Below are 72,089 nucleotides of genomic sequence, written 5' to 3'. Positions count from 1 at the left end.
TAACAAAATGATTTTATTATGTCTAATCACTATAGATATAAAATTATATCCAACAGGGCTCACAACTTATCATAGGATAATTTCTTTTCTTGGAACATTTTGAATTTTGTTCATCATAAAAAAAAATGTTATTGGAAAATCCTCCTCATAGGCTAAAATAGGAGCAACATATTTGCAAATTACAACAAAACCCCTACCACAATCTCTGATTAATACAAAACATTAAAATTCTTTACATATTTACACAATGAATTCAATAAATAAATCAACAAAAAAAAAAAAAAAAAAAATCATTATGAAGCTTCCAAAACTGAATCTTTTTTTCCAAGTTGCATCTTTGTTTCCAATATTTTCTCAACCTGATACATTGTTGGTCTAGCATGTAATTCAGGATGAACACAAATCACACCAACATGAACATATTGTTCCATCAATTCCACCGAATCGCGTCCCGGAATTCTCTCATCAATCACCTCCATCGCTTTCCCTTCCTTCACCAATGACCACGCCCAATCCGTCAAGAGCGAAACTTCCCCTTCATTGTTTTCGTACGCCTTTTTCCCACTCAAAAGCTCGAGAAGTACAACTCCGAAACTATAAACATCGCTCCATTCGGTTAATTTCCCGTATAAAGCATATTCAGGAGCAACATAGCCAAGTGTTCCCGCAGCTCTAGTGCTCAAATGAGATGTTCCAAACAAATTAAACCTCGCCAGCCCGAAATCCGCTACCTTAGCCTCAAACATGTCGTCGAGTAATATATTGCTCGCCTTTATATCTCTATGTATGATTGCAGGCTGCACTCCGTTGTGTAGATATGCTAATCCGCGAGCTGTTCCTAGTGCTATCTTCCTGCGAATCGGCCAGGTTAGCTTCTCGGGTTCTGATCCGAATAGATGATCATATAGGCTCCCGTTATGCATCAAATCGCAGACGATTATTCGTTGGTGACCTTCGAGAGGAAATGTTGCGGTACAATAGCCTCTCAACGCGACTAGATTGACATGTCGAACACTCGCAATCACTTCTACTTCGTGTGCGAAACTCGAGTCGCCTGAAGCAGAACAGTTCTTGAATCGTTTGAACGCGACTTCTGATCCGTCGAGTAATTTTCCTTTGAACACATTTCCATATCCTCCCTTTCCAATGATGTTTTTCCTAGAGAAATTCGTCGTAGCAGTCCTGATTTCGTGGATTCTGAATTTCACTAAATTAGTACTTCGTACTCCGATTTCTAAACTTGCGTCCTCTTTATTATTATCATCATAAAGCTTGTTTTCCTTCTTCTTCCCCTTATCTGATCTCTTATGCAACATCCAGAACACCCATACTGCAATAAACGCCCCCAATGCCCCGACAAGGCAGCCTAAAAACACCCCTGAAATCACAGATTTGTGCTTTCTTTCGGACACGAATTCATCCACCGAAAACTCAAGCTTGAAAAAGCATTTCGCAGTAGCTAAATCTCTTGATCCAACCGAATTGCTGAAAGCAGCAGCATACATGAACATATAATCAGTACCATCCGACGAATCATTAGTATCCCGACGACCCTGAAGATGAATTTCATCGATTTTCGACAACTTACGAATACACGAATCACAAACATTGTCATTGTCCAAAGATTGGTTACAAGTCATTCTCATTTCTTTCAATTCAGACCCTGGAATCAAGCTCTCAAACTCTTCCTGACTTGTAACATTCATGAACATCCCGGATATCCATTCGGGGTGATAACCACAGGTATTCTGCACATCGAAATCCTGCAAGTATGCGCTAACAATTGTCCGGTATGTCTCCCAACACGCGTGTACAGAATGCTCGGGCGGAACAAAATAACCATCCGTTCGGAGATAATCAGACCGAACAAAGAGGATTCCTTTCTGAATGTACTGGCATTGAGTCTGAACATCCATTAGAGCGCGCCTTGGACTCGATTCCTTAGCTAATTCGTATAAGAAACCGAAGCTCAACGGACATGTTGATGGCTCAGCAGGAATTTTCCTGGAATCAACACATAGCTTGGAAAGATTTAGTAGTACTATTAGAAGTAACATTAAGAAAGACATGTCTGTTTCCGAGGAAATTAAGGAATGAGATATGTTTGATGATGAGAAATGAAATGTTAGAAGTGGTAGTTTAAGTTAGGATTGAAGAATCAGAATAATGGCCGGTTTTGGAAGTTAATGAAATGGGCGGCAACTGATTAAGGAATTGGTCTTAAAAGATTAATTTGGAAAGAATAATGATTTGTCTGGATCCACAATACTAATTAATCAAGTCACGAGCAGTTCAATTTGACTCTTATGACTGGATTTATGGATAATTTAAGGGAGTAGGAGAGAATTAATGAAATAGCTTGAAAACAGTGTCCTGTCCGTTTGTGTATTATTAAATTAAAAAGTAAAATATAGGCTGAAAGAAGTTGTTCGTGGAATCTGACAACCTCAAAGCTATCAAAATGATATCAGATGATAATGCTATTTGTTTGAATAGCCAGAATTTGATCAAAGGTATTAGAAGGATTTGTTCTTCCTTCGAGTCCATCAATTTCAGCCATATTTTCAGAGAACAGAACCAGGTGGCGGATCGTTTAGCAGCTGAGCGCCATGAGAAGATGTTGAGAGTCACTACTTTCTCTTCTACTCCTACTTTCCTTTTTTATCTCCTTTTGGAGGATGTGGTGGGGGTTAGCTTTCCTAAGCTAATCCCGGGTTAGGCCTTTTTTTGGTTTTTTTGTTTGTTTTTTCCTTTCATTTTCCTACCAAAAAAAAAAAAATATATATATATATATATATATATATACGCACCTAAACTTGGCAAGTTTTGCCTAATAGCGCCCTCAACTTTTAAAATAACTTATCACATACCTATACTTGGCTTTAAAAACCTATTGCACACGTATAGTTGGCTTTAAAAACATATCACACACATATAGTTGGCTCATTCGGACCTATTGTTGATCTTTTGTCTTTGACAGATGACGTGGCATACCGAACGAATTCACGTGCTTTTCTTTTTTTCTATAACACGCATACCACCTCGTTCGTTAAATACAAAATATCAACGATTTTGTGTGTAGGAGGTCTAAATAAGCCAACTATAGGTGTGTGATAGGTTTTTCAAGCCAACTATAAATGTGCAATAGGTTTTTAAAACCAACTATAGATGTGTGATAGGTTATTTTAAAAGTTCAGAGTGTCATTAGGCAAAACTTGCCAAGTTTAGGTGTGTATATATTTTACAGTATTTCGAGAGTAATACTTGCGATCAATAAAAATAGTTTAGAATATATAGTGTAATTAGTGAAAAGAAAAAATATATATACATGTATCCTGAATTCATTGGCCGGTATATTACTCTAGGAGTGCTTTAGATGTATATTATTCTAGGAGTGCTTTAGATGCTTTAGATGGTCAAGATTAGTAGGAGTTGAAATTTTTGAACCTGTGTTTCAATAAAATCAAAATTAAGTACTATTGACATCCGATGGACTAAAAGTCAATATCGTTTTAAGGATGTTTAAAGTGTCAAAGTAATTAAGGAAGAAAACCTTAACTTTCCGCTTTGGTTCATTGTCACGTAGGAGTGGGTTCTACTATTATTAAGACCTTTGATTCAACATATTCGGTCAAATACATTAATCATCTTCAACTCTTTAAATAGAATTTCAGAATATTTACGATTGATATTTTGAAAATCATTACTCTCTCCGTTTCATATTACATGACTTTTTAGAGAGTTGTATAGAAATTAAGGATATTGTAAAAAAGGACATTGTTGCCCCTTATTTATTGATTCTAATATTTATTTATTCTATAATAAGTCCATTATTCTAATTAATTTTCGTAAAATCATGTTTTATAGCAGAAAAAAAGATGACTTAACGTGTACTGATCATATAAAGTGTCATGTAATATGAAACAAAAAAATATCTCTAGAAAGTCATGTAATATGAAACGGAGGTAGTAGTATTTAGGAAACTTCCAAACCATTTAATTATTAAAATTAATATTATGGCTAAACCAATTAAAACCATCATACAAAAAATTTCTTAATCCGAGTTTATCCAATAATTTAATTTTAATTGGGACATAAACCCCATAGAGGAGCCGTTGTAAGGGGATTGTAATAAAACACAAAAATTTATGTGAAAAATCCTAAATAATTGAGTAAAAAAAAATCAAACTGTTGACTGTTGATGATATGATAATCGAGACATCTACATCCTCTCTATTTCACTTCTAAGATTTATTTTGGAAGATATTTTGAAATTAATAAAAAGTGGGATGTATATTGACTTATAATCTTACATATTGAAGTGCGCATGAATTTTATTTGTTGATCACAAGTCCTTAGTTTCAAATTCCCTAGCCAACTGTGCCTTGAATTTTTTTGATACAATCTTTGTTCGGGTTTGATACCAACATGTCATCAGCATACAATAGTATAATGTTGAAATTATTATCATCAGTCCTTAGAGGTGGCAAAATGACACACGACCCGATTACACAACACGAACACGACACGGATTTTTAGTGTTAGTATTGAGCTTAATAGGTAATGGGTCATTTTTGGGTTGACACGAAACTGACACGCTAATTTTTGGGTTGGGTTAGTGTTGATATGTGAACTCGAAAATGACACGAAATGACACGAATATTGAAAATTATTGTTATATTCTCTCATATTTTTTATGTCACTTTATTAATAAAGATAATAAAATTATAATTATTAATTGCAAATATTAATTTGAATTTCCTAAATTGTTATAAACACATTACATGACCCTCTAATATGATATTATCGAACTTTTCGATAATTATTGTTTACATACTAATCTAAAAATGATATAAACTGTTTAAAAACAGTATCATATCTTCTTATATTTTTAAGAGTTATTATTAATATATATGCATAAAAAAATTACATGTAACCCGAAAACACGACACGAAATCGACACTAACCCGAACAGGTTAACACGACTTTGACACGAAAGTTTTTGGGTTGGGTTTGGGTTTACTCTTTTTGACACGAACCCGAAATGACACGACACGAACACGACTCGAACACGATAATTGCCAGGTCTATCAGTCCTTTTGATTCAGTCATCCGCTCTGCCACTCCATTCTATAGAAGAGTGTATAACATAGTGAATTATTCACTCATATATTCTCCTCCATTATTTGACCTTAAACACATGATCTTCTTTCTAGAGTCAAGTTTTTTCCATGCTTTGAATACTTTGAAGGTTTCTAATACATCAACTTTTCTCGTGATAAGGTACACCCATCATCATCTAAATAATCATGGATGAAGGACGTAAAGTATGTAGCTTCTAAAGATGATACCGGTGCTTATCGCACATCAGAATGAACCAATTCTAAAATATTCTTACTTCTAGAATTAGATGTGTTGAATTTTACACTATGTTGTTTACCTATAACACAATGCTCACAAAAAGGGTAAGCTTACCTTTATGCCTTAGATTATTTGATAATCCTTTTTTTCAATTTCAATCTTGCATCCGAGATCATCTAGTTGAGCCCTCCACATGTCGCATGTTCTAAATAATGTGAATAGTACCATGGTGCATCTTTAACTTCAGCGTGTGGGACTGATTTTTCTATAATCCGAACTTTGAGATAATGTTATCAGTTTTGCTGTTTTTTTTCCGATTTTACTGTTTTTCCACTCATATATTTACTGTCTTGTCATTTAGGGATAATAACCTAAATGCCACGTATCCTTTATTTTCCCTAATTACCCCTATTACTTGTCTTTTGTAGGTTTATGATCAAAGAATAATAGTAGGTTACAAAATAGAAATTTAATTGAATAAAATATAAATCTATAACATTCAAAAGAACTTTATCAAATCAAAAGTACTTAAGTAAACTCAAGTTCAAAGGAATACTCTTATCAATAATAGTATCTATGAAGATAAAGGATGAGTTGTAAGATTTCACATACCAAAAATAAGTGCATTAAATTTTCCAAAGAAAAATTAACTGCATTAAATGTGTCTGAAAATATGTATGTACTTTTATTTCCAGTGAGTTGTATGGGCCTATTCTCATGTCTTTGTGGGCTTCGTTTACTCCTTTATCTGCTAAGGGTTTTCCATTTATTTATGCGAAATTTAGAGGCCCATGGGCTTAAGCTAGTATCCTTGTTAAACGGGAAATTTACACACAAATTTAGATTTGAAAAATTATTTATAACTATGTCAGTAATGATTTTGAATTATATCAAATTAGTAAAATTAGCATTTTCAATATATTTTAAGGATTAGAATTTATAAATTAGGTATTTAGGATATATTTTCAAGGGTTTAGAATTTATGAATTGGGTCCAGAATTTTTAAATTAGGATGTAAAATCATACTTTATTTGTAATATATAGAAAATAATGACATATTAAGAATTAAGTTTGATAATATCATTTAGTTATAATTTTGTAGTTAATTATGATATTTATGTAATTGACCCTTGTTAAACAGTATTTGAGAAAGAAAAAAAAAACTTTCTACGCAATATTTTTTTTTTTTGGTAAGATTCTACGCAATATTTCTAACAAATAAAATATATTTTTATTATAATTTTGAAAATTTTAGACTTCAATTCATAAATTTTAAACCCTAAAAAATATATTTGAAACTCTTAATCTATAACCCCAATTTTTAAAATATGTTAAACCTAATAATTTTATTAGTTTTACATAATTAAAATTAACACTTGACATGATTATGGATAAGTTTTTAAAAGTGAATTTCCATGTAAATTTTTCCAAAAAAAAAAATAGAAATTCAGTTTCATATTTGATGTAGTTAACGGGGTGTTTGGTTTGAAAGAAATTATAAGGGAATAAGATACTAAAAGGGTCTCGGGATTTTGAGAAAGTGTCAATTTAACCACAATATGTAAAATAACATTATTTTAATCTTTACGTTTATTAAATGGTGTCAATTTAGTTATTGATAAAGGAACTTGATACCTCAACATTTGTGAAATGGTATCAATTTAGCCTAAATTCTATTACTCAATGCTATATTGGTAAGTACTACTATTTTACAAACGTTAAGGAAATAAAGAAACAACTAATCAATTTAGTGATTTTCTTACCCTATTTTCTTTTTGTCTAAACTCCAAACCCTTTTAAATTGATTACCCAATCTCGGAAAACCCCAAACTCATCTCATCCCAATGTGATTCAAACACATACATCTAGAGTAATAGATAAGCTCTCAACCGACGGGCTAAAAACTTCACTACATCTTTTTCATTCTCCTAAAATTTACTTTAACTCTTAAATTTTTTATTTTGATTTTTGTACTTATTTAATTTTACTTTTCTAGATTTACACTAATTTCACTTCCGATCTCTATAATCTATATATAATATAAAACAGTAACGATGGAGCTGAGGTGTCACTTCCTCCTTTTTTACTGATAAAAAACATAATATAATATATAATATTTTAATTTTAATTATATTATTATATTTATCTATAAAAAGATTATTTTATCCGTACTATATCTAAGAGTTCTACAGAATTTAAATTAATCCCTAAAATCTCTCTAATTATCTGCATATCTATATCTAAAAGTTCTACGGAATCTAAATTAATCCCTAAAATATCTCTAATTCTCTGCATATCTATATATAATATAAAACAGTAACGATGTAGCTGAGGTGTCACTTCCTCCGTTTTTACTGATAAAATATATAATATAGGTAAAGGCTATGCTTACTTTATTTTTAACAAAGTAAGCCTTACTTTGTGTGTTTTCACCATTGGATTAATTTTCTAATGCATCATCCAATGGTGAAAACACACCAAGTAATGGTACTTTGTCAAAAACAAAGTAACCATAGAAGGCACCTATAATATAATATATAATATCTTAATTTTAATTATATTATTATATTTATCTATAAAAAGATTATTTTATCCGTACTATATCTAAGAGTTCTACAGAATTTAAATTAATCAATAAATCTCTCTAATTCTCTGCATATCTATATCTAAAAGTTCTACAGAATCTAAATTAATCCCTAAAATCTCTCTAATTCTCTGCATATCTATATATAATATAAAACAGCCTCCTTTTCTACTGATAAAAAACATAATATAATATATAATATTTTAATTTTAATTATATTATTATATTTATCTATAAAAAGATTATTTTATCCGTACTATATCTAAGAGTTTTACAGAATTTAAATTAATCCCTAAAATCTCTCTAATTCTCTGCATATCTATATCTAAAAGTTCTACAGAAATCCCTAAAATCTCTCTAATTCTCTGCATATCTATATATATAATATAAAACAGTAACGATTGAGCTGATGTGTCACTTTCTTCTTTTTTACTGATAAAATATATAATATAATATAATACATAATATATTAATTTTAATTATATTATTATATTTATCTATTAAAAGATTATTTTATCCGTACTATATCTAAGAGTTCTACAGAATTTAAATTAATCCATAAAACCTCTCTAATTCTCTGCATATCTATATCTAAAAGTTCTACAGAATCTAAATTAGTCCCTAAAATCTCTCTAATTCTCTGCATATCTATATATAATATAAAACAGTAACGATGGAGCTGAGGTGTCACTTCCTCCTTTTTTACTGATAAAAAACATAATATAATATATAATATTTTAATTTTAATTATATTATTATATTTATCTATAAAAAGATTATTTTATCCGTACCATATCTAAGAGTTCTACAGAATTTAAATTAATCCCTAAAATCTCTCTAATTCTCTGCATATCTATATCTAAAAGTTCTACAGAAATCCCTAAAATCTCTCTAATTCTCTGCATATCTATATATAATATAAAACAGTAACGATGGAGCTGATGTGTCACTTTCTCCTTTTTTACTGATAAAATATATAATATAATATATAATATATAATATATTAATTTTAATTATATTATTATATTTATCTATAAAAAGATTATTTTATCCGTACTATATCTAAGAGTTCTACAGAATTTAAATTAATCTCTAAAATCTCTCTAATCCTCTGCATATCTATATATATAATATAAAACAGTAACAGTGGAGCTGGGGTGTCACTTCCTCATTTTTTACTGATAAAAAATATAATATAATATATAATATATTAATTTTAATTATATTATTATATTTATCTATAAAAAGATTATTTAAATTAAATGTGAAAATAAAATAATAATATTTGATTGATATAGCACCTTTATATCATTAATTGTAATTATTAGATTATATTTTTGTTAATATTTATATATTAAGATGAATCCGTGCATCACACGGGTCAAAAACTAGTTATTTATTTATTTTACTTTGGACCGTTTTGGAATAAAGACCTTTTTTTTTTACTTCCGTTACATGTACTTTATTTTATCTACATTTTTTTCCAAAAAAAAGTTATATCTTAGAATATTAGCTACACTTTGAATAGTTAGCCTAAAGAAAAAATTGCAATTATGCTTGTATAAGATTAAGAGATAAAAAAAAAGGAAAAATTACACAGAAATTCATCTTTTAAAAATTATTTACAACTATGTCAAGTTATAATTTTGGATTATGCAAAACTAGTAAAATCAGTACTTTTAATATATTTTAAGGATTAGAATTTATAAATTAGAAATCTAGAATATATTTTCTAAGGTTTATGATTTATGAATTGGAGTCTAGATTTCTTAAATTAGGGTGTAAAATCATAATATTTAAAAAATAATGATATATTAAGAATTAAGTTTGATGATATGACTTAGTTGTAATTTTGTAATTAATTATGATATTCATGTATTTGACCCATAAAAAAATAAATATCAAAACTCTACTAAAGCGATGAGTTTGAAGTTCGAGTAGAAATCTAATAGAATATATATGTTTTGACAGAAAACCACAAAATATCATTAAATAACATGACCATTTCAAGTAAAAAAAATTAAGAACTTCCAATTTGTATGAATGTCATTGATGCTAAATTGATGGAGTATTTCTTTCGTCTTGTATCTTCATTCATACCTCTTATCACACCCGATGCAAAATAAAATTAGATAGGATAGTTATATCGTCACAAACGACTATAAGCTAAAAACGTTGTCTCATAAGAGAGGAAAAAATTATAAGAATGAAAAATTAATCAAAACCAAGGTTTTCTAAATTTTTTACCTTGACTCAAACTTTTTTAAATTAGATCTCGAAATATATACATTTAAATTAAACGATTCTAAATTCTTTTGAAACATAAAACATAGGTATAATCTTCAAGTAATAACCCCAGCACTGAATCTTAACAAAAAATGGTTGGAAAAATAAGTTTAAACTTGAAAAATATGCAAAGCGATTTATATATATATTGTTTATATCATAATTCTCACATTCGAAGTTAGAATGAGTTGATTCAAAAATCATTGGAAACTTAAGACACAAATCAAAAACTTCTTTTGATATTTCAATACATAATTCTGCTTATAACAGGTCAAAATATGGCTTAGAAATTCAAAGTACAAAATTTGATTTTTCACAAATACGATTTTGAGCTACAACAAAATTATCCAACTTCAAAATTTAAGAGTACACGCCTTAATTCACACCGTAAAGCCACAATTCAATTGCTATTATATACCATGGTAACAATTTTGGTTTGTTATTAAGTTTGGTAACAAACTTTATGAGGCTATCGCATAAACAAATAAATCAAATACAATAGGTATTTGAGGGCCACGCAGACGTTAGATGCGCTACATCTGGCGCATGTAACACACGTGCCAGATGAGGCACGTCTCGCACAATCAAAAGCAGAAGATTCTGCTTTTGATTGTGGCTCGAATCCCTCTTGATTATGTGTTTGCTCCATAATAATGGTAAAATTATTTATTCAATTCAAAGTTTTTAATTCAAAAATATGAAAGTAACAAAGGTTTTTAGTACGGGTTATTTTTGGGAGTTATTTGTACCCATGGGCGGATACCGGTAGGTAGGGGCCCGGACTCCTCCGGACACCGAAACCACCATGAGCAGAGTAGTTTCGACCATCCTTTCTTCACAAAATTTGAGGATGTGGGGTGCGAAATTAGTGATTTGATTAAACTTTGATTGGGTATTTGATAAATTGGACATTTGACCTAGAACTTTGATTGTGTATTTGATAAATCGGGGATATAAATTGGGGGTTTCATAAATTAGAGGTTGTTATATGATTAATACAAAATTAACTCATTAAGGTTATATCTAGTTAAGTTTCGGAGTAGTTAATTAACCATTGAGTCTATATTTAATTACAAAATTCAACTAGCTTAATATAAGATAGGCGATAAATTTGTTAAAATCTATTAAAAACGACTCGATCTTACTTTTGTAGTCCAAATCTAGCTTATGTTGATAAGTTTTGTGGGTTACTAAACCTAGCCACTAATTTATACTTCTAGTCCCGTGAATAGACCGAACTACCCTTTGCACTAAATTTGAAAAAACCCAAAACCTCTCAAGAACTCTATACGATTTTTGCTCAAATCCGGACAAATTAGTGAACCGAATCATGGATGGTGACAGAAACCGTAAAGGAAAAGCTAAAGTGGTAAGATTTACTGCTTTATTTCGTTGATTTTTAGATCGAAATGAATCTGTGGGGGGTTTTTATAAATTCGCCGGAATCGCAGTCGGGCGTATGAGAATCACGCCCGATCTGCGATTCGGGCGTATGAGTATCACGCCCGACCAGTGGTGCGGGCGTGATAGCCACATGCCCGCACCAATGGTAGGGCGTGATACGCATACGCCCGAACCACAGGTCGGGCGTGATGCTCATACGCCTGCACCACTAATAGGGCGTGATGTTCATACGCCCGACCAGTGGTTCAGGCGTGATTCCCTTACGCCCACGTTGTTTTTTTATAAAAATTTATATTATTTAAAATTTTAGTAATTTAGTGTAATTTTATAATTTTAGTTTAATTTTAGTATAAATTTAGTATAGTATTAGCAAGATTTTTACAATTTTATTAATTTAGGGTAATTTTATAAATTTAGTATAAATTTAATATAAATTGAGTATAACTTTAGTATAATTTATTATAATTTTATAATTATAGTATAATTACAATTATTTACAATTGTATTAATTTAGTAGTATTTTAGCATAATTTTATAAATTTAGTATAATTTACATTATTTACAATTTTATTAATTTAGTGTAATTTTTTTTGTAGACGGAGCGGCCTACTAGGGGTGGGAAATCCATCCCGTCATCTGCTCGTCGTCTAGATATGGACGGCGAGGATGATACACCACGGCATACGAGATTGCGTGGTATTGATATTTCCGGTCGTAGGCGGAGAGGGGCTACGACAGACTAGTTGAGGAGGGGATCGATTGTGGAGCAGCCCGATATTAATGGATCGGAGGGGGCGACTGATTTTGATGACAGAGAGCCTGATAGCGATTCTTTTCAGGACTACCTGGATGTGGCAGCCCAGGTAGTGCGACAGTCTGCAGTTGCACATGATCGCGAGGTTGAGGAGAGCGATGAGCAGCCGACCCCGGGGAGACAGCCGACCCAGCGCGTAGGAGGTCGTTTTGCGAGTACAAGTATTTTTTATAATTTTAGTACAATTTTAGTATATTAGTATATTTTAGTATATTTATAATTTTAGTATAACTTTAGTATAATTTAGGTATATTTTAGTATAATTTAGTATAATTTTAGTATATTTTAGTATAATTTAGTATATTTTAGTATATTTTAATATTTTAGTATAATTTTAGTATAATTTAGTATAATTTTAGTATATTTTAGTATAATTTATTATTTTAGTATAATCTTAGTATAATTTAGGTATATTTTAGTATAATTTTAGTATATTTTAGTATTTTAGTATATTTTAGTATAATTTATTATAATTTTATAATTATAGTATAATTTAGTATAATTTAGTATATTTTAGTATTTTAGTATAATTTTAGTATAATTTTAGTATAATTTAGTATAATTTTAGTATATTTTAGTATTTTAGTATAATTTAGTATATTTTAGTATAATTTATTATTTTAGTATAATTTTAGTATATTTTAGTATATTTTAGTATATTTTATTATAATTTTATAATTATAGTATAATTTAGTATAATTTAGTATAATTTTAGTATAATTTTAGTATAATTTAGTATATTTTAGTATAATTTAGTATAATTTAGTATATTTTAGTATTTTAGTATAATTTTAGTATACTTTTAGTATAATTTTAGTATATTTTAGTATTTTAGTATAATTTATTATTTTAGTATAATTTAGGTATATTTTAGTATACTTTTAGTATATTTTAGTATTTTAGTATAATTTAGTATAATTTATTATAATTTTATAATTATAGTATAATTTAGTATAATTTAGTATAATTTTAGTATAATTTAGTATATTTTAGTATAATTTAGTATAATTTTGTATATTTTAGGATATTTTAGTATAATTTTATAATTTTCAGGGACAAGCAAACGTCCCAAAGCTAGTGAGGACGAGAGCTGGCTAGTTACTGCACCGGTTGATGATGGTCCCGTTGATGGTTCCGTGATTCCTAGTTTTCTAGGACATGTTGCCTCACGGATGTTGGGAGGAGAGATTCGGTCGTTTCTGACATGCTACAACAGATCATCAGCATGCCGAGATTTGTGTCAGTGGTTTTCTGGTGCGTCACCCAAGGTAAGAATAATATAGTGTGTCAACATTTATTGTAATTTGTATTTTTAACTATAAACATAAAAAACATTCAGTAATTGTATAAATTGTATATATGTCATTTTACAGTTGAGGGAGATGATCGAGAGGACTGGTTTGTCTCACCTTCCACATGCCATGTTTAAGAACCTCGACACTCCGCTGTTGACTGCGTTCGTGGAGCGGTAGCAGCCCGATACGAAGTCCTTCCACATGCCGTTCGGGGAGATGACTATCCAGCTGCATGATGTGTGGCAGATTCTTCGGATCCCGATCGACGGTCCGATGGTGTCCGAGTCTCCCCCTACTGACGGGCTTCATGCCATGTGTCTATCCCAGCTGAGCGTATTAGACCTGATAAAGCAGTACAACCATGGAGATCTATAGCGTATAAGCTCACGCATTCCTTAGTCACAGTTGATGATACCTGGCGGAGATTTCCATCGGCTCGGGGCATTGATCGGAGGAGATGCCGACCAGTTGGATACGATCTCACTGCCTGTGATCCTGCTTATATGGACTGGTATAGGCGATATTCGCATCCCCATCTCCTTCATGCACCATAGGCTGGACCGGTACAGCATGCTCGCGCCAACAGCGAATTTGTAAGTTTATTATTATTTAATATTATTATTTAGTATTAGTTATATGTGTTTAATTTTTAATATTTATTTATTTTTTTTATTTTTTTTTTGCAGTGGATTAGCTGGTTGTGGCATGTCACCCAACTATCGGCTACCCACCGATCTGACGAGGATGTTCCACGCATTAAGAGGGAGATGGATGAGTTTATGGATGCGTGGCGTCGGGCGAGCTGAATTTTTGTTGTAGAAATTCATACATTTTAACACTTTTTGTTGTAGATATTATATTTACTCTTTTACATTTATAAATGTTTATGTTTATTAATGTTTATTTTAATTTTTATGTTTTTAAATTTTATTTGTTAAGTACAATTTTGTAGTTACGGACTTAACGGCCTATTTACGGGTTTAACGGCCTATTTACGGGTTTAACGAACTATTTACGGGTTTATACGAGTATTTTTTTTGCCAATTCGACACGCGGGCGTGTGGATATCACGCCTCACCGCGTGGTCGAACGTGATAGACACACGCCTCACCGCGTGGTCGGACGTGACAGCCAACTGCCCGACCTTGCGGTGAGGCGTGGGGCTATCACGCCTGACCACGCGGTGAGGCGTGTGTCTATGACGTCCGATGTCACACCCGACCCAAATACGACCTCAATCGGCATCGGGTGCGAAATAGAAATATCACAATCAACACTTACTAGTCTCCAAATTATCCAAATATCATAAATATCACACTCTTCAAAAATTCTTCTTAGATATATTATAAAATAAATCCATATTTCTATTACATTCAAGTCCTAAAATATTACCCAATTCAATCAAATCTCCAAATGAGAGGCAAATGTCCTAACTAATGACAAAGTCAGTGACTTGACACTTCAACCTTGTCTATCAACCAGTAACTTCTCCTATACCATGCTCTTTCTCACCTAAAACAGTAAAACATTTGAAAAGGTGAGACAGAAATCTCAGCAAGTAATTATCAAATACATAAATTAATTATACTCAGAATAAATATATCTATAGTTTAATTTTCAAAGTGCATCATATAAAATTCATATTCTTAAAAATGAACTTTTATGGATTAAACCATAATAAAGTACTCAAAACAGTACCTTTAACCAAATATGCAATTTAAAATATCAAGTTGCTATCATTTCTCAAAATACTATTTACTCAAATCAACCTTAAATCAAGAAATACTTCATAAATCGTATTTCGATGAATACTTCATAAACCGTATTTCGATAAATACCTCATAAACTGTATATCAATAAATAGTTTATAAATCATATCTCGATAAATACTTCATAAATCGTATATCAATAAATACTTTATAAATCATATCTCGATAAATACTTCATAAATCGTATCCCAATAAATATTTCACAAACCGTATCCATCCGAGAGATAATCCACGTATGTATCAATCCCCACAATATAATAGAATCGAGATATCTCATAATTTGCCTAGCCCGCATGGTCTTACTCAACACTTCTTTGCCATACCCGATAGGTCTTTCAACTGTGTACACATGCCGTATTTCTCACTAAATACGGACTTTAATTAATGCCACCTATCCGGATTACTCTTGATGGATACTAAAAACATTATAATTTCATAATATAGCTTAAAATCAGAAATATATCATAAATCAACATCATAAAGTTTCCAAGTACTTTTTTCAATCAATTTCCAAAATATTCAACCATAAACCATAATTGTACTAAGATCACCAATCATTAATTTAAAAATATACTTATCAATAACTTCAATTTCTTAAAAATACACATAAATCATCATATATAAACTTTATTTCAATAAATCACGAGTTCATCAAATCATATACATATAAATATATATTATAGGTTGAAATTAGCATGCAAATACATATATAATTACTTGAACTTAACTTTAAACTAATTAAGTTTGCATGCAAAGACATATAAGTATACATTCTTAAACATAGTTTAAAATCATATTAAACTAAATCATAAAAACCTCATTTAATCAAATGCATGGTAAAAACTCCCCAAAAATATCAATTTATGGAAAACATAGAGTGATATATACATATATATATATACATAAAAACTCAAAAGGGTAATTGATAATTACTTACTTTAGCATTAATTGAGAGAAAAACCACTAAAAACACCAAATCTTCCCTATGATTCTGCCTAGGACGAACCCATTCTTAAGATCTCCAAATCTAAATCACACCGACCACAATGTATATTAGGATGTCTAGAACCTACTGTAAAAAAATCAGTTCGATCCAACGGTTCAATCTCTAGATATCAATGTTTGATCAAAGTTTGATGAGTTTGAGTGTTTGAAGAACAAAGAATGAGAGATGAAGAACAAGTGGGGAAGTTCCCACTCGAAATTTGCAGCTAAAATTCACTAATATAGAGGCCTAGTTTTGTGGGATTTTTATTCCCAATGAAGGAAAATCTCCATTTTGATCCCTCTAAACTTTAACTTTTTTTAAAACTTACCCTAAACTTTTAATTTTACACTTAAAATATGAAATTGGCCTCCAAACTATATCCATAATATCTAATTAACTCTCAAATCAATAAATAACTATAATATAACATTATATTAGGGTATAATAACTAAAATTAGGGACACGAATGTGACATCCGACCACGCGGTGAGGCGTGATATCCACACGCCCGCGTGTCGGATTGGCAAAAAAAATAGAAATTCCCCTCCCCAAAACCCATGAAAGGGCATTTTCGTCCTTTCACAGGGCTAGGGGTGGGAATTTGGGGCTGGGTTTAACAACACCCTAAGTTTTACATTGGTATATAAAAATTGGTTTTGGACCAGTCAAATGATAACACGTATATATTCGGAAAAAAATTGAGTAAGTTCAATTTAACAAAAAAAAAATTACATACGTAAGTGCAAAATCAGGCCCCCAATGGACCAATCTTATATTTGTCATTGTTTATACCTAAGTGGCACCAAAAGTTGTAAACACCACTAAACATGCTCTTATAACATATTAGTAACATATACATATTGCGTTCGGAATTAATAATGCGTTATTAATGAGGCTCGGAATTAATAATGCTCCTAGTGTATTAAGAAAGGGCCAAAATATGAATATTATTATATTTTTTATATATTTTAAATCTCACTATTAATCGAGATAATACAATTATATGTGATGTGTGAATACGATAAGAAAATAATATTAACTTTATTATGACAATTTCATTTGATACTAATTCATACTAATTCAATTTCATTTGATACTAATTCATACTAATTCGATAATTGATAAGACATAAATACAATTCTATTCTACAAATTACCACATGTATATAATATAAAAGAAAAAGTTTTGAAAAACATATCGTATAGGACATCCATTTCAGTTGCATACTTGATTGAAAATTACTAGGCCTTAATTATTAAAACTCAACTTTAGTTTATGTGTTTGCTTTAGCCAAATATCATTTCATACTCCCAAGTAATATTATTACCTTCTATTAGACCCAAATAGATTAAGAATCCATTTGTTTTACCTATTGTTTGTCGTTTCTGTTTATTGTTACAGTTTGTTGTTGGAAAAGACTGCTTTTCCAAAAAACAAGGATTCTCTGTTTTTATAAAATATTACTCCCTTTGTTCTACAATACATGTCTTTCTAGAAAAAAAAAATTTGTTACACAATACACAGGGGCGGAGACAGCCCGGAGCCCAGGGGGGCTCCAGCCCCCCCGGACTTCGACACCACCCTTAAGGAATAGTGGTTTAGTTCCGGGTAGCCCCAAAATAATTTAATTAGTACTTATATTTTAGGCTGTAATCATATTACATAAAATTGGTTTACTTTGTTGGTTTATGTGCTATCTAATAATCCCTTGCTTTCCATGATGGCCTAGGTTCGAGCCCTCTACTTCTCATTTTTTGTTCTATTTGTAATGTGCTTCTCAGTTTTTGTCTAAATATATCCCATATTATTAATTTTTTTTCATCATTGTTTTTCATCTAATTATAATTTTTTCTTAAACTAAAATATCAATATTATTATCTAATTTAATTATTTTTTCATCATTATTATTAATTAATTGTAACTTTTTTCTTTAATCAAAATACCAATGTAAATATTCAAATAAAGAATAATATACTTATTTAGGAGTTTTAATTTAGGAAATTAGCATTAAATTTTAGAAAATTAAATATGTATATACACTAAAACGAAACAATTTATGTTGGAGAGCAAAAAAAAAAATTTGCCCAGCCTTGACGGACTGGACATTAGAAAATGACTCTAAACCGTATGGCTAAAATTAGCCCCCCCAGATACGAACTCTTGGCTCCGCCACTGACAATACATGACATTTTGCTTCAATCTATGCACATTAATTTACTTATACCAAATATACCCCTATTTAAGTTGACTTTTTATCTTGGTAATAGATAAAGTTACCAGTGGATGCAATTAATGCAAGGGTAACAAAATATTTTACTTAAAATTAATTGTATTTCTTAATTAGTGTGCATTAATCTTAAAAGATATGTATTGTGGAACAGATGAAGTACTTCTTAAGGATAAAAGTCAAATGGGAGATCACTAACCAAATACCTAAAACTCTTATTTTTGAAATGAAAAGGCAAACATGAGAATGAGAATGAGTTACCAAACACTCCCTAAATCCAAGACTGGCAAAGCCCTTTAGACCCGTAAACCCATCATTATCCTATATAATCCTATAGAAGGAAGGTATGTAATGACAGACTCTCACGTTTCTCTATTTTATCTCTTTATTCTTATATTCCTACAAACTTTAGTATCAGAGTATATGAATGAACCACCCCAACCCCAAAGCAAATCCAGTGATCAGAATGACAACAACTCCACCTCGAGTATCCAATCAACCCGAAAGATACACTTCCTCATTAGCTTCCGAATTTTTTTATAGAAGCACATAGTGGTATCATCAAAATTCTAATTAGACCAATGAATAATGATCATACAATTAATTAATAAATAATTACTATATAAATTGAGATGCTTATCAATGATAAGTAGGGCTGTAAACGAGCCGAGCCGAGCTTTGACCTGCTCGAGCTCGGCTCGGCATAATTGTATAGAGCTCGAGCCTCGGTTCGAGCTCAGATATCTGTTCGAGCTCGGCTCGTTTAGCAGCTCGTGAGCAAACGAGCTGCTCACGAGCCGAGCTCGTTTAAGGTTCATGAGCAGAGCTCGTTTAAGGCTCATGAACCGAGCTCGTTTAAGGCTCGTGAGTAGAGCTCATTTAAAGCTCAAGAGCAGAAGGCTCACGAGCAGGGCTCGTTTAAGGCTCGCGAACAGCTTATTTTAAAATTCTTTTAGCAGTGTCTATTATCAGTTCCTAATATCAAAATCATGAAAATAGACAAATCGCCGAACAAAATCAGGGAAATGGAAAGAATAAAATGAATTAGAGCTTGAGAATATCCAAATCACTAAACAAAATCATGAAAACATACAAATCACCCATCCTTCAAAGAAAAAAAAACACATGCAGAGGTTGAGGATTCAAATCACTCATAGCAATTGTTGATTGGCGAGTAGATTATCACCGATTAACACTGATTCGTAATATGCAGAGGTTGTGGAAGCTTTGACTGGAGGAACTCAAGCAAACGGATGGTTGTCGTCGATGTTCTTGTGCGGCGGAGAGAAAACTTAAGAGGTTGGGTGGCGGAAGAAGAGAAGTGAGAGCAAAGAAGTCTTTGTTCAAAAGTGAAAAAACCCTAGATAGTTAGTATGGTATATGGGCTTAAGTTGAAATCAAAATAAAAAGGGTCAAATACATAAATATCATAATTAAGTACAAAATTACAACTAAGTCATATCACCAAACTTAATTCTTAATATGTCATTATTCTCTATATATTATGATTTTATACCGTAATTTAAAAATTCTAGACTCCAATTCATAAATCATAAACCCTAGTAAATATATTCTAGACTTCTAATTTATAAATTTTAATTCTTAAAATATATTAAAAGTACTTATTTTACTAGTTTGATATAATCTAAAATTATGACTTGACATAGTTGTAAATAGTTTTTAAAAGATGAATTTCTATGTAATTTTCCCAAATAAAAAGTATTTTTATATGGGCTTTTAAGTTATACGGAAAAAATGGTCTTCAGTTATAATTTCTATGTATTGTATGGATTTTTGGCTATATTTCTACCTTCTCATTTTTAATTTGATATAATATTATTTAAATGAGGTTTTATCGAGTTTGTTCACGAGCTTTTATCGAGCTTGTTCATTAACATTATACCGAGCTTGTTTGCGAGCTTTCGAGCCGAGCTTTGGCCTACTCAAGCTCGGCTCGTTTACAAATCGAGCCTAAAAATCGTGTTCACGAGCGGCTCGTTTAGAAATCGAACCGAGCCGAACCGAGCCGAACTTTTATCGAGCCGAGCGCCGAGCTGCTCATGAGCGGCTCTGCTCGTTTACAGCCCTAATGATAAGGTTTGGCTTTAAAAAAAGGAAAAGCTAATATAAGAAAGACACGTAATATGTATGCCTTGAGAAAGTAGAAATGTACACATCAGATTTTAGTTTTATTTTTATTTTTCTGTTTTTATTATATGCTTTTTGTTTTCTCACAAGTGGAGACAGATCACAGTCTTGTCATTTTAGAGTTCCCCATTTTTCTCAATGTTTATGGCGGACAGATCCCGGTCTCGCTGTAATTGAAATCTTACCGCGCAGTAAAACAAGGATTTAAATTAAATAAATAAGGAGTTAAATTTTAATTTTAATTTGTCGATATTTATAGCTGTATCTCCGCATCTTGTTTTAAGATATTCTCGACCGCCGCTGTCGTAACGTAACGTAACCAATGTCTCCTATTTTCAATCTTTTTATGTCTTACACTTTTGTTTTAATTTCATTTGCCTCCCCATCATTTTTTCATTTCTACCCTTTTCATATTTTTATTTTTATTTTTAGCATAACTTCAAAGGTTTAAAATCAATTAGATCTTAAACTACATGATAAAGTATAAAAATACCTTTAATATTTACGAATAAGAATAATGCTAATCTTAACGTCTAAAATGGTGCAATTTTATCCCAATATTCGTAGACAAAAGCAATTTTATCCTTAATGTTCGCAAATTAACTCAATTTCAGACAGTATTATAAAACACAGATACTTTGTTCCTTATTCTGCACTAATTGCACATAAATTGATTGGAAAAATAATTTTATATTTTTTACGATTTAATAATAGAATTGGAGATTAATATTTTTAAATTCGGTGAAATATTTAAATTTTTTTGTCAAACACATACAAAATACATTATAATTTTTAAATTTTTCTTTTTCAAATTTTCACGTTTAATCATATGTTTATGATCCGTTACTGATGAGTAATAAAATGACGCAATGTGAAGTGTAGATAAAAAGATTCATGATTGATAATACAATTTGATGAATAATTTCTCCAATTAACCCAATTATCAACGTTAGGGGTAAAATTGCTCTTGATTCCCAACGTTAAGGATAAAACTGTACAATTTTAGACGTTAGGGATAAAATTGTTTCTAGCTGTAAACGTTATGAGTATTTTTGTACATTATCCCTTACATTATCATAATAATCAATCCGTCATTTAAATTAATTGAGTCTTTATTCTAAGCAAAAATCATCAATTGAATTCTCATAAAAAATCATTCAATTGAATTCAGATCATCCTCCCCAAATTCATTTTGAGCCCACACAAATCAATACACACAACCTATGTTAAATAATCATAGTTTCAGATTTTAGAATAAGATGGTGACTTCATTATAATTTTTGCTTATTTTAACAATTTAATTGATGATTTTGATAATTAAATTGCTAATTTACTTTGAGGTTTTAGGTCAAATGAGTGTTATGGATAATTGATTTTTTTATTTATTAGTAATTTCAAATGTTTGAGGGGGTAGCAGGCAAATAATATGGATTGACTTATTCCCTATTTATCATATTACCATATAGTATATTATATATGATTGTCTTTGTCTGAGTGCCTAACTAAAAAAAATATTGTGGACAACATGAAAATATTTCCAAAAGAATTAATTCATTTAAATAAAAATATGTAATTAATAATTATTGTACGATAGAATATAAAATTATTATGAATAATGATATAGACAATATTTTAATACGTTATATATAGCTTAGTAGCCTATAATGAAATGAGAGATTAAATGTTAAATGTCTGTTTAATTCTTATTTTTGTAGCTTCTTTCATCACTCCAAAGAATAAATAGAAAAGGTTTGGTTATTATTGAAGTTGAGCTACCACCGGTAGTTATTTTAGAGAGAAAATCCACTAATTTTATTATTCAACACAAAACAGCTAATAAAACTAGAATAGTTGAATTAAACTGTTTCTAAAAATCAGTAATATAACTGGATTATGTGAAAATAAAGAATAAAGAAAATGAACAAAGATTGATATTCTTTATTAAAGTAAACATGTGTTTATAATCTCTATTTATACAATTTACAAAACAAAAAATCTACTTCCATGTCCCTCTCTCATTTGTCTTTGAATTTCGTTCTTAGTTCGTAAAATAATAGTGATTACGGAGCCAAGGTCAATTACTTCCGATGTTATTCAATGGATCTGCGCTACAAGAGATAAGCCTAAATCTATTAATTTACTTATTGATTAGATCCGGATTCATTACTTGTTCCTTAGAGGTTAGAGAAATCCATTAGGCTTCTCCATTGAAGCCTTCAATTATATCAGAGCGAGTTCTGAGGCTTATGTGGGTTCTCATCTTAGTGGAAATGTCCCCAAAACTTAAGGAAAGAAGCGCAAGCGTTTCTATGACAAGGGCAAAGAGCAAATAAAGGAATCCAAAGAAAAATGGAAGATAAAAAAGAACAAGCGCAAAGTTAACATCTCACATGTGAAATGTTACAATTATCAGCAAAGAGGGCACTATGCATCTGAATGCAAAGTCCCTAAGGTACATGTTCCTAAAACGCTTGTTAGTCAAGTTTATGTATCTTCTAATGTTTTTTTTTACTGAATTAGATCCTTTATGGATAATTGATTCAGGTACAATGGACCATGTGACAAAGAATCATGAAGCCCTCGTAGATTTCTGACGCTTGCCATAGGGATCAAAGTGGCTGTATGTAGGAAACAACTCGAAGGTCGAAGTTCGAGGGATTGATACTTCTAGGTTGGTTCTACGAGGAGGTTGGACTCTCTTCCTACATGATGTTCTTTATGCCCCTGAGATTCGTCGAAATCTCATTTTTGTTTCACAATAGATGAATATGGGTTTTAATTTATTTTTTAACGATAATAGCTTGAAGTTGTGTTTGCTAGATACCTATTATGGATCTGGTTATTTTACGAATGGTTTGATTGATATGGATGTTGAGTTAAGTACTTATAATAAATCCATTTCCTTTAATACTGTCTTTTATTCTTCTTTTGATAAAGATGCATTATTATGGCATGCTCGTTTGAATCACATAGGCCAAGATTGTATGAATCAATTAGCTAAAGAATACCTTTTAGGTAGTTTGAACCACATCGAATTACCAGAATGTGAGACTTGCCTAAAAGGAAAAATTTCAAGAAAACCGTTCAGAAAGGCTACTAGAGCCAACTACCCTTTACAATTAGTCCATTCAGATGTTTGTGGTCCAATGAATGTGAGGGCTAGGTACGGGGCCTACTATTTCATCACTTTTATTGATGACTATACTAGATATGTTCACGTCTATCTCATGTTTCACAAATCCGAGGCATTAAGCTGTTTTAAAAAGTTCATGAACTTAGTCGACACTTAGTTAGATAGAAAAGTCAAAGCTTTGAGAACTGACCGAGGTTGGGAATATCTTTCAGATGAATTCAATGTTTTATGTGATGAAAAAGGAATTGAACATCAGTTGACAATTCGATACACTCCGCAACAAAATGGTGTTGCCGAGAGGAGGAATAAAACTCTTCTTGATATGGTTAGGTCGATGATGGATAAGGCCAACTTACGCATTTCATTTTGGGGAGATGCGTTGCTCATGACAGCCTACATCCTAAACCGAGTGTCCTTCAAATCCGTCACTTCCACTCCATATGAACTAGGGACTGATTGCAAGCTCGTTTTAAACTATTTAAAACCTTGGGGTTGCATCGCTTTCGCCCACGACACCTCGAGTAAGTTTGGGAAACTAGGCCCCGGGGGTAAGAAATGTATCTTTATAAGATACCCAGAACTGTCAAAAGGATATGTTCTAGTGGGATAAAACAAAGATGGAAGAGTTACAGAATTTGAATCATGAGATGTCATCTTTCTGGAAAATGATTTTCTGAAATCAGGCGATGTCGACCAAGATAGCACCCTCTATGAGGAATTAGAGCCTAACGGACCTCTCGATTCGAGTGGGAGAATTTCTGAGGAACCTGATAATGTTCAAATTGCTCAAGAATTCGAGGAACAAGATCATGTCAGTGTACCTCAGAACGTTACGAATACTCTAGATCCGGATGAAAGTGGGAATGTTATTCCCCATTATTATGAAAGTATGGAACTTGGTCCCAGTGGGAGCATGCCGAATTATGATGAATATATGAAATTCGTCTACAAGGATTCGGAACCACGTCGCACTAAAAAACAAAATGTTAGTCACCGACGATTTGGTGCCGAAGGCTCAACTCTTTTAGTAACTCCTTGTGATGATGCGGAATCGAAGAATATTCAAAAATCTCTCTCATGTCCCGAAAAGGACAAATGGATTAAAGCAATGAAAGAGGAAATGGCTTCCATATGAGTCAACCATGTTTGGGAATTGGTTGATTTACCCAAGAGTAGAAAGGCAATTAGGAACAAATGGGTTCTCAAGATTAAGCGAAAGGTTGATGGCAGTATCAAAAGATACAAAGCTCGCTTAGTCGCCAAGGGCTACACACAACAAGAAGGAATAGACTTTGAGGAGACATTATCTCCTATTGTAAGATTTACTTCCATAAGGCTCATACTCGCAATAGTGGCAGAGTTGGACCTGGAGCTACATCAAATGGATGTCAAGACAGCATTTCTCAATGGAGAATTCGAAGAAGAAATTTACATGTAACAACCTGTAGGTTTCGGTCGAGAAGGCTGCGAATAAAAGGTTTGCAAATTAATCAAATCGATTTATGGCCTTAAATAGTCTTCAGGACAATGGTACATTCATTTTCATGATAAGATAACATTGAATGGCTTCAATCAAATTGAAGAAGACCATTGTGTCTATACCAAACGCTCTAGAAATAAGTTTATCATTCTATCATTATATGTTGATGATATCCTAATTGCAGGTAATGATATGACTTTTGTAAATCAAGCCAAATCTTGGTTAAGTTCAAGTTTTGAGATGAAAGATATGAGAGAAGATGCATATATCCTTAGGGTCCATATCATAAGGGATCGCTCAAAGAAACTGTTGACCTTATCTCAAGAGACTTACATCAACGAAGTTCTTGAGCGATTCAATATGCAAAATTGTAAACTCATAGATAGCCCAACGAGCAAAGATCATGTTTTGAGCTCAAAGATGTGGCCCCAAAACACAAAAAGAAATCCAGAAAATGGAAAACGTTCCTTACGTGAATGCGGTTGGTAGCCTTATGTATGCAATGTTATGCACTAGGCCTGATATTTTCCATGCTATTGGGATGGTAAGCAGATCAATTCAACCCAGGTCAAGCTCATTGGTCTACTGTAAAGAGAATACTAAGGTATCTCAAAGGAACAACATACTATTCTCTATGTTACCAAGGGAAGAATCTTCTACTCAAAGGATACACAAATACAGACTAGGCAGAAGACTTGGATAAAAGAAAATCCACTTCTGGTTACATCTTTTTACTCAGAAATGGGGGCAATTCCTAGAGTAGCAAGAAATAGATAGGTGTGCATTATCCACCATGGAAGCTGAGTACGTGTCTTACTCATCCACAACCTAAGAGGCCGTTTGGTTGATTAGATTCATGGATCACCTAAACGTTGTTACAACAAGCTCTCTAGTAATAATCAATAGTGATAGTTGTTGGTCCCGTGTAACGTGAAAGTATTAGTTCCAGGGGGGTTAGGAACTATTAAAAAAAATTATATTAAGGCTGACTTATTTTAAGTTTAAGACTTTTACTCAGTCTCTAGGTCAGCACCGCTGAGTAGGGTTTGAGACAGCTTTAGTCAACTGCTGACTAGAGCTATTTCAATTGTGAGTTGGGAAGCAACACTTGGCTCTATTTTCAACTCAGCACTCAGATTACTCAGCTCAGCGTATACAAGTTATTGTTTCACTGAGTAATATTTAGCAAGCAATATATGTATAACAAGATAAAAGGTTAGAAGTTACTCAGTAGACTTATCCTGGTTCAGCCTCTTTGCCTACGTCCAGTCCCCAGAAATCCTTTCGAGCTTTTTGAATCCTCTACTGAGCTCTTTAAAGGTAGAGCACAAACCGTTTACAATAGCAACTGAGTATGCAAGAGTACCTTCCTCTATTCCTCTACTCAATCCTATCTCTACCACTGAGTACTATAACCGAGTACTCAGCCTTTCTCTACCACTGAGTACTATAACCGAGTACTCAGCCTCTTGTTGAGTGATTTCCGCAAGTGCACGGTTTCGCTTGTAGTAATAAAAAGATATCGATCCCATAAGGAACGTTTTTCAATAAAAACTTATTTAAGTGTAGATTAAATACGACTTTAAGGTTTATATAAATAGATAATCGTTATTGGGAATTGGTTTTGAAATTGATAGAATAAGAATTAGATTAGAATATGTAGAGTGTTAGAAATCAATTCTGTTTTGAATATGAATTTACGAAACAGAAATGTTTAGTGCTTAGAAAAAGAGAATAAATGTATTCGTTTGCATTAAGCAAAGAAAACAACTTTAAACTTTGTATAAATTATAAAAATGTAATAATGTAAACTCCTTCAATTAAAGGGATTTGAATCGCAAACAATCCTCCTACGGTCGGGTTAGATTGCTACCTTAACCAAATTAATACTTATGAAAGAATTAATTTGCCTAAGTGTTCAACAAAGTTTCCTTGTAATGATTTTGAATTTAACTATGTTTTAATGAAAACACCAGAACTCACTTCCAATCTTTATCAGAAGTGCTACATAAAAATATATTGAATTATATGAACTTTATTAGATGAAGAATGAATTTGATACAAGTTTACAGAGAACAAGAAGCATGGAAGCTTTCGTCGACTTTCAAGTAAAAGGGTTGTCAATCCTTTCCTCGAACCTCGATTAGAGTTTGTCAGGCTCCTGGGTCAAATCCTCTACTTAATCTTCTCGCTGAATCTTCGAAATAGAGACGGGTACTTCTACTACCAAAATGTAAACTAATATAAACAAATCTTAATCTAAATCTAAATGCTACTGTGTTTGTAATTATTTGATAAACAATGTGTGTACATCATATTGCTTTTTAACAAAATCGAACTTCTAACTCTGAATTGCTTGACTCAGAATTTCTGCATTAATTTGGTACTAAATCTTCTCTTCAATATTTTATATCAACTCTGAAATCAACTCTTTATTTATAGATGTTGAGGAGTCGAGTCTAAGGAACGTGTCTGCTGTGAAGAGATGTTCTTATCCAATCGAACGGACGCATTTCTTTGAAAACGAACAAGTGTATATAGTGATGCCTGAAAATCTAAACTTACCGAGAATGTAAATTCTCGGCCGAGAATGGAGAAACAGTTTTTTCAGCCTTCGAACGAAAGGAGGGGAAGAGCTGGGCGATGCGTGTCGCGACCGAGAATGGAGGATTCTCGGTCATGACACGGGATTAATTTTCTCCGTCTTGACTTCGTCCTCGTCCTCGTCCTCGTTTCGGTGTGTTTGATTTTCATCGTCTTTGACTCATTTTGTAGGGGTTTTCCTTCATTTTTGACCTCTTTTCGTTCCTATTTGGATTTTACCAAATATTAAGGTACCTTGCATGAAAGAAACATATTCGAACGTAAAAGTATTCTAAATAGATATAAATAGCACGATTTCATAGCAAAACTGATGTAAATATAAATGATATTTTAGGTATATTTTGGGCTTAACACATCTCTTTTCTAACCTTTTACAAATGATAAGAAATTGTTCTTGATACAACAAAAAACACTTTAGATGAATAAATCACTCTAGACTTTTACACAAAACTAAGAGTTGGTGTAAGAGCTTGCTTTTTCTTTTCAGACAGAGCTTTTGTATTTTATCAAAGGTTGACTTGATGAAGATCTCTTGTTTGTCTTGATTCAAGTGTTGAAGTGGCATTTTTATAGTGATGTCTGAGGTATCAATTGTTTGCATCCCAACATAGCCGTTGTGGGAAAACGTTCTTCTTTCATCATCACTTGGTTAGCACTCAGTGATACAGGCCAATCATGTCTTCTGTCTTCGTCAGATGTCAGGTTTGTCTTCTTATTGACGTCAGATGGTCCATGCTCTTTCTCGAAAAGTCTTCCCGACAGATTTCTGTAGCTTCTAAATTTTTCAAAAAATGGACAAACTTTGTCTTCCAAGTTGACCGATCATTAACGCTGACCTGACAATCACCCAGCTTGACTCAGCGGCTTCGTCTTCAAGCTTTACAGAAGACTTTATTTTTCAAGGGTAAGTTGCACTTTACTCAGCTTCGGCTGCGTGACTTTCAACAGCTGACTTGGTCTTGACTTTCTCTTATAGATTTCTTAGTTCCTATTCTTATGAATCAACTTACTCAACATTGAACAAACACATTAGTACAATTAAATCAAAGAACTTAAGTTTAATTGTGTTGGAATATTTTTATCATGGAGTTTTACTTAAATAATTTTGTCAAATCAAAATCATGTGGAAAGGTGTTTCAACAAACTCCCCCATTTTGATGTTGGCAAAAATATTCAATAAAGAACTCAGTATTGAGCTCCCCCATGATAGTTGACCTTTACTAATCTTCTGAAGATTCTACGTCGTAAGGATTGAACCACTGACTTAGTTTTACTCTAAACCTTTTAAGATTTAATCAAATGAGTCTAAGATCAGCTTCAGAGAAAGGTCAGTACTTGGAACATTTTATCTTTACTCAGTTTCGAAGGTTGATTACTTTAAGTTCAGTTATTGAAGTGGAAGTTACACTGAGTAGACAAATTTGGGGCTGAGTAGTTTTACTCAGTGGCCAAGTACTTGTATAATTTTTATGTTCACAAGTTTTAATTTATTGTGTTCAATGAGTAGTAATATGAGAAAGGCCAGCATGTAGATCAACACAGCAGATAAAGCAACATATATAAAAGACAGTATGGGAAAAGATGCTTTTATAGATATTCAGCTCAACAAGAAACATGCCAGTTACAAAACACAAGTTACAAGCTAATTCTATTTCTTGATGTTAACTTGAACTTGATTAGATTTAGGTTTGGTCTGCTGGCTAGGCTTGGTTGTTCCTTGTTGCTGGGTTTGTTTGCTCGGGGCAGTAGGAGTTGAGCCTGGATGATGCTGCTATTGAGTTCCTTCTGCTGTCTGCTTATTTTTCTCCCCCGTTTTGCTAGCATCAGGCTGAGGGGCAGAAGCATAGAACTGGCCCTTTTGAACATCATGAGTCAGGATGGTAGAGTAATATTAGAGTTGACTTGTACTTTCCTTCAGACCGTCAAAGAACTTTAAACCACCTGCCATGTTGGATGTCGGAATGTGCATATGGGAGCTGATGACACTGAGTATGAACTCAAGTGATCTCCCCATCCAAGTAATAGAGTCAATCATCCAGGCAAAAGATTGATGATACATCTTGAGCATGGAGGCATCATAGATGTGGCGCTGAGCTGACTGATGTCTAACGTGCTCAAGGGTCAATCTGGCACAGTGCAGGATGTCATTGGTCTTGACCTGGTCAGTTTCTATTTCCTCTCTAGTCAAGCTGAGTAGGCGCACAGCCTCAGCGAATTGTTCAAACGTGCATTGAGAAGAAAAGGAAATAAGGTCTCGAGCTTCTGAAAGCTCAGTGGTCAGCTGCTTGAAGTGATGTGTGACTTCAGCAGAAGTGGCGGTTGATGAGTTCACGGTAGATAGCGCATTAATTTTGCCCTCAATTGAGTCCATATGGTGAACCATCATAAGCTGAAGATCCGCCAGTTTGACCAGGAATGCTTGCTTGGGCTGCTGAGAGACCATGGAGGTCATAATGCTTGCTTGGTGATGAGCGATCCCATCCTGAGTACCCCGGTGCTCCGTTGAAATGCCCCAATCAAGAATATGGGCATATTCAAGGGTTTATAGTTGAGCATATGACAGATGAAGTATTGCTCAAAGTTGGATGCTGAGGAGGAGGAGTTGACCTTTGGGAAAAGGTAGTTGGTCAGTATGTAGTGTGCTTGCCTTTGGGGCTGACTAAGACACGTGGTTGAGACTTCTCCCACATGATCTTTTGGTTTGCAGAACTCAGCTACATACTTGACTCGCTTATAGTCATTAGTTCTCCTCAACTCAGTTCCTTCCTCCTTTAAGTCCAACAGTACGGCTAGATAGGAGGGGCTGATAATAATCTGTTTCTCCTTAACGTGGGTTACCATATAGTCAACATCGTCCTTGGCGATCATCAGGTGAGAGTAGAACTCAGTTACTAGCCTCAGATAGGTCAAGCCATTTAGGGAGAAGAGTTTGGTCCATCCATTTTTGGAGATCCATTCGCAGTAGGGTTTCTCAGCTTCTACAAAGCTTTTGGAGAACCAGCGTGACAGAATGACGTCAAGATTCTCAATGTTGTCAAATGCAGCGGTGAACGTTCTCTCTTTAGGTTTCTTGTTCTTCTTTTGCTTCTTTTTCTTGGTGGGAGTTGAGTGTTCAGTACGGGGATTCTGACCAAGGATGTTGACCTCGACCATTGGTTGGTTATATTGACCATGAGTTTGTTGTTGGGATTCAGAAGAGGAGGTTTCTTGGTACTCCCTCTCAGCTGGAGAGGAGGGATTGATATCGGAATGATTGTCCTCATATTGGTCACTTGAACGGTTCTGGGAATCGTCAGACATGGTGTTCTTGAGAAGTTCTTGAGAAATGCAGAAGATTGGGGATTTGAGAGAGAGAGAGAGAGATTGCGTGCGAAATTATCAAGTGTAAGGGTGAATAGTGAGAAATCGTTCACTATTTATAGCTGGCAAGAGTGAATTCGATAGGTCAGGGTAACAGTGGGAATTTGAACCACTCAATCCCATTTAATTCTGACATTAATGACAGGTTCGGTGCATAGGTTTTCTAATCATGACGCTTACGTCATCCTAGTTAGCTACTTAAATATGCGTGTAAACCCTAATTGTGCAAGTTGTCTTACTCAGCAATGAATGTACTCAGTAGTTGAAGTGCTGAGTTTATAAACCAAGTTTATAGTTTTGCGTTGTAAAGACACTCAGCATGGATAGCAACTCAATATGTTGTAATCACTCAGTGTGTATGTTAACTCAGCATGTAGTGATCACTCAGCATAAATATTCACTCAGCATATAATAAACACTCAGCATGCAATAATCACTCAACATGTATTGCACTTAGAATTTTATTGAAGAGGATTAAACATACCAATAGCTTCTCTCAATATGTTGAACTGCTCACGAGCCAGCGGCTTCGTAAAGATATAAGCAAGCTACTTATCTGTTGGGACATAGATCAGCTTGATATCACCTTTGAGTACATGATCTCTGATGAAGTGATGCCTAATGCTGACATGCTTCATCCTACTGTGTTGGATTGGATTCTTTGATAAGTCAATGACACTTTTCTTATCACATTTGACTTCAATTGATTTAGTTTGAACTCCATAGTCATTTAGCCGTTGTTTGATCCACAGAACTTGGGCAACACAACTTCCAACAGCAATGTACTCAGGTTCAGTGGTTGACAGGGCTACTAACGATTGTTTCTTACTGAACCAAGACACAAGACATCTTCCAAGAAAGTGACATCCTCCTGAGGTGCTTTTCCTCTCAAGCTTGTCTCGTCCATAGTCAGCGTTAGTGTATCCAATGAGTGTGAAATCATTAGTGTTAGGATACCATAAACCTGCATTCACTGAGCCTTGCAAATATCTAAGGATTCTTTTTACAGCTATGTAATGAGATTCCTTAGGGTTAGATTGATATCTTGCACAGTAACATACTGAGTACTGAATGCCTGGCCTACTTGCCGTCAGATAGAGTAGAGAGCCAATCATACCTCGGTACAATTTGTTGTCTACTGACTTACCTTTTTCTTCAGCACAGAGCACAGTCTCAGTACCCATTGGGGTAGATATTGACTTACAATTTTCCATTTCATATTTCTTCAATATCTCCTTGGTATACTCAGTCTGGCTGATAAAGATGCCATTCTTGCCTTGTTTGATTTGAAGTCCAAGGAAGAAGTTGAGTTCTCCCATCATTGACATTTCAAACTCAGTTTGCATCTGCTTACTAAATTCCTTGCACATAGACTCATTAGTAGCACAAAAAATAATATCATCAACATATATTTGTGCCAGCAGGGTATCTTTACCCTTTTTCTTAATGAATAGGGTTGTGTCAGCTTTTCCTCTGACATAGTTTCTAGTCAGCAGGAAGCTGGTCAACCTTTCATACCAAGCATGTGGTTCTTGCTTCAGACCATACAGAGCCTTTTTGAGTTTATAAACATGTTTTGGGAACTTGGGATCCTCAAACCCTAGAGGCTGACTAACATAAACCTTTTCATTTATAACTCCATTAAGAAAAGTACTCTTGACATCCATTTGAAATAGTTTAAAGTTCATAAAGCTAGCATATGCACACAATATCCTTATAGCTTCTAATCTAGCCACAGGGGCAAAGGTCTCACCATAGTCAATACCTTCCTGCTGACTATAACCTTGAGCTACAAGTCTAGCTTTGTTCCTAACTACGTTTCCTTGATCATCTAGCTTATTTTGAAATACCCATCTTGTTCCTATAATCTTCCGACTTCTTGGATTGGGCACTAAATCACATACTTTATTTCTTTTGAATTGATCAAGCTCCTCTTGCATTGCATTTATCCAGAATTCATCGTTCTCAGCTTCTAAGAAGTTTCTTGGTTCAAGAACTGACAGGAAAGCCACGTTGCTGAGGTATCTCTTGAGTTGATTTCTGGTCATCAGGGTGTTCTAAGCGGCATCAATAATGCTACTTTCAGAGTGTCCTCTTGGAGCCTTGATTTCTTTCAGCAATGTAGTATCTTCAGGGGTACGTGTTTCAACAATCTCTACAGGTTTGTATTGGTCAGTGAAATTAATTTGAAGTTCATTTTTAACTTTGGTCAGCCCTTGAGGTAGTGACTCAGCGGCTCTATTTTGGTCAGCAGATGCTGAGCATGGGTCATCCTTAGTTGGTTGATTTACCTTTCCTGCAGGGTCAGTTTCACTGAACTCAATGTGTACAGACTCTTCTAAGACATGAGTTCGTTTATTAAACACTCTATATGCTTTGCTGTTTGTTGAGTAGCCTAAGAAGATAGCTTCATCAGCTTTTGAATCAAACTTAGCAAGGTTGTCTTTAGTATTTATAATAAAACATTTGCAACCAAAGACACGAAAATATCATATGTTGGGTTTTCATACTTTCCAAAGTTCATAGGGGGTTTTCTTTAGTATAGTTCTGACTCGAGCCCTATTGAGTATGTAGCATGCTGTGTTGATAGCTTCTCCCCAGAAATACTTTGGAATCCTATTCTCACTCAGCATTGTCCTGGCTATTTCAACTAAGGTTTTGTTCTTCCTCTCAACTACCCCATTTTGTTGAGGAGTTCTAGGAGCAGAAAAATTGTGGTCAATGCCACTGGCTTCACAGAATTCATCAAATTGTTGATTTTTGAATTCTCCACCATTATCACTTTGGATGTGAGCTAATTTTAGGTCTTTATCATTTTCAAGTTTTCTAACTAATGTTGAGAACATCTCAAAGGCTTCATCCTTGCTACTCAGTAGGATGACCCAAGTGTACCGAGAAAAGTCATCTACAATGACCAAAGAAAATCTCCTACCACCCAAGCTCAGCGGCTGGACTGGTTCGAAGAGATCCATGTGTAGTAACTCTAATGGATGCTTGGTTGAGACTACATTTTTACTTTGAAAAGATTTGTTAATTTGTTTTCCTTGCTAACAAGCATTGCATAATTGATTCTTCTCAAACCTGAGTTTGGGCAATCCCTCAACTAATTGCTTTCTTGCTATTTTGGCAAGGAGGTCCATGCTTACATGACCAAGTCTCATATGTCATAGCCAAGAATTATCTTCCTTTGACACTAAGCATATATTCTTTGAAAATTTTCTAAATTCGGCATGAAAACATTGTCAGCACGAGGTGCAGTTAGAATCAACTCATTTGTTTTGCCCTCGAGTATTTTACACTCAATGGCATCAAATATAACCTTTCTACCGCTGTCACACAGCTGAGCTATACTCAGTAGGTTATATTCAAATCCTCTGACTAGGGAGACTAACTCAATAGTAGGATTACCACTAACAGTTCTAGACCCTACTATCCTACCCTTTTTGTTGTCTCCAAAACTTACATTTCCTCCTCGTTTATGCACAAGTGTGATGAACTGAGTTTCATCACCAGTCATATGCCTTGAACATGCGCTGTCAATGTACCATAGTTTTGACTTCTCAGCACACCTCAGGCCCACCTGCAATGTAACTAGTTATCTTTGGGTACCCAAGTCTTTTTGGGTCCTTGTTTGTTAGGCTGAGCAAGTGATGTATCATATTTTATTTTATGGCGACACACATTGGCAGTGTGGCCATTCTTCCCACAGAAGTTACAATGAACCTCCATTTGGGGGGTACTTTGCTTGCTGGTCAGCACGTTGGTGCTGAGCATGCCAACACACCTTTGTGGTGTGTCCTCTCTTTCCACAGAAGTTACATTGACCATTCTACTGAGTATTCCATCTCCGCTGACTAGTACCTGAGTACTCAGCGTTCTGATGATGATTTTTCTTAGTTGGAACCATCAGCTGGTTCTGAATGAATGTGATGTCCTTTCTCAGTTTCTTAGAATCTGATTGGACTTTAGAGACAAACATATGCATGATTTTTAGATTTTCATCTTGCCTGGTATTGTCCTGGAGAAGATGTCGAAGGTCACTGAGCTTGACCTCCTTAATCTCATCACATCGCCTGCTGAGTGCTCGTATTTTCTTGTTACACTTTTTGATAAGTGTATAAAGATCACTCAGGGCATTAATCATTTCATTTCTGGGCAAGGGTAGGGACATTACCTCGGTTAAGTGTTCCTCATGGTCAGATGAACCCGAGAGGCCAGCTTGCTCAGAATGGCAGAGGTCAGTAGACTCGTCAGCCATGAAACAGATGTTCGCTGACTCAGTGGCATCAGCTTCTGACGAGGTTGACTCATCACTATCGCTCTAAGTGGCCACCATTGCCTTTCTACTGCCCTTATTATCTTTCTTCAAGGTAGGACAGCTTGATTTGATGTGTCCAGCTTGATGACATTCAAAACAAGTAACGGGTCTTGAGCTGTCTTTCTTGTGTCTGCTGTCACTTGACTCAGCTTTGTATTTGTCACTTTTCTTGAATGACTTTCTGTTGTGTTTGTCATTCTTTCGAAACAGCCTTTTCATTTTTCTAGTGAACATGGCCATTTCCTCATCATCTGATGAGTCAGCATCAGTTGAGTCAGCTTTCATGATAAGAGATTTTTGCTTATTGTCTTCAGACTTTTCTTTTGCCTCAAAATTCTTCATTGAGATCTCATGGGTCAGCAGAGATCCAATAAGCTCATCATACTTATAGGTGGACAGGTCCTAAGCTTCTTCAACAGCTGTTTTCTTTGCCTGCCAGCTTTTGGGAAGACTCCTTAGAATTTTCTTCACCTGTTCTTCCTCAGTGAAGTTCTTGCCGAGTCTCTTGAGCTTATTGATTATATTAGTGAACCTTGCATTCATTTCAGAGATGCCTTCATCATCATTCATCTCGAACAGCTCGTACAAGCGCATGTGTTGATTCACTTTGGACTCTTTAACCTTGCTGGTTCCTTCGTAGGTCACTTCCAGCTTCTTCCAGATTTCTTGTACTGACTCACAACCTGAAATCTTATTGTATTCTGCAGCATCTAAAGCACATTGAAGCATGTTTATAGTCGAAGCATTATTTGCAATTTTTTGAGGTCATCCTCTGACCATTTAGCCTCGCTTTTAACAGTTTTTACACCGTCAATGGTTTCATATGGAACAAAAGGGCCTTGAACTATAGCTAGCCATGCACTCATATTTTTTGCCTGAATGAAATTCTTCATCATGTTCTTCCAAAAAGTATAGTTAGACCCAAAGAACAGTGGAGGCCGAGTGATAGACAATCCCTCAGGGAGTATCTGAGTTGTTTGATTTCCAGGAAGGAAACGAGTGCTGTTCTCAGCCATTACAGGGATCAGCTCAAGATAGTTTTATCTTGATTAGTGAGCTGTTAGGCTCTGATACCACTTATTGGTCCCGTGTAACGTGACAATATTAGTTCCAAGGGGGGGGGGGTTAGGAACTATTAAATTTTTTTTATATTAAGGCTGATTTATTTTAAGTTTAAGACTTTTACTCAGTCTCTAGGTCAGCACCAGTGAGTAGGGTTTGAGACAGCTTTAGTCAACTGTTGACTAGAGCTATTTCAATTGTGAGTTGGAAAGCAACACTTAGGTCTATTTTCAACTCAGCACTCAGATTACTCAGCTCAACATATGCAAATTATTGTTTCACTGAGTAATATTTAGCAAGCAATATATGTATAACAAGATAAAAGGTTAGAAGTTACTCAGCAGACTTATCCTGGTTCGGCCTCTCCGCCTACGTCCAGTCCCCGGAAATCCTTCCGAGCTTTTTGAATCCTCTACTGAGCTCTTTAAAGGTAGAGCACAAACCGTTTACAAATAGCAACTGAGTATGCAAGAGTACCTTCCTCTATTCCTCTACTCAATCATATCTCTACCACTGAGTACTCAGCCTTTCTCTACCACTGAGTATTATAATCGAGTACTCAGCCTCTCTTTTCTAACCTTTTACAAATGATAAAAAATTGTTCTTGATACAACAAAGAACACTTTAGATGAATAAATCACTCTAGACTTTTACACAAAAATAGGAGTTGGTGTAAGAGCTTGCTTTTTCTTTTCAGACAGAGCTTTTATATTTTATCAAATGTTGACTTGATGAAGATCTATTGTTTGTCTTTTTGATTCAAGTGTTGAAGTGGCCTTTTTATAGTGATGTCTGAGGTATCAATTATTTGCGTCCCGACATAGCCGTTGTGGGAAAACATTCTTCTTTCGTCGTCACTTGGTCAACACTCAGTGCTACAGGCCAATCATGTCTTTTGTCTTCGTCAGATGCCAGATTTGTCTTCTTGTTGACGTCAGATGGTCCATGCTCTTTCTCGAAAAGTCTTCCCGACAGATTTCTGTAGCTTCTGAATTTTTCAGAAAATGGATAGACTTTGTCTTCCAAGTTGACCGATCATTGACGCTGACCTGACAATCACTCAGCTTGACTCAGCAGCTTCGCCTTCAAGCTTTACAGAAGACTTTATTTTTCAAGGCTGAGTTGCACTTTACTCAACTTCGGCCGTGTGACTTTCAACAGCTGACTTGGTCTTGACTTTCTCTTATAGATTTCTTAGTTCCTATTCTTATGAATCAACTTACTCAACATTGAACAAACACATTAGTACAATTAAATCAAAGCACTTAAATTTAATTGTGTTGGAATATTTTTATCATGGAGATTTACTTAAATAATTTTGTCAAATCAAAATCATGTGGAAAGGTGTTTCAACAATAGTCAATCTGCTATTTCTTTTTCTAAGGATCAAAGATTTCATAGTAAAGCAAAGCATATTGAGATCAAATATCATTTTGTTAGAGAATTAGTTGCACGCAAGGAAGTCTGTATGAAATATATTTCGACTCATGACATAGTTGCTGACCCTCTAACGAAACCTATCAAGAGAGATGTTTTTGTAAAACATATTAGGTCTCAGGGATTACGTAGGATCTAAACATACTTCTACTGCATGTAACTTTTGTGACATGTGTTTCAAATTCAATAATGTGTCGTTTTGAATCACCTATAATACACGTATATGTAAATATTGTATGTTAATATTTACAATTTTGCATGTTAGGCAGAGTAGCAGCTCACTCACACGAGTACTTACCCTCACTCACGCCGTCTTGCAATAACAATGGATATAGGGTCATTAGCATGCAGGATAGAAATATGCATATGAGTGGATAATATATGTATATAAAAGATTATTTATAATCTCAGATTTCAATCAGAGTTGATTGAATGGAATCTTCTGTCTAAGATAGACAAATGTAGTCCTATAATGAGATAGACTAAAGTTAGATGGTATGGCACATCAAAACTGAAACCTTCATATGGTATTGTTTTGAGCATAGAAATTCACTTTCTTCAGATGGAAGGATTAGAACACCATAGCACATGTTTTTCATACCACGTGTGCTTTGTGACCAGGAGATGAAAAAAGAACAATCTCACTTTTTCCTAGCGTGAGACTCTCTACGTGAAAAACAAGTTTTTTATCGAAACGTTATCCTTGATACCCTTAACTAGTTCAAGAAGTGTAATTCATTTTGGCTACTTTGGAAGGATGCCCTCAAGAGATAGGTACTAATTCACATCTAGTAGTCTTATATTTCGCAAATCCGGATAGTTGTGCATATGTGCACGCTTGTGAATATAGATGAACTATTGAGATAATGACAATTACAGTAGATGTGATACAAAGTCTATGATAAAGCATACCATTTCTTAATTACGCACGTAATTCGAGAGGTTGTATATCTCCAACGAGTATACAACATTTGAATTCTCGATTGTATGTCGGTCGCACGAACTATTTGCGAGTATAAACAAGACAAAGTGATGGAATATGTTTCCGTTACATGCGAGTGAAAGATGTAGAGATAAATGGAGTAAAAGGGCTTTGGCCCATTTACTGATCCATTTATGGCTCGCCCGTAACCTAGTCTGATTAGGAGTAGGGTTAGGGTCAGGGATTAACCTAGATATAAATAAATAGCTAGGGAGACTAAAACCCTAACACACAAGTTAAGACAGTATAATAGAAAATACTCCTTTTCATATGCGCCCCATTCTCTCTCTCATTTGTCTTTGAGTTTCGTTCTTAGTTTGTGAATAAAAGGTGATTACTCCTTCGGTGTGGTAACCTCCTAGATCGGTGATACAGAAGGTGAATTATTTCCGCTGCTATTCAACGGATCTGCGCTACAAGAGGTAAGCCTAAATCTGTTGATTTACTTATTGATTACATCCGAGTTCATTACCCGTCCCTTAGAAGTTAGAGAAATCCATTAGATTTCTCCATTGAAGCCTTCAATTATTATTATTATTAGAACCATTATTATTTTTATAAGCTTTTTATTTTAATTATTGCTATTTTTAAATGATTATATTATTATTTCAGTTTCAGTAGAATTCAGTTCAGTTCAGTCCAGTTTAATTCAGTGACATTCATTTCAGTTTACTTAATTTCAGGCAAAAAGAACATAGCCTAAGTTAGGGGTTTAGTAAAAACATCAGCCACTTGATATGATGCAATGTAAGGAGTAGTTAATAATCCATTTGTAAGTGTTTAGCTCTCTCATTGAATATTGAGTTTTCAGCTATATGTATTGCCGCCTTGTTATCACACTATAAAGACACTAGTTATTTTACTTCACTATGTAATTCCTTCAACAAATATGTTAATTTAATAAGTTCACAAGAAGTAGTATTCAATACCATATACTCATTTTATATAGAGGATTTACTAACTGTGGTTTGATTCTTTGTTTTCTCTAAGAGATAAGTGAACTGCCTAAAAACACACAATATCCCCCTTCAAATTTTATGGTTTGTCTACAACGAGCTCAGTTTGCATCACTATAAGCTTTCAACTTCATGTCATCTACATTCTCATTTGTATAATAGTTTTTATTACAAAGAGCCTTCAATTGTAAATTTGTTTTGCTGGGATAAAAGAGCCCTATTGTTGGGATCCGTTTAAGATACTTCACAACATATATTCATATTATCTATATCCATAATATCTACGTTAGACTGTTACAATTGGTATTATTCTCAACTTACGATGTGTTGATTTTAAGACATGTCAGATAAAAACTGATGGACTTGTAAGGATTCAATCATGAAGAAACTATATCAGAATAGGCTCAATGATGATGGACATGAAGTTACTGGATCCTAAATAAAGAGCAACTTAACAAAATGTATTTTCAGTAAACGTGAATTCATTTTAATTAGTTGACCAATGAAATAACAAATGAGATTGTAACATAACATCTAGGATTTTGGATTTGAAACCCAACATTTTTTTCACAGAAGCAAATGATAATTGGAAAACAATAAAATTTAACTAATAACAAAAAACAGTTTTTCCTAAATATATCATTGTTTGCATTAAGGTACAAGACAAAAGGATACTAATTATAGTGTATTTGGGTTGTTTATAAGAAAAAAATCTAAGCATTAAATTACTACAACATAATAACAAGCAAAGTGTATTTTTATTTAATTCTCCATAACCAAGAAACCTAATTGAACTGAATTTAGTTTTTCAAAATTTTAATTGGATGAGCAAAAGTGAAATTAGGTTTGAATTTAAGTGAATTAAAAAAAATGAGGGACGAAAATGAAAATTGTAAGAAGTTCATAGGATGCCACTGACATTACCCGAAATTAGCTTACAGAGCAATCAAACAGCCGAACTCATTGAACTTCAATCTCCAAAGCAAAAACAAACATAATTATCTCCTTTTTAATTAAAAGGAAGGATACAAGAAAACACAAAGCAAAAGCAAAGAACCGTTTCCTCTCTCTCTCTCTCTGTCTCTCTCGAAGGTCAAAACTCCAAAACCACCGCACCAAACATCATCTAATCCAATTTCTCACCTCGGAATTAACTTATTCGCGATTCAATTATTTATGCTATTACTGATCGCGGCGGCGACACTTCCTTTTCCGGTAGCAGCCGGTGGCCGGTGTGTTTTGGCTGATTTCTTTTACGGGATAGTTTTTGTTTGATTATGAAGAATAACAGCAAGTCAAATAATAATACTAACACTAACACCAATGGCTTTCTCCCAAATTCATTGAAATTCATTTCCTCTTGTATTAAGACTGCTTCTTCCGGTGTTCGCTCCGCTAGCGCTTCTGTTGCCGCTTCTATTTCTGGTGATAATCAAGGCCACAAAGACCAGGTTCATTTGCTGTTTATGAATATGTTGGAAAATTTTACTTTTGACTTCGATTTTGTTTTTTTTTTATCTGTTTACTTGTTTAGTGGTTTTGGAAACGGTGGATGTTTTAGCGGCGTTGAGTTGGATTATTTGCATCCGAATGAAATAGACTGTTGAGGTTTTGTGATTTTAATTTCTGAAGTGAAATTCTGTTTGTTTGCCAAGTAAAGCTAAGGACATGGAGAGACGAGTTTCGATGGTTGATATTTGTTGCCTTAGTTTATTGCTTTTAAGAAATGCACATTGATTAAGTGATAGTTGCTGGTGGCTTAGTTCAGAGAACTGTTATTAGTTGAGTAATGAACTTCTTTTAATTTTTGTTAAATTCATATCATATGACGGGAAACAAATTGAAGCTTTGGATAGTGAATTTACTTTTTCAGTTCTGTGTGAAGAGGATTGAATAGTTTGATTCTTATAATTTTTCATTTCTTGAGCTATTCGCTGGCATTGATATTGCACAGCATTTCTATTCTACGCATGATAGGAGAACATTTTTTTAAATGGAGGATAGGAGGATTGTATTCATCATTCTCCCTCTGTTCTCTCTCTCTCTCTCTCTTTTGAAGAAAAAAATCTGTTTATCCTGATAGTTTTAAATGAAAATTAGGAATATATGTTACTGAACTATACAGAAAGCAATTGTTACTGATGTTCTCCTTGCCTATTTTAGATTTTCTAGTTCTGGTCCTTTTCATATCTGTTGCTTTATAATTGTTAGGTATAAACCTACTAATAATATATAGTACAGGATTACATCTTGTTTAGGGTCATAACTAATGCCTTTGACATGTGACTGAATGTGTGAATTTTACTCTATAGCTATTGTTCCTGCTTTTATGTGATTTAGATCATTCACTATTTTATTTGAACTTGATAAAGACCTCTTTTGGCCAAACAGGTATTGTGGGCTTCCTTTGACAAACTAGAGCTTGGTCCATCTTCCTTCAAACGTGTTCTGTTGCTTGGGTACTCCAATGGCTTTCAAGTAATTGATGTGGAAGATGCCTCTGATGTCATTGAACTTGTATCAAAGCATGATGATCCAGTTACGTTCTTACAAATACAGCCCGTCCCTGCAAAATCTGAGGGCCGTGAAGGATTCAGAGTATCACATCCATTGCTCTTGGTTGTTGCATGTGATGAATCAAAGAGCTCAGGTTTACTGCATAGAGATGGTTATAATGAGTCTCAAATGGGGAATATTTCCATCACTCCTACCACTGTGCGGTTTTACTCGCTAAGATCTCATAATTATGTTCACGTCCTGAGATTTCGATCAACTGTGTATATGGTTAGGTGCAGTCCACATATAGTGGCTGTGGGGCTCGCATCACAAGTAAGGATAAGTTTATATTAGATGGTTTGCAAATCATTTCTAAAGCAGTAGTCTTAGCATGAATACTGGAAGAGTACTGTAGACCATAGGGTGATTTCAGGACTGCAAGATAATTGAGACATTGGTTGCTGGAAGTTTTTTTCTGATGTCTAAATTGCTAATTGTGTAGGAATAGTTTGGCTTGCTCTGTTGGAGGTAAATATTTTAACTAGGCTAATGCCTTTTTTTCATATTATGCTGACAGATATACTGCTTTGATGCTCTGAGTCTAGAGAACAAATTTAGTGTTCTCACTTATCCTGTCCCTCAGTTGGGAGGCCAAGGAATTGGTGGGATTAATATTGGATACGGTCCAATGGCTGTGGGTCCCAGATGGTTAGCTTATGCTTCGGACAACCCTTTGGTGTCAAATGCAGGCCGTTTAAGTCCACAAAGTATTACTCCTCCCCTTGGTGTCAGTCCATCAACTTCACCAGGCAATGGGAATTTGATGGCTCGTTATGCTATGGAATCTAGCAAGCACTTAGCTGCTGGGTTAATAAATCTGGGTGACATGGGATACAAGACTTTGTCTAGATACTATCAAGATCTTGTACCTGATGGTTCTAGCTCTCCTGTGTATTCAAATTCAAGTTGGAAGGCTGGTCGGGGTGCAACACATTCTGCAGATACTGATAACGCTGGAATGGTTAGTTTTCTGCACTATGAGAACTTGAATTTTAAATGATGCATAAATGCCTCTTGGAAAAAAAAATGAAATAGTTGCTTTTGTCTTGGCTTCTGTGTTCCATTTTGTCTTATGGATCATGTACTTAATTTCAGTTTTCATGGAGAAGGATCTTTTAAGATGTTCAATATGACAATATAATTTTTTGACATGGCAAGTGTTAGGGGATGCAACTCACTTTTAAATGAAGTTATTTAATGCATGTCCAATTAATAATCAATCATTTGCCTATTTTTGTCTCTCTCTTTTGTTACATTGCAGGTTGTTGTGAAAGATTTTGTTTCAAGAGCTGTGATATCTCAATTCAAAGCTCATAGCAGTCCAATCTCTGCACTTTGTTTTGATCCAAGTGGTACACTTCTAGTTACTGCCTCCATCCATGGAAACAATATCAATATATTCAGGATCATGCCATCCTCCTCTCAAAGTGGCTCAGGCTCTAAATGTCATGATTGGAGCTCTTCTCATGTACATCTTTATAAGCTGCACAGAGGAATTACATCAGCTGTATGTTCCTGCCTCCCTTGTCTCTCAAATGTTGTTACCTTTTTGTATGCTTATGGAGATTTTTCTCTTTGTGCTTATTGTACAGGTGATTCAAGACATTTGCTTCAGTAATTATAGTCAATGGGTTGCTATCATTTCATCTCGAGGCACTTGCCATATTTTTGTTCTTTCCCCGTTTGGTGGTGAGAATGTTCTTCAGATTCACAATTCACATATTGATGGACCCAGCCTTATGCCAGTTATATCTCTACCATGGTGGTCTACTCCATCATTTATGGTAAACCAGCAATCTTTTTCTTCATCACCGCCATCGCCTGTTACCTTGTCTGTGGTGAGCAGAATAAAAAATAACACTGGCTGGCTCAACACAGTTAGTAATGCTGCATCTTCTGCAGCAGGAAAGATCTCAGTGCAATCTGGTGCTATTGCTGCTGTTTTTCATAGTTGTGTGCCTCAGAATTTGCAACCTGCTCACTTGAAAAATGTTAATGCTTTAGAACACCTATTGGTTTACACCCCTTGTGGTCATCTAGTTCAATACAAATTGCTGTCATCTGTAGGGGGCGAGTCAACTGAAAGTGTTTTAAGAACTGGACAAGTTTCTTCTGTGCCAATGCAAGAGGAGGAATTACGAGTAAATGTTGAATCTGTTCAGTGGTGGGATGTTTGTCGAAGAGCAGATTGGCCTGAAAGAGAGGAATGCATTTCTGGAATTACTCTAGGCAGAAAGGAAACAACAGATACTCCCATGGAAACTTCTGATTGTGATGAATATGATCCTGGGCAAGTGGACTTGTCAAAGGCCCATGAGCACTTGTATCTTTCTAATGCAGAGGTGCATATGAGCCAATGGAGGATACCAATTTGGCAGAAATCTAAGGTATCAGTCATTGAGTAAATGCTAGATGCTTCCACTAGTCATGTTTCAACTGTCTTATGTTTGAATTATTTGTGTTTTTAGATGTACTTTTATGTGATTAGTCATCCTGAGCCCACAGAAGGGTGCATCATGAAAGATCGTCCTGGTGGAGAGATTGAAATAGAGAAGGCTTCAGTTCAAGAGGTTGAAATAAGACGGAAGGATTTATTGCCTGTTTTCGACCATTTTCACAGGACTGTCTCTAATTGGAGTGAGAGGTGAGCTTTTTCTTTGTGATAACCATCTAATAACTGCTGTTCCCTTGGTTATTGATTATGCTAATAATCCTATTTGCATACAACTTCGTCTGAGTGTATTCTTTTATGCCTTCCTTCCAAGTCTTTTTAACTTTGGGTACTTGTTCTAGCACTGTCTTACAGAATGGGATTTTGGTCTTCAATTGTCACTGCAAAGTAGTATACTTTTACTCTTAAATTTGATTAATGCAAAACTAGTCATGTTCCATTTGAAGCGTGAAATTCTGCTGTGGAATTTTCTTTTTAAATTAAATTCTATTAAGATTCAAAGTGATTAATGATATTTTACATGCACCTTTTACATACACTTATAGCTTCTCTATTTTCTCATTGTTTGTGCAATATTGTGACCATAATAGCCAATGCCCTGGACAAGTTTGTGGTGGTTCCATATGCTTTTATTCTACTGTGCATGTCTTGTAATAATCTCATATAAGCACATGGTGGAGGAAGGTTGATTTGGTTAGCTCTTCGTTTTCATATAGGATAGCTCATTTCTAGTCAATGTTGTCACGGTGTGGGGTATTGGCTTAAACTTCAGATGGTTGTCCTATTTTGCTTTTACGAATAAAAATAATGTAGTCCTCATGTCTTATAATAATCTCATTTAAGTATAGCAGGAGGAAGACTTAGCTAGCTCTTTGTTTTTATTTAGGGTTTAACATGTTGGTAGGGCAAACACTAGTTTCATGGTTTAGGTGTTGACATATGGGTTAAGCAGTTTTAAGTTAGATCCTATTAAAGTTATTAACAACACCAGCAAGCGTTTGTTGAGACTCACTATAATTAGTGGGTTTGGATTTTAATATTTGGTCTGGCTCTCAGTCTTCATCAGTTTACAGTTTATATGTTGGTAGCAATGGCTTCCCAATCCTTTTCACAAGTAAAGCTTATTGCTTGTGGAAGAGAGTAAAAAGTAGACAACAAGCTTGTTCTCCAGATTAGTTAATGTTTCAAGCAGACACCACACCTAATTCACAACTCCTTTTTCTTAATGCTCTTGCTTAATCTCAAAGCTCCTAATGGCATTTTTTTCCTGTTATGTTGGATTTTGAATTGTCTGTTTCCAAACATCCTAAAGACAATTTTCAGTGCATGTGGATCCTGGCATTGCAAGATTTGGCTCTGTGTTGTCAACCAATGGACTGACGTAACTACCACTTTCTATGTATTTGACGAGGTCCTGTTTCTTTTAGGTCATCTTCACATCTATCACCACGTGCATTGCGATTCTTACCAAAATAAAAAAAAAGCCTGGTTTGTTGTTTTCAACAATAAGGGAAACTTAACAAACAATACAAATGCACTTTCCATAGTCAGGTTTTTATGTATTTAATTTTCCATTGTAGAATAGAAGACTTCAGCCTACCAATTTCATTATCTTCTTGTGGAAAATTGATTATCTTATGGACAAATTCATGACTTGTAATGATTTACAACAACAACAACAACAACAACAAAGCCTTAGTCCCGAAATGATTCGGGGTCGGCTAACATGAACCATCATATAAAACCGTGAAATTAAGTCGTGTCAGCGACACAAATTCTCTCCCTCCACTCTTTCCTATCCACTACCATATTTTCCTCAATCCCCAATACACTCATATCACTCTCGATCACCCTCCTCCAAGTTTGCTTAGGTCTTCCCCTACCTGATGCGGACATCCTAACTGGGATCACTGATCACGCGCGCCTTGGCGGATCCTCAGGCATCACATCCACGGAGGGTGTACCTAGGAGGGCGGATCCCAAGGACATACAAGCGGGGCGGATCTAGGAGTACACAAGAAGACGTATCGACACCTGACCATGGGGAGGATCCTCAATCTACTTCCTCCCGAAGTAATTCACCAACAACCCTGACACTCCGTACCTGTACCTTTGTACTGATTGTCGGCGCGTATCACCTATTTTACCCTTTTGTTGATAACCTTATTGTAACCCTAGTAGGGGTAGTCCTTGTCTTTTGTTATCATTAGGGGGATGTATTTAAACCCTCATTTTGTAAGGATGAGATAACTTTTATCAATCAAATATCATTCTCTTTGAGAACCTAAGGTTTATACCTTGTTATTGGGATTCACTCCTTCTAGTTTAGCTAGAGAAGAACCTCTTTGTTGGTTTACGATTAAAACCTTCATTTATCGCTTACATCCCTTTGCCACTCTTCAGTCCTCCTAACCGGCGCATCAAGCGCTCTTCTTCTTACATGGCCAAACCACCTTAGTCGGTTTTCCCTCATTTTATTCTCAATAGATGTAACCCCTACTTTTGTCCTAATTATTTCATTACTCACCCGATCCTTTCTCGTATGACTACACATCCATCTCAACAATGACTTGTAATGATTTCTGATGAAAAAAAAACATATTGGTTGGTGGCTTGGCATTGAGTAGAAAAAAGTGGATTCGAGAATAACATCTTTCTATTAGAAATGATGAATGTATTCTTCTGAAAAATGATCACCAAATTTGCCTCCATTTATATTCCGATCTTGATTTTGCTTTTTGTATACAGGGGTCTCAGTAGTGAAAGACGCTCGAGAACTTCAGTGACTGATGTTCATGAAGTCAAAGAGTTGACAGACACTGTTATTTCCTCCTCTAAGTTGCTCTCAAATGGCTCAGTTGCAAACTCTGATGGTAATATGCGATTTTTATGTATATTTTCTTTTAACTTTTTTTCACAATGTGGCTCATTTCCTGTCAATTTTTTACCAGGATCATCAACAAAATTTTATCCTCACACTCTCCAATCCGGTAAAAGTACTGTTGACGGAGGCAGCATTTCTGTTTTAACTTCAGCCTTCCTGTATAAAAGCTCTGATGACAGAGAGATTGGCTCAAATTCTTTCAAACAACCTCAATTGGGATATTCCCCCGAGGATACTAATTCTATGGATAGTAATATAACGTCTTCAACAAGTGGTTCATTTTCTGCTGGAAGAACAATCCCGAAAGAAATTCAGTCACCCAATAGTGGTGTAACCAGTGAAGCATCGAACACAAGTTCCAATCGCTCCGACTTGATCATGAATATTATAGATGAGGATCCAACTAGTGATTCATTGGATTTTGAGCAGTTATTTCAAGAGGGTTATTGTGAAGTATCAACCTTAAGTGAACACCATGAAACAACTCAAGTTAATTTTGCGGACAACAGCAGTACTCCTTGTGATATGGAAAAATCGGAGGAAGATGGTGACGCTGATGACATGCTTGGAGGTGTTTTCGCTTTCTCAGAAGAAGGTACGGTCTTATGAAAATGAACATTTTTTATGCCATCTTAGAAAATGATAATATCATTTCCTGTCGAATTTGTCCATATATCATGTTATGCATTTAGAGAAGAATAATCACTCACCCTATACAAGAAATTTGACAGATAGTAATGCAAGTAGTCCAACATTTGAAGAAAAGGTGTATTTAAACGAGGATTATTGATGCTTAAAGTATTTTATTAGAACAGTACTTCGACATCATAAGGTTAATTATATAGTGTGTGTTGAGTTCACTACATTCATTTGGAAGATTGGAAAAACTGTTTGCATAAACTTTTCAGGTAGAACTTTATAATCTACTAATATTTTATGTCAGCTATTAATATGAAGTGGACCTTTAACTATTAGCTTGAGCTTTTAGTTCAATCGGTTCCATGACATGGTATCAGAGCCAGCTAGTGTGACCAAGTGGTCCAGGGTTCCATTCCTGGCAGCCCCATTTGTTGAGTTATTTGCAGGACATGGTAATTTGGGCCTGTGTTGTGGACGCTTCAAGCCTAGTAGTCATTCGCGTGTGGGGTGTGTCAGCTATTAATATGAAGTGGACCTTTAACTATCAGCTTGAGCTGTTGGTTAAAACGGTTCCATGACATTTTATAAGTGAGTTCTTTAGTTAAATTTGTTTTTCATATTGTTTTTCATTCTTGCATTGTAGACTCAAGGCTTAAGTTAGTTAAGGAGTTGAGAAGTTGTAAAATTGAACTTCTCTAGTTTAAAATACGGATAATGTTTTTAGGTAGTGTAGGTATACCTCGTAACAAATGGTAAAAATGTTTTCAACATGGAACTTTTTTGGGCTAAGGCAGTAGAAGAGTCAGTCAACTTTTGATTGCTTGGAATGAAGAAAACAAACTCAACCTGGACTATTTTGTTTGGGTGCAAATACCCAAACCGAAACGATGTTGTATTGGCCTGGGACTAAAAAGAAAGAAAATTCACAACCTTCATCTACTGGGGTGCAATAAGCACCCCATAGATTCCTAATGGGGTGGGCATGGGTGAGAACACCTCATTATAGGGGTGATTCCTAATGGCCGGAGGTGCCACTCCTAGCCCCTTGCCTCTACCTCTGGGTCTAGTCTAGGTAAGAGTCCTGTTTTATGTGCTCTGTTAACTGGGTCCAAATTTGCTCCATGTACCCTTATTAGGGATAAGGTACAAATTTAATCCTATGATTATTTGGGAGAGCTGATTTAGCCTCCAAGTACAAACCAATGCAATCTTAAGCCGAACGTTTACCAACATTTTGAGAACTCATTAATGGAAGATGAGTTTTTTCATAGACAAGAAGATGTATAATTTCAAGCCTTAAAGGGGCTAGAACGCTCAAGGTAAGGTTGGAGGATGGTCGTAACATGAAATTGCACATGGAAAAAAAAAACATCTTCCATTAATGAGGCTTCAAATTGCACTGTTTGGTAAAAGTGAGGCTTAAGATTACATTGTTTTGTACATGGAGGTTAAATCCGTTCTTTATATGGCTAAATTTGTACCTTATCTCATTTTATTATTTCTTACCATAGGGATATATCTGTACAATAGCGTAGTTGTTAGGCGCGCCTCACGCATGGGCTTCAGAGCCCGAGTCAAGGTGCCCCTCATTATGTTTTCACTAGTTTTTTTATTATTTTTACTGATTTGTGTAAAACAAATGGTTGATTAATCAATCACTAATCTAATTTAAATAAACTTAATCTTAACCCTTGATCTAAATAAGAATGATCTAAATAAGAATATTAAGAGGCATAAATATAGAAAGACTAGAGAGGGATTAAGAGCTGACTAACCTAAAGAATAGTCTGCACTCAAACAGAAACTGCGACACTCACAAGCAACTGTGACACAGAAGAACCAGCACAGAACGTGCAACTTGGAATTAGTTTTTTTTTTTTTTGTGTTCTTTTGGATTGATAATGAACGGTTATTAGTTTAGTATCATTAGTTAGGTGTTTAGGTTAAGACGTTAAGTATATGTTAATGTCTCTATGAAGTATTATGTGGTTTTGTCTTGTTTGTGTGGTCAGAAGTGTTTTTTAGGTTTATCCTTTAACTAGTAATAGAGTATTAATGATATTGATATCAAATATTGATATGCTTGAACTAGTAATAGAGTGTATATATATCTTTTTTATTTTCTGCTTGGGTTCCTCAGGCGCGCGCCTTGCGTTGCGCCTTGAGCCTAGGCTCCAGGACCCCTTGGCGCTTTTAACAACTATGTACAATAGGGTTACTTGCACTGATGTTCACTAAAGTTTGGAGTTAGGTTAAAAAAGGTCAATGAACTTCATTTTGTTTCAATAAAATCTTTGAAATTTTCTTTTTATTTCAATAAAGTCATTACGGCCATTTCAGACAGAAAAAATCGCCTGAAGAGTGACATGGCATCACGCTTGAAATGATTGCTAATGCAGAAAAAAACAAAGTTGAATGACTTAATTGAAACAAAATGTAGACACCAAACTCCGGTGACCCCGAGTGCAATTTATCCCTTTAGAATATGATATCAACGGAATAACAATTATCAAGGTGAAAGAATGTTTAGATTTGAAAGACAAGCTTATTGTTAAACTATAATATTTCTTTGTTTTTGGATTACAGGTTGATGTCCGTGTATCTTCCTGGTTTGCAAGTTGTGCTGTGATAATGCCGCCTTCCATTACCATTTAATTTATTGTGCCAAGGTTGGTCAAAGGCCAGCCTAATGGAGGGTTAGTTACTAATTTAAAAAAAAAAATGCAGGCAATATCTTTTCAGCGTTTGAGAATGTTACTGACTCTGATAAATACAAGATCGCTGCTGATGCAAATCCATGGCTTTCTTTCTCTTCTAATTCTCATGTACATATTGTAAATTGATATCATAATACAAATTATTTGTGTGGACAGGTTCCTTATGTGCTATGTATTCAATATTCATTCTTCAACCAAAAAAAAAAAAGAAGAAAAGAAAATAGAATAAAAAAAATAGAAATTTCAAACATATAATTATTCCTCGATGCACATTTCAATTCTTTTGTCTATACAGGTATCTGAATCCTGTATACCTGCTCTTGAATATGTTTATATTGTCTCATTGGTTGGATTTGAGATTATTGCTTTTAGGATTAATATATGATTACACAATTTTTACTATTTTACACTTTGTACTTGTATTTGGGTCAATCACATTTGAACTTCTAACTTTTTGCCTTAACATTCTCAACATGTAATTTTGGACCAATATGGGAAGTGGTATCTGTTGATGAATGATTATACAATGGCAGTCCTTTTGAGCTAATTGTTCTACACTTCGTACTTGGTGTAGCTTGTTATATGGGTCATGAGTGGGAACTTAGTTTCCGTTTAGGTATGCGTCTGTGGATGGATGCTTTGAGTAGCCAGAACAGGCTATCAGGAATTAGGCCTCAACTTATCTGTATCGATTCATCGCCCTGAATGAATGGGCTGGAGTCAGGTATAACAGTCGATGGATAGGTCTCACCTTCTGAACCGCACACCCATCTTACCAAATCAGCAAATAAGGGTCGTAGAGGTTAAAAATTTACAAGTTCATAGTGTCAAATAGCAAGTCTACATGTGTGATAGGTTTACTTTTTTTTTTCTTTTATTATTATTGGGGGCGAGTCTTGGCGCAACGGTAAAACGTTGTTGTCGTGTGACCGAAGGTCACGGGTTCGAGTCTTAGGAGCGACCTCTTGCCAAAAAAATTGGCAAGGGAAGGCTTGCCCCGAGTACACCCTTGTGGTGGGACCCCTCCCCGGACCCTCGCTTAGCGGGGACGCGTAATGCACCGGGCCGTCAGTTTTTTTTATTATTATTATTGGGTTTGAGGTTCATCAAGCATTCTTTTGATAGATTCTTCCCTAATTAAAGTTTTATGTGTATTAAGATTCGAGCTCAAGATTTTTAGTTTAAGCGGTTTGAACAATTTGAGCTTTTTTAGTTGGTTTATGTTTACTTTCTAAGAAGTTTTCTTTATGGGATTGAATTGAAGTATTGTTACTGCCTTATCCAAAAGGAGGAAAAATTGACATGTTATGACAGGAATATTTTGTTGTCCTAGATTGCATCATCTTTGAGAGCAAAGACAAACATGTGATTTCACAACGGTTAGTTGTGTCAGGACGTGGCCCTTTCAATCCAGCATTTGAATCTATAGCATGTGATGTGGCCGAAAATATGTATTCATAATCATTCTATCTAAGCATGGTTTTTGAACATATGTATTATAATAACCACTCTATCTATCTAGTCAGAATTTGATAAGGGATAAGGTTAAAGTTGTAAGTATCTATCTAGGGAAATATAATTAATTATATTCTTTATGATTTGTAGAATGTAATTTTTTACTGTTTTGTCTTGTCTTGGTTTAATTTTGTCCTACCCATGAATTACTTGAAAACAGATAAACTTGAAATAAGGCTGGACAATGATAGATAAGATTATACAGTAAAAGAGGTTCCACCATAAATGTACTTTTCTAAATAAAATGAAGCATATACCATTTTGAAAAAGGTCAAAAAAGTCTTAAGAGTAATAAATATTATAATTAAAGCTTTAACGTTCATAAGTCATGGACATCAGAGTTTTCTCGAAATTTTAGGCTTAATATACCTTCAAAAAAAAAAAAAAACTTGATTGACATTCTGAAACTTTCAAAGTGTCTCGATAGCTTCCTCAATTTGTATAAAATGTTCAATTAACCCTTTAAACTTATATAAAATGTAATTAATTGATCACTCGGTTGCAAAAAAGTAAGTTAAATACGGAAGATGTATTGCACGTGCCTTAGAATGTTATTACATAATTATAAAAAATGAAGTTCTTACTTACTCGACTATAAAACTTATATTCTCTAATGTTAGAATCACATACTCCGAACTTGGTCATTTTACTTTTTTTAAGACGTGTGTAATACATCTTCTGCATTTAATTTTTTTTTTTTGTAATCGAGTGATTAGTTGATTACATTTTACGCAAATTCAGATGATTAACTGAATATTTTATATAAGTTGAGGGGGCTATTGAGACACTTTAAAAGTTCAAGGGGCCAATGAAACTTTTTGGATAAGTTCCCGAAGCAAATCATGTACTAAACCTAAATTTTATTATCTTTATGCGTCGTATGTTATTGTACATGAAAAAATATAAAAAAAATCATCTCATGTTCAGTAAATGTTGGTTAAAAAAATTGAACTCTAAATATTTTGTCAAGTGGAACACATTTTTGAAATTGTAAAAAATGTAACGTTTTCTTCATGAACGAACTAATAAACGATTAATGCAGACTATATAAATAAAATATTCATATTTTTTAATAATATCTCAAATTAGTCTAGTTTATCAATGTTAGACCACTAATTATATCATTCATGATGTTAGGATAAAATCAGGGGTGGAAGGGGGCTGGGGGGCCGGATCCCTCCGGCCGGCTGAACCATTATGGCTACGAGTAGTTTAGGCCTCCTGTCTCTATAAAATTTAAGGTTGTGGTGATTCCGGTCTTCCTGTTTTCAAAAAATTTAGCTCGGATGTTATATTAGAACCCTAAAATTTGTCCAGGTCCGTTAAGTCATCTCTAAATCTAAAATTTCAATTTTTTCGGTTTGTTAGGTCTCTCTAAGTTCAAATTTCTAATTTTTTTAGGCTGTTAGGTCCTCATTAAATCCAAATTTCTATTTTTTTTACCTATTAAGTCCTCTCTAAATCCGAATTTTTTCTATTAAACATTGATTTAGCCATTTTTTTACACACTATGTATAAAATCGGTCCCCAACCGAACAATCATGTATTCGCCACTGGATAAAATTAACCATACCCTAGGGTAAGTTTATGATATATTTTTTTTTTGGGTACCTTATCCTTTAAAAATCTAGCTAAAATTCAAATCTTGATTCACGCTTGTGTGTTGTCTTATCATGTTGGGTAATAGAATGAAAGGGTTTTATGTTTTTAACTTGTCTAGAGCAATAATAGTAATGATGTGAAAAGGATGGATATCAAAATACTCATCCTCATTGATGCAAAACAAAACAAAATAAAATGACCCCCTAAATGTTTTCCACTAAAAAGAAAAGTGAGCAGCTAAATACCGCACTCAAATTACTATCACCGCCTTCATTTGGACTTTTTTGCCCTTTTCATAATTTTGATCAAAAACTAAAAATTCTCTCTCCAAAATCATAAACCCAAAAAACAATAATTGAAATTATGAAAATAATTGATGTGTAACAACCTGAACCACGAAAATGGACGATTACGAGTCGGAAACATTAAAATTTATGTTTTTTTTATCAAAGAACTCATGAAAATAATACATATTTTTCATGACGATTTTGTATTTTTTGTCACAAAAAATTGGGGAATTTTGCATTTTTCGTCATAAAAAATTGAACGATTTAGTATTTTTCGTCACTAAAAATTTTACGATTTTGCACATTCAAAATTTGGCCTAAATGGATGCGGCATCCGTTCGGCCCATGGTGGGGGCGGACGTGGCACTCCGCCCCACCAATGGTGAGAACGGATGGCGCATCCGCCCGGCCCATGGTGGGGGCGGATGCGCCATCCGTTCTTGCCATGGGTCGGTCGGAGTGTCGCGTCCACCCCCACCATGGGCCGAACGGATGCCGCATCCGTTTAGGCCAAATTTTAAATTTTTCTCTCAAATTTTTTTTCTCAAATTTTGAATCAAAAATTATGCAAAGGGTAAAATTGTCAAAAGATGGCGGTAGTAAGGAATTTAAGGGCGGTAAATAGCAATATCCAAAGAAAATTGTGAGGTACGGAAATGTTTGGGATAGATAGGAACATAGCAGTAGTGTTCACATGGACTTGATGACCAAATGAACTGTGGTTATTCACCGTTAGATTTAGACTGATTAAATATAAGCTTTAGGATGCTTTGAAACTCCATCCCATGTTTTTTTTATTAGCATAGATCTAACGGTGAATGATCACAATTCATTTGGTCATCAGGGTCCATGTGAACACTATTGAGGAACATAAACATTAATTGATTAAAGGCAAAAAGCATCCTGAGGCCCCTGATCTTTCATTGTTTGGTGCATTAAACCCTCGATCTTTTATTTAGACACATTGAGCCCCTGATCTTTCACCATTTGGTGCATTAAGCCATCGATCTTTCATTTAGACACATTCAGCCCTTGATCTTTCATATATGGGTGTATTAGGTCCTTCCATAAATCAATTAATATATAGGTTTATTAAGGACATGTTTGGTGTGACAACAAATGATGTTCTAAAAATAACAAATTCTAAAATAAAAAATATATTATACAAATTAATAAAAATAATTTAAATAAAAAAATAAAACCTTGTTTTTCGATAATTATGTTCTAAAAATAAAAATAATGTTAAAATTGAAGCACATTTTGTGGAAATAAGAAGGGTAATTTTATCAATAACAAGTAACTACAAACAACTGTTCATGAAAAGAGCTTTTCGTGAAAAGCTCCAAAATATTGCAGTGTCCAGAGAAAATGCGAAACGCTGCAGTTATATAAACCTAACCAAACATGCCCTTAATAAACCTATATATTAATTGATTTACGGAAGAGCCTAATACATCCATATATGAAAGATCAAGGGCTCAATGTGTCTAAATGAAAGATCGAGGGCTTAATGCATCAAATGATGAAAGATCATGGGCTTAATGTGTCTAAATAAAAGATCAATGGCTTAATGCACCAAACAATGAAAGATCAGGGGTTTCAGGATGCTTTTTGCCTTGATTAAAGTGTAAACTTTGGATACCAAAAAATAAATCCCACATTTTTGTATTGTATTGCATTGTTGTAGCAGCAGAAGCTACATTAATGGCACAAAATCTGCTATAGAAAAATAATTGGCCCCCACTTTGATGCTTATCATATCATATCAAATATTAAACAAACAAAGGCACACCAATAGGCTACCCTAGGCTAGGGTGGTCCTTCCATTGCATCTCTTATTTCTCATCAATCAATAAGATTTTTTATTTGATTTTATTTTCTTTAACCATAGCTTCCTTCCTGCCATCAATAATTCATTCTTCTTGCCCTTAATTAACTCCACCCAATCATTTTGCTTAATGACTCCAATTTGTAATTTGGTTTTTATGTACATTATAAACAATTTGGATAATAAATGGTGAAGCAACTCTGTTTGTTTCTTTAGTCCGATTAATCGGCTTGAGGTTATTCGGGTACTTTTCAGATAGTTTATCTTTCAATTATGGTCTATTGTATCGAAAACTGAAATTTCTAATTTAAATGATTTAACGATTTAACCACTTCTTTTATGGAAATTTTTTTTTATTAGTGTCAACTCTGCTTTCGAAGCATCATTTGTATCTTTCTCTGAAGTACCTGTAAAAAGAACAGACAGTCAAAGAGGAGTGAGTTCGGCGAACCCGCTTCAATGCTAAGTAAGCAAAGGTCAAAAGAGTTGAAAGAGGTGCAGGGCCGGTCCTGATAATTTATAGGCCCTATAGGCGGAATAATAAATAAAGGCCCCTTTAATGTTTACGTAAAAAAATTTAAAATATATTTCAATACATAATAAATAGAAAAACATTTCATTAATTCCTTATTTATCTTCATATTAAATCTATTTAGTAAAAAATTAAATCAATTTCCACGTGTATATATCACATGTCAAAAATTGTGTCATTTTGCAAAAAAGTAAATAAATAACAAATCGATTAATTTTTCATCCAAAATATGTTAAATGACATTTATGAAAATACTTGAAGGAGAAAATGTTAACAAATGGTATGATAAAGTTTTGCATATCAGAGAGCCCAAATAAGAGTTTTAATTCTTAAATTAACCTTAAATCTATATTCAAAAAATCAATTAGACCAATTTTAATTTTAAAATAATATTATTTTGACTCTTTAAAACCTAAATAATTTTTAAGGTTATTTACATTAATAACATAATTGGTTACAAAATTATAATTAAATCATATAATCAAAATTACTTGTCAATATCTTATTATTTTTCATATATAAAAAAAAAAATATGATTTTATATTCTAATTAAAAAAATTAGACCCCAATTCATAAATTTTAAAGTTTAGTAAATATATTCTAGGTTCTTAATTTATAAGCCTTAATCTTAAAATATATTCATAATAATAATTTTATTAGTTTGATCTAATTAAAAACGTGATTTGATATAATTGTAAATAAGTTTTTAAAAGTGGATTTCTATATAAATTTTTTAATATTAATATTTGTATATGATAGATATATTTTTTTGTTTTTTTAAATAAGTTTTCAAAAGTGGATTTCTATATAAATTTTTTAATATTAATATTTGTATATATATTTTTTTGGGAAAAAAAATTACCACCAGAGGGAGTTGAACCTAGGCTCCTAGGAAGGACAACCACGTTCTAAACTGCTGGGACATTTGCTAACTTTTGTTTAAGATAGGTTTTACATTTTATATATCTATAGATATCTATGTAATAAAAAAAATTTGGGCCCCCTAACAGCCATGGGCCCTAGGCCAGCGCACTCCTGGCCTAGGCCCAGGGCCGGCCCTGAAGAGGTGTAATACTTACAAAGTAATGATGTTAACGTACTTATAGAGTTTGTCATACCTATCTATTATAGTGTTTCTAGCGAATTCTTATTCTTCTAGAAATCTTTCCTAATAAAGGAATCCTTCTCCAATCAGAAAAAGTCTTATTAAGGGGTCTCTTGAACATTTTCTATTAGTTAGCAGAAGGTTTTTTTTTGGTGTATTGAATCTGAGAGTCTATGATGTTTCACATAGCCATTACGCGAACATTTTATTTCCTATAATATGAATTAGTAATGAGGAAAAAATAGTTTTGTAACGGACATAACTGTTATAAATGAAGGTGGTACTATAACGTATTTGTCATGGGTTGTAGCCGGTTACAATAAATAGGCTTTTATAACATGCATTTTCAATTTGCTAAGCTGAGAAGATTGTGAAAGGAGATGAGAAAATACAAGATGACATGCTACGTCCAGTGGGACAATGCCGATGCAATTGTGCGTCATGTGCTAAAGATGCAAAATCTGATGAACAAGTGCGTTTTGTTGGTGGTCTAGCGCAAGCTCATATGCCTATCCTTTTTTTTAAAATGTTAAAGAGATCGTTTACAACTCCCCATCTTAATTGTTTGTGCCTCAAGCTGGATTGAAGACGAGATGAATTATCACAAGTCAGTAACTATCCTGATGAATTGTTTAGACAATATGCTTGTCACAACCGCTGCCGGACATTCTTGTTTGGAATTGAGATCGGGTAAACTCCTTTACGTGCCTTGGTACAAAGGGAGTTTAGTGGGATATCATCAGACTTGTATTTTGAAGTGGTTAGGACGACCCAATCAAAATCCATTATTATTATAATTCGGAGGATGAGTGAGTTTGTTTCCATTTATGAATTTTTTAGGGAAATTTTTTTAAGTTAGTTTTTCAATTTATTTTTATTTAACTATTATGTTAGTTTTCACCAATTATGTTTGGATTGTTTATATTATGTAATTTTTTTTTAGTTGATTGATATTTATGAGTTTTATCGCAGTTTATTATTTAGTAACTGATTATTCATAAATCATTGCATTATCTTAATAGCCATTTATGAATAGAATACCCTTAAGATCGAATAGTAAACCCAAAGTCAGTGCTTTCCATTCATAACCACTTTGTAATAAGTTACAAAATAAGTTATATAAGATAACAAAGATTCTCTATTCATAAATATCTAGTTAATTAGATCAAATACTAGAGCATAAAGGGTAATTTGAACCATCTCCTTTTAGTATCAAGTTGGAATCGAAATCTAATATAAAAAATTCATTAGGTAGATATAGGTTGCTAAAGATCTATTGCGTGTATTGAAATCTAAACTTCTTATTAAGTCATGCACTTCCATTGTAGATCAAGTTTGAACAATAGCTTAAGCTAGGAAATCCATATTAGCTGAACTAAACAAAGACTTGAAACTCAATAGGCATAGCTATGAAGTGTGCGGTATTAAAATAAAGTATATATTGGAAGAACAAGAGGTTCTTGAAGTTTTGGGTACAATTATGGTTGAACTTGAAGAAGGTACTACTACTCAGTATAGAAGGGGATAAAGATGCTTACTTGGCGTGGAAGAAAAAGGATTCCATAGCCCGCATCATCCACTTGAGTTCCATGCACAGTGACTTCAATAGACAATTCTGTAAGTATGAGACAACAAGGGACCTATGGGCAATCCTGAAGGAGAAGTTTGGAGGCGTGCCTCTAACTAAGCTCCACTCTCTCACTATCACATTTGATACTTATAAGAAGAGGTTGATCATACTATGAGAAAAAATCTAAGAGAGATATCAAAATATGATCAGTGAGTTTAGTGAAGGAGGTCATCTGTTGACCTAGGAGTAGAAGATTCAGGTTGTTATATGTTAGGACCATTTTATATAGAGTCTTAGGCATGGTTTTAGACCTATTTATGTGTAATTATCATATGTTTACCATAGTCTATATGTTGTTTTCTCTATTATACGCTTGATGTGAACTTTGAGGTGTTTCAGGTACAATTGAGGAAGAAACGGAGCAAAACGAAGGTTGAAAAGAATCTCTACTTGGCGAGTAGGACCTGATACTCAGCGAGTAACATTAGCTTCTCGACAAGTTAATTTACTCGTCCAGACCTGACAGTCATCAAACCCAGTCAACAAGATAGAGTTAAAGTTAACCTTAATTGTGCGACATTGGACACCTACTCGGTGAGTAAGCCCTTTTACCCCGCGAGTAGAGATCGAATCCTGCTCAAATTCTACTTCGGATATTCTATTCTAAATCAAACTCAAATAACAGAATCCAACTCCAAGATGGGAAGAAAACCTAGATAGACTAGGAATAGGAAGAAGAGCACTACAAATAAAGGCTTATGCTATGTAATTATCATTCAGTTTTAATTCATCTTTAGTTATTCTTAGTTTCAGTTTTAAATTAGCTTTTATTTGTTCGTTTCACATTCAAGTAAGTTTAGATTCATTTTGTATTCAATCAACCAAGGTACATTCATCCTTGTTAGACGAGGTGCCGCGGCCTAATCTCCCGGGCGGACCGGGGGGTGGACAACCTCATGGCGACATAAGCGGTGATTGGCGCCGAAAGCAACCAATCGCGGAATCAAGCTGCTCGGCAGGACCGGAGCTCGGAGATATGGAAGAGTCGCCACCCACGAATGGGAAAATGAACACCGATCCCTTGCGGGAGACCGGTGTGGGTTCGGGAAACTTAGGTACGAGCCGAGAAGGCTAGCTCCTTTCCGGAGAAAGGCTACTAGGCACCCCGACATCGTCCGGTTATGAACCACCGTCCTCCTACTCAGCATGTTAGGCGATAACGGACTAATCGTATACTTCTTTAAGTTTAAAATTCATTTGAAACCCTTTTCTTTCTCTTTTTGGAAACCATTTTGAGCATATGATATTGAAAAGCCACATCAATAAAGAATCACCCATTTATGTTTATACATACACAGAGAGAGGGAAGAAAGAAGTGATTTATTTACAACCGTATTTAAATGTTATGTTGTGTGTCTATTCTACATTAACTTATTTCCCCAAAACGACGTTTATTACATGGTTCGCACCTTAATTGCCGTTGGAACGATTTAGGTGCGTTTTAAAACCCCGTTTGATGAAGCTTACCCGAATCGCCGTTGGAACGACTCGAGTAATTGAAAACGTTAAAGTAAAAACCTTTTAATAAGAAAACGTGGTTAAACATACAAGTCAATTTTATTTTGTACAAATTCATTAAGAAAGCGATTCAAAATCTCCATTATTAACAAAGAAAACGATTTTGATTACAATGTTCGCTTAATCCGTCGTTGGAACGGACTAAGGTTTTAAAACGTGGTGTTTAGAAAACGATTTGAAATATCAACCAAAATGACTCTATTTATCTACATTAGAGATTTAAGAAAGCTTATTAGCTTAAATAATTTAATTGAAAACACTCTTTTTGTGACTTATTTTCCCCACTTATTTAATGGACTCTCTAACTAGTATAATTACATCAATAAACACATTTAGGCCCGAAAATTAATTTTTCCAAGTGAAGCCCATTTGAAACATGGACTTATGAATAACCAAAAGAAATAAAGAAAATAATATAGATATATATTTATACATTTTAGCCCAAAAGACATAAAATAAGAGTAAAAGAAAATATACTATCTAATACATATATAAGAAAGAATAATGAAAATAATATATTTATACTTTAAACATAAGAAAATAGTGAATGAAATTCATAAATAGGAAAATAGCATTTATCACTCAAAATAATTTTATTTAACAATAATTAAGATAACCCAAATATACCCCAAAACTATATATATACGTAACTAATATAATCCTATTGTCAAAAAGACTATATGTTCATCCCCCAATATCTACTAATTGTCTCCCAAAATGCCCAAGTAAATAACATTTAAAATAGAATTTAATGTAATTTAAATGAATAATAATAAAAAGGAAAGTAATATGTACATATACAAAAAATTAGCATAAAAATGGAATACCAATCTCCTAAAATAATTATATATGTTAAAGTTTTAAAACAATTTGACAAGAATATATTACATAATTATATATATATATACTAAGGATTAAAAGTCTAAAAGTTAAGAAAAAGGGACTGAAATGGCATTTTTTACATTTTGGCAGATTTACCGACGGAAAATCCGTCGGTAAACAGCATTTAGTGACAGAATTGGCAAATTACAGCAGCACTCAAATATTTTCCAGATTTATTCAAAAGCTTTAAATTAAATCTAATTCAATCGTTTTGGACTTCCGAACTACCAAAGATGGATCATAGTCGAAAACGGAAGTTCCTAAAACGATGTTTTTATTTTAAAACGTTATTTGGAAACCTCTTTTAAATTAAAAACTTATAATTACAACATTTTCGATACCCGAACTACCTTTTTATCGGATCACGGTTCGTATTGGGATATCCAAAACGAGGTTTTTATTTTAAAACAAAACCGAATTTTATTTAACACGAAACGAAAATTAAATAAATACGTTAATTAAATAAAACGTGACAAAATAAATAAATGACTAAAGGAATAAAAAACTATAACATAAAAAAATAAATAGAAGGAGAGAAATAAATTAAATAAAATAAAGAGTCTAGTCCTCAGATAATACCTTTAATTCGGTATCTAACAGTCGAAGCCGATTGATTCCACGAACCGCGAGCTCCCGTTTTTTATGAAAAAATTTAGTAAAAATTGAACTTAGGAAATTTAGAGATTTTCAATTTTAGGAAAAAAAAATGTTTTTTTCCCAAAAAATCCACTTCCTCTCTCTAGAAAAATATCTAGTGTGAGAAAGCTCTCCCAAAAATCCTCTCCCCTTTTTTTCTCCTTGGGATCCGTGCCCTTATATAGGGAAACGGATCCCGGAACAATGGGCGACGCCCAAAAAAAATTGAGCGTCGCCCATTGTGGTTGGGCGGCCGCCCAACCTAGTGTTGGGCGATCGCCCAACTTTCGTTGGGCGATCGCCCAACGGCGTTGGGCGAGCGCCCAACGCGAGGTTGGGCGCCCGGGCCCAACCCTCGTCGGGCATCCGCCCGACGTGGTCGGGTGTCTGCACGGCGACCCTTGGGGCGTTCCCCGCGCCGTCGGACGCGTGCACTCCGTGGCCGCCGAGCGCGCGTTTCGCGTAGCTACACACTCGCACGTCACGGCCGCCGAACGCGCGCCCCGCGCTGCCAGGCACGTGTGCTCAACGGCCCACGAGGGCGCGCACCGCCAGCGGTCCCAGGCATTGCTCGGGCGTCGAGAGCGTGCCACTCGCGGTGTGTCCGACGGACGCCGCGCGCACATCTCGAGCCGTCAAGCGGGCGTTCGACCATCGTCGTCCGCGTGCGGGATGCCGTTGTGTGCCCGCGCCGTGCCGTTAATTTTCCTCAGCTTATTATTCTTTATATATTTTTCAAAACTTCCGGAATCAATCGCTTTGACCGTCTTGTTTCAGGTTTTCGTCACAGGTCCTCCGACTCGGTGTCTACAGTTGCCCCTACTTTTCTATTTTGACAGTGATGTGTGTGGTTCGAAAACGTTTTTGCTAACGTAACACATGCAATGTAAAACATATAAAAGTAAAAGACACGTAACGAGTAGGAGGAAACATACCTGACCTTTACGCTGCGCGCTCCGGCGTTGCTCTCTGACTGCATCAGACTCTGCTTCGGGCTGCACCCTAGTTCACGACCGCGGGGATAATGGCTAAATAGCTACCCTAGTTTATGACCGCGGGGATAATGGCTAAACAGCTACCCTATTTTAAGATTGCGGGGGTGATGGCTAAACAGCTACCCTGGTTTACGACTGCGAGGATGATGGCTAAACAGCTACCCTGGTTTACGACTGCGGGGATAATGGCTAAACAGCTACCCCATTTCAAGATTGCGGGGATAATGGCTAAACAGCTACCCTATTTCAAGATTGCGGGGATAATGGCTAAACAGCTATCCTATTTCAAGATCGCGGGGATAATGGCTAAACAGCTACCCTATTTCAAGATCGCGGGGATAATGGCTAAATAGCTACCCCATTTTAAGATTGCGGGGATGATGGCTAAACAGCTACCCTGGTTTACGACTGCGGGGATGATGGCTAAACAGCTACCCCATTTCAAGATTGCGGGGATAATGGCTAAACAGCTACCCTATTTCAAGATTGCGGGGATAATGGCTAAACAGCTACCCTATTTCAGGATCGCGGGGATAATGGCTAAACAGCTACCCTATTTCAAGATCGCGGGGATAATGGCTAAATAGCTACCCTATTTCAAGATCACGGGGATAATGGCTAAACAGCTACCCTATTTCAAGATCACAGGGATAATGGCTAAACAGCTACCCTATTTCAAGATCACGGGGATAATGGCTAAACAGCTACCCTATTTCAAGATCGCGGGGATAATGGCTAAATAGCTACCCTATTTCAACCTATTTCAAGATCACGGGGATAATGGCTAAACAGCTACCCTATTTCAAGATCACGGGGATAATGGCTAAACAGCTACCCTAGTCTACGATCTTAGGTAAATATGGCTAAAAAGCAACTCCGGTGAGCGACCACGAGTCAGATGGCTCAAAAGCAACTCCGATCTGCGACCGTGAGTCAGATGGCTCAAAAGCAACTCCGGTCTGCGACCGTGAGTCAGATGGCTCAAAAGCAACTCCGGTCTGCGACCGTGAGTCAAATGGCTCAAAAGCAACTCCGGTCTGCGACCGTGAGTCAGATGGCTCAAAAGCAACTCCGGTCTGCGACCGAGAGTCAAATGGCTCAAAAGCAACTCCGGTCTGCGACCGTGAGTCAGATGGCTCAAAAGCAACTTCGGTCTGCGACCGTGAGTCAAATGGCAAAAAAGCGGGTTCTGTTTCTGGATTTTCTTACCACACTGTTTTCTGTATTTTCTCGCTGGAGCTATCATCTCGACGATTCGATGGGCACACGTCTGAGTCCGAAATAAAATAGACTACTGATTGTTTTTCTGTTGACTGTCGTCTGTATTTTGACTGGTGTCACTGTTCTGTAAAAAATTAGCTGTTGTCTGGAATTGATGTTTTGACAATGTTAGTCACTGTCTGGGAGAAATGCAGGCTGAAACGGACTGCAAATCGGAGGTCTGTGCACCTGGTAATTTACTTTTTATCTTTATGTCAAATCGTACTTTTTTTTACTATTTACGGGAATGCCATTCCCTTTTCCTATATAAGGTGGTGGGGTTTCATTTCAACCCCACACCTTCTCTCTCCTCTTTCTCTCACTAGACTTCAATTTGGATTATTCTCGGGATGGATTTAGACGAATGGGATGGCACTAGAGGCATGGACGAGGTTTATGTAAGCCTGGATAGAGTGGATACCTTCCACGACCCTACAACACACTTGAGCAGGACACGCTGCAACGAGGTAAGTGGTTTCTCACTTTTATTTGATTTGAACTCTAGGATTTAGCACTCCTATACAAACATGATTTGCATGCTAACTCTTAGACTGCCTTAGAGGACTTTAGCTAGAAAACGTGAATTCCTTTATTTACACGTAACACCTGTTTGTTTTTGTAAGAATGCGCGCTATATGCATGTGAATAGTACACTACGAATTTATGCATGTTGACAGTAAAGACGATGTGAATAGTAAAAACGGGAATATTGCACGTGAATAGTAAAACGTGAATAGTGCACGTGAATAGTAAAACGTGAATAGTGCACGTGAATAGTAAAAACTTAGCTAATGCACGTGAATAGTAAAAACGTGAATAGTGACAACGTGAATAGTAAAAACTTAGCTAAATGCACGCGAATAGTAGAACGTGAATAGTGCACGTGAATAGTAAAAACTTAGCTAATGCACGTAAATAGTGAAAACGACATGAATAGTAAAAACGTGAATAGTAAAAACGTGAATAGTAAAAATGTGAATAGTAAAAACTTAGCTAATGCACGTAAATAGTGAAAACGATGTGAATAGTAAAAACTTACCTAATGCCCGTTAACATACGTGAATAGTAAAACCTAATCTACGCTCCTCATCACCGCAGACGAGAGTGGATCAAAGAATTGACTCAACCTTACGTGAAGGACCCTACATGAGAGATTTTTTACAGAAAATTGGTCCTAACTGACCGGATGTCTCTAGGTTAGATAATGAAAGAATACCTGTTCTTGACGCGTTCTTATCAAATGCATGCTTTAGGAGCCGTATTTAAATTTTCTTGTCTTGTTCTTTTTAGTTCATTGAGATTTCGGGGACCACCGCCGAGATTCACTCATGGTACGATAGGCTAGGCGCCGCGGCGAGAGCCCGCGTGCGCGAGTTGGGCTTCGAGCCCTTTATTGCAGCGCTGCCCCGCACCAACGGGGTATGCGATCCTTTTGGCCTACGGGCCTTATGCGAGCGGTGGGTTGACTCGACCCACACCTTCCACCTTTCCTTTGGGGAGATGACCATCTCGCCTCGAGATTTTTCGCTGTTGACAGGATTGCGAGGGAGCAACACTCCCATCCCTTTCCACTTTGGCATGATGCGACCACTGGTCGACCCTGCTAGGCTTGCTACCTTGATTGGACCGGGAGTTCGTCTATGCGCCAAGTCTACTCTGGCGAAGTTTGTCTCTACCGCTAGCCTCTTGAGTAGACGTGATTTCTGCGAGACTGACGCTACCGACCTGGCGGTTCGTAGTTTCTTAGTATATGCTCTGAGTGAGACGATTTTCCGCACGAAGGGCGGGAAGGTACACGCAGGTCTTATTCAGGCACTTAGCGATCTGGATGCAGCGGCTTCTTATGATTGGGCAGGGGCAGGCTTAGCCTTTCTTTACAAGTTTTTGGATCTGACTTGCCGGAAGCGCAAGGACTTCGGCGGTTATACCTTTGCCCTGCTGGTACGTGACGCCTTCTTGACTTATCCGTCTTATCCTTTTCGCATTTTTCACACTCCTAGTCCTTGTTTTTACCGCAGGTGTAGGCATACGAGAGACACATCCTTCCTAGCCGGTCTCGACCTCGACCGAGAGTGCCGAGGCCGCCATTTATGACTCGATGGAGGGACTTCGACTTGAGCGCTGAGAGTAGTCGGACAGTGTCGCGGCTTCTGGATCGGATCGACTCGCTGACCCTGAGTCAGGTAGATTTTGCCCCATCGTGCCAGATTTTGGTTTGAGCCATTCTGACTTTCTCTTTGTGTATTTTGCTTTAGATTCAGTTCAGGTGGGATGACCTCGACTTCGGCCCTGAGTATGCATACGTGTCGATGATCCAGGAGCAGCAGTGTGTGCTCACCGGCCCCTGCGTGCGGGCGTGGTATCTAGGGGATCGAGGCATTACCGGGGTTAGAGACGCTCATTGGACGCCGGGTGAGATCCGCATCTCTATGTTCGCGGTACGGACTCTGCCCTTATCGACCATTCATCGAGATCTGACCCATCGTTTTGTTGGTAGAGTGGTCTGGATTCATGTCGGGGGCCGCGAGCCTTATTTGTCTACTTTACTGAGCTCGAGGGATGCCCCGGCGGCAGCGATGGAGGTAGATCCGGTGGCGGACGTGTTTTCGAGAGAGGCGGTCGAGGCCGTCTTTGGTCAGGCGGAGGTTCTGGTAAGTGATTCCGCCCTCTTTTCATTTTATTCATGATATGCTCGGAGGTTTTATTGTGTGTTTTTTTTTTGCAGGAGGGATCTTGGAGGAGTGCCCACTTATCTGATTTTTTTGATGGCACTCAGACTCAGACACCAGCGCGCGAGCAGCCCTACTTCGTCGGCGAGTCCTCCAGCGCAGCCCGACCGGAGAGATCGTCCATAGGCGTGCCTATACCAGGCTACGGGAGGGATTATGCTACGATCCGCTATGACGAGTCTGGGACACCTTATGCGGGATTCGAGGCGGCCCCTCCTATCTTCTCCTCGAGGGTCCCGTTTGATCCCTCAGACGCTTCACTGACCACTAGGGAGACCTGTACAGACTATGTGGATCTATTCGGCTTCCTACGAGATCGCCTCAGCTTGCGCTGCACCGACCACCTGGTATGTATCATTACTGTACTTTAGTGTAGTGAAATGTATGCATGTATGTATGATTTATGTTTTTGCCTATGCTGCCTCTTATCTGTTTTTTTTTTTTTTTTTTTTTTTTGTAGAGTGATCTTCATGCCCATGAGCGGAGGCAGAGTGAGCTAGTGCGGGAAGCTGATGCCCGAGTTGGTCATGTGTATCAAGAGAGGAACGACCATTGGTCGGGGGTGATACGACGGGAGACTGAGGGTCGCATTGCCGTCGAGGAGAGGGCGCGTGATGAGTCGATCAGATGCCTTGCTGCAGAGGAGAGAGTACGAGCTGCTGATGAGAGAGCACGGGTTTCTGATGAGAGAGCGCGAGCTTCTGATGAGAGAGCGCGTGCTGCCGAGGAGACACTATCTGCGGAGCGGGCATCTCACCTGAGAGATTTTGAGAACTATTGGGACTTCCCTCCGTATTAGGCTCGTAGCTTTCATTGTTGCTTTGTAGCTTTTATTAGGGTTTCTCCGATGTATAGCTGATGTATAGGGAGTGGGGTGGATAGTAGGTAGGCTTTTTGTGAAAAGTAGGATAGGAAATGTATAACTCGTGATTCATATTACCATGCATTCAGTAGATTATGATGATTCCAATCATTCTCGTCAAATATATTCATGCCTTTATTTATTTACAAACAACAGAAATACTTAGTCTCTTATACATTGTTTTTGTAATTGCTCAAGTTATAACTATTGTTACCAGGACCCGCCTTTCGGTTTTCGGATCCCGGCGATTTTTCTCCTCTCCTTTTACTATCCCGGAATTTTTAAATGAGTGCCCTTTCGGGTTTTCACCCATTGGGATTTCCCTTATTGTTGCATAGGTCGCCCTTTGCGAGTTTTCAACCTATTAGGAATTTTCTTTATTTTTCTTTTTTTTTTTTTTTTTTTACGAAAAGTATTTCTTAAGCCTATCCAGATTGGTAGGTTCGGAGAATTCCATGCCGTCCATTGTGGTTAACTTCAACGCTCCTTTGCTTAGCATCTTTTTTACGACGAATGGTCCTTCCTAGTTAGGCCTGAACTTCCCCCTCGGGTCGGTGTGCGTCACACAGATCTGTTTCAGCACCAAATCTCCTTCTTTGATAGGGCTGGTCTTGACTTTTTTATTGAAAGCCCGAGCCATCCTTCTTTGATACAACTGTACATGGTAAAGGGCTTCCATCCTTTTCTCATCAACTAAAGCCAACTGCTCGCATCGCCTCTTTACCCATTCCGCCTCGGGAATTTCTGCTTCCACTGCGATTCTCAACGATCGCTTTTCGATCTCAATCGGCAGGACTGCTTCTGTTCCGTATACCAAGGAGAATGGCGTTGCCCCAGTCGAGGTTCTGACTGTCGTGCGATAAGCCCACAACGCGAGTGGGAGGTGCTCATGCCAGTTCCGATGTGATTCCACCGTCTTTACGAGGATCCTTTTAAGGTTCTTGTTAGCTGCTTCTACTGCCCCATTAGCCTGTGGACGGTACGGAGAAGACTTGTGATGTTCAATGCCATATTCTCGGAAAAGATTCCTTACTTCCCCCTGAAACTGGACTCCGTTATCCGTGATCATGTGATGAGGCACTCCGAACCTGGTGATCAAGTGTTTTTCAATGAACTTTCTCATCTGCTTGGATCCCAGTTTGCTAAACGACTCTGCTTCTACCCACTTGGTGAAATAATCGATGGCGACTGCAATAAACTTATGTCCATTTGAAGCATTAGGCCTTACTTCGCCAATGATGTCAATGCCCCAAGCAGCGAATGGCCAAATAGGTGCTAGCACGTGTAATTCCATGGCCGGAAGATGACTGCAATCGCCGTGGATTTGACAATCGTGACATTTCTTCGCATACTCGTTACAATCCCTTTCCATGGTGAGCCAATAGAAGCCTTGCCTAATAATTTTCTTAGCGAGTACTGCTCCTCCCATATGGGCTCCGCAAATTCCGGAATGTACCGATTCCATCGCCTCGCGGGCTTCTCCCGTATCCAAGCATCTTAGTTGTAATCCGTCAATGTGCCTTTTGTAAAGCAAGTCGTTGTGGATGACGAACTGACGAGCTAGCCTTCTAATCACAGCTTGATCCCTAGGTTCTGACTCTGCCGGATATGTTCCATTTTTCATGAAGTTCACGATATCGAAATACCACGGTTTTTCATCTGCCCCTAACAGTATTACGTCTTCGTAGCACGGTTTGTGAGATCTTCTCAATACCAATGGTTTCGAAGCAAGGTTCCGGGGGTTGTCCCAAACTGACACCAAAGTGGCCAAGGCATCCGCGGCCTGATTCTGAGCTCGAGGAATGTGATAGAAGCGACATTCTTGGAATCTCAATGCCAACCCTTCTAGTTGATCTAGATACGGACGTAGCCTTTCTTCTCTCACTTCCCAGTTTCCTTGTGCCTGTTCGATGATCAACTTGGAGTCGCCCCAAATTTCGACATATGACGCTCCCAGTGCCGCTAATGACTCCAAACCATAAATGCATGCTTCGTATTCGGCCATATTGTTGGTAAGGGGGAAGGATAACTTCTTCGCCATCGGGATTCTTTCTCCTTCCGGGGAGATAAGTAGTACTCCTACTCTGGCTCCATTCGAATTAACTGCTCCGTCGAAGAACATTTTCCACGGTATAACTTCGATTGCATTCAAATGTTCATCGGGGAAATCATAGCTTATCTCTTCTTCTTCTGTATTCAGGGGTTGATTAGCCAAAAATTCTGCCACGGCTCTTCCTTTGATAACCTTCTTCGTCACATATTCAATGTCAAACTCGGACAAAAGCAACAACCATCTGGCTAACTTCCCCGTCAAGGATGGAGTTCGGTATAGATACTTCACGGGGTCCATCCGAGAAATAATGATCACTTTATATGATTGGAAATAGTGCCGTAGTTTCTTCGTCAACCATACCACTGCCACACATGTCTTTTCGATCATGTTGTATTTGAGCTCGTACTCGAGGAACTTCTTACTCAAATAATACACCGCGTGCTCCACACCGGTGTCTCCCTCTTGAGCTAACATTGCTCCGATAGATCGCTCCTCAATTGCTACATAGAGGAGAAGTGGCTTTCCCAGTTTAGGCGGTCTCAACACTGGCGGATTAGACAAGTAGCTCCGGACGCTCTCCAACGCTTGCTGACATTTATCATTCCAAACGACGGGTTGGTCTTTCCTTAACAACTTAAAGATTGGCTCGCAGATTGTGGTGAGTCTTGCTATGAACCGACTGATATACTGAACTTGCCCCAGAAACCCCCTCACTTCCTTCTCATTTCTCGGCGCTGGCCTTTCATTTATAGCCTTCACTTTATCGGGATCTACCTCAATTCCCTTATTTCCGATTACATAGCCTAAGATTTTCCCCGATGAAACGCCGAAAAAGCACTTCTTCGGGTTTAACCTTAGCTTGAATTCTGCAATTCGGGCCAAAAACTTCTCGAGTGCGGCAAAATTCCCTTCTCTTGTCTCTGATTTGACCATCATATCATCCACGTAGACTTCTACCTCCTTGTGTATCATGTCATGGAACAGGGCTGTGGCCATTCGCTGGTAGGTTGCCCCGGCATTTTTCAAACCAAATGGCATCACTCTGTAACAGTATGTTCCCCACTCTGTTGTGAATGAGGTTTTCGCTTTGTGCTTTTCGGCCATCTGAACTTGCATGTAGCCCATGAAACCATCCACATTTGTGTGTAAGACGCTTGATGCTGCACTGTCGATCAATACATCGATATGAGGCAAGGCGA

The 72,089-nt window shown here is 35.8% G+C and overlaps 2 protein-coding genes across 2 annotated transcripts; one reads left to right on the top strand and one right to left on the bottom strand.

Annotated features, from left to right (window-relative positions):
* Positions 1–293: 293 nt before the first annotated feature.
* LOC136207290 (probable LRR receptor-like serine/threonine-protein kinase RKF3) lies at positions 294–2,069 on the bottom strand. The gene has a single exon (XM_065998576.1). It carries the CDS (start codon positions 2,067–2,069, stop codon positions 294–296), a length of 1,776 nt encoding a protein of 591 aa, XP_065854648.1.
* A 39,136-nt stretch (positions 2,070–41,205) lies between these two features.
* Positions 41,206–51,611, top strand: LOC136207272 (autophagy-related protein 18h). Its single transcript, XM_065998562.1, has 9 exons — positions 41,206–41,659; positions 42,600–43,037; positions 43,282–43,725; positions 44,026–44,271; positions 44,357–45,151; positions 45,233–45,408; positions 47,965–48,089; positions 48,168–48,695; positions 51,326–51,611. Exons 1-9 carry the CDS (start codon positions 41,486–41,488, stop codon positions 51,328–51,330), a joined length of 2,931 nt encoding a protein of 976 aa, XP_065854634.1. The 5' UTR covers positions 41,206–41,485; the 3' UTR covers positions 51,331–51,611.
* Positions 51,612–72,089: the final 20,478 nt, after the last annotated feature.

Source organism: Euphorbia lathyris, chromosome 9 (assembly GCF_963576675.1).
Source record: "Euphorbia lathyris chromosome 9, ddEupLath1.1, whole genome shotgun sequence".
Classification (NCBI taxonomy): Eukaryota; Viridiplantae; Streptophyta; class Magnoliopsida; order Malpighiales; family Euphorbiaceae; genus Euphorbia; species Euphorbia lathyris.
Note: the sequence above shows the minus strand (reverse complement) of the source record. Positions and strands in the feature narration are given on the sequence as shown.

What these genes read in the sequence shown, in the direction of transcription:
- LOC136207290 (XM_065998576.1), bottom strand. Translation starts at nt 2,069, where the DNA reads ATGTCTTTCTTAATGTTACTTCTAATAGTACTACTAAATCTTTCCAAG.
- LOC136207272 (XM_065998562.1), top strand. Translation starts at nt 41,486, where the DNA reads ATGAAGAATAACAGCAAGTCAAATAATAATACTAACACTAACACCAAT. An exon ending in CAATTTGGCAGAAATCTAAG is followed by an intron (nt 45,152 to 45,232) that starts GTATCAGTCATT and finishes TTGTGTTTTTAG; the next exon opens with ATGTACTTTTATGTGATTAG. An exon ending in CTCAGTTGCAAACTCTGATG is followed by an intron (nt 48,090 to 48,167) that starts GTAATATGCGAT and finishes ATTTTTTACCAG; the next exon opens with GATCATCAACAAAATTTTAT.